Consider the following 71,491-nt stretch of genomic DNA (forward strand, 5'->3'; position numbering starts at 1 on the left):
GGCAATGCTTAGACCCAATGTGGGCTTACCGCTTTTCCTCATTTTGGATTGGCCTATGCATTTTGTTCCTGTTCCCATTGACACAACTTCCTTTGTCACTGAGGGGAAAAAAAATGAGTCATTAAGTGAGATTTTAGAATCGGAATAGTCCCCAGTCCTCAGGTTTAATAAGTCTGCACATTTCTCTAGGGCATTTCCTTTGGCTGACCCATCTGAGAAGACTGTGGTTCCAGCTCAGCCATCTCCCACCATCTGAAGTACTGCACCACCTGGTGGAAAGCAGGGGAACATGTCCAACATCGCAGTTTATATTGGGTGATGACTGACCCTGTAGAACCATGTATAATTCTACCATCTCTGACATAAAGAGGGAGAGTTTCAAGAAGAAAAAGTCTCACCTTGTACCTCTTTGTCAGGGCAGTCACAGGCTTGGTTAGCTATAGGCTGTATCTTCACCACAGCTGCTAGTAATGTCCATTCGCGGTTGGGCTCAGGCTTCCCCTGCTTGGGCAGCCTGGTCCCATAGTGCTCATAGCACAGGTGGGCAATCTCATCTGGGGTCCACATGGTCTGAGCTAGTGCTGAGATCCTGATAAAAAACCACAACCATCATAAGTACAGAAAGGAGGACCAATGCACAATGCTTCACCCTGCACCAGACTGCTTCAACAGGCTTCCAGGTATAGCCCACCGGTGTTTATACTGAGGTTTCTCTATCTGAAACTCTATGGGTCACTTTCTCCTACTTCCCTGCCCATTTTCTTTTTTTAAAATCCTCACCTGAGGATATTTTTTCCCTTGCTTTTCAGAGAGCGTGGAAGGGAGAGAGAGAGAAACAGTGATGTGAGAGAGACACATCGACTGGCTGCCTCCTGCACGAGTCTGGACCAGGGCTGGGGATGGAGCCTGCAACTGAGGTACGTGTCCTTGGCTGGAACCAAACCAGGACCCTTCAGTCTGCAGTCTGATGCTCTAACCACTGAGCAAAATCAGCTAGGGCTTCCCTGCCCATTTCTATCTTTAAGGAAAGATCAAAGAAATCCCAAATCCTACCAACCCCCAGAAGACACCTATTTCTTCAAGCTGTTTTTTAACTCATTTTCAAGCATTTTATTTTTCTCTTCCCAACACCCCCCCAAATTGGTTCTTTACCTCCCTCTAGCAAGTCTCCACTGACACCCCTATCAGGAAAGCAACCCTTTAATTTCTCTGATAACGTTTTATGACGCAGAGGGGAGAAGTGACAAAGCCCAGTAATTTCTCACCAGTCAAGAGTTCTCAGGAATTGTGAAGTGTGGGTTTTAGTCACCATTTCTGGGTTCTAATTATGGCTTTGCTTATATTAACTGTGTGGAATTGGGTAGATTACTTAACCTGTGTCTGTTCCTTCATCTGTGAAAATAAGAATAACAGTAGTATTTAATCCATGGAGTTATTGCGAGGATTAAATATTTCTAGAAAGTAACTGCTATAATATTGAGCATAATTAGTGTCAACTGTGATTAGTATTACTAAAAAGAACCTTTGGTTTTCCTGACTGATTTGCCCTGAGCTCCTTGAAAGTGGGGCTGTAATGGGTGCATAAAGCCATGAATAAAAACTGGTTAGTAGATGAGACCTGAAAGAGGCCTAGGATACTTTGCGAGAAACTCTCCCACTCTTGACTATTGACTCTATCAATGACCCCATTTGGACTTCAATGTATGAAAAGCTTCTTGGTAGAAAATGAAAACATATGATCAGGACATAGCCAAACGTTTGAAAAGAAAAAAGACTTTACTGGGCCTCCTGAAAACTGATGTCTCTACAATAAGCCCTGTACCTGGCCTCCTTAACTACATAAGCAGGTCATCTCCTTTTCCAGACCCCTCAGGGCACAACCACCACCAGAACAAGAGACCAGAACCCCTCATTCTCATCTTGTTCCCCAAATACAATCTCTGTGTGCTATGTTGATTACTGACTATCCTGTACCCACCAATGTAAAAAATCTATGTGTTCTCTTTTGCCTTTTTTATCCAATTCCAGAGATTTCCCTGCTTTGCTTTCTTCAGCCCCCTTAATTTACATGGATTTCATGTAACCCTCCATATGTCTTTTATTCTAATATATAAAATAAGCTGCAAAACTGCCACTCTCCAGAGCATTTTCTCAATCCATCAAGGTTTTGCTTCCTGACCATTTTCAGTTTGGTTCAAATAAGCTCATAAAATTATAGGTTTGGATGTTTCTTACCTCCACAAAGCTTACATCAAGACACTAAGGACAACTAATCACAGCCAATTAGGCTTTAAGGTATAGCCAAATAATTTCCTTTCTTGCTTATGCACGGTCTGTCTTTCCCCTAGCTGCTATCTGCAGAGTGCTCCAAACCACTTCCTGTTTGTGCTGGAGGATTAGTATTGATTTTTGTTCAAATAAACTCTTAAAATTTTAGCAGTTCAGGTGTGCAGGCCTGTTATTGAAATAATTGGTCATGGAAAATCAGACCACAGTGATTTAAACACAAGAATCTGCAGGAACTGACATAAATTGTGACTTTAAAGTCAGAGACCCAACATAAGTCTTGCATCTATTGGAGCAAAAGAAAAGCATGGGAGATCCTAAAATCCTCTCATTCCTAGGGGTCATAGGGCAGTATATTTTATGAAGGCAGATAATTAGATAACCAACCTGTAATTAAACCAGAGATACACATCACAAACCACTAGTAGCCTAGAAAGACAGAACTTGCTAGAAGAAAGGTTGACTCCCTAAGATGAAGCATCCCAGAACTGTATCATCACCTCATTAACATATTTGAGTCCGGATGGGCCTGCACAATAGTTGAACAAATGTTTTTGATATACTGGGTCCACTAAAATTCAAATGCACTCTCTCCTAGATCTTGAATAGCTTCTTTCTGTGCAACAATAGCTCAGTTAAACAGGTTGTGGTTTTGTTTTGTTTTGTTGCCCACAAGACCGCTTGTTATCACAGCTGCAAAAAGCTTATGAATCCACTTCCTTTTCAAATAAGAATTAAGGCAGGCCGGCTGCCAGGGGAGGTGAAAGGTTTAAGCGATGTTGCGAGGACAGTAAGCCTACTCCCCGCAGGCCCCCTCCTCCATAAACTTGGAAGCGGACCCTCTTCTTGGCTGGCACTAGAGGCTCCCCGGCTGGGGCCCATTCGGCCAGTTACAAGAGACTCCAGGCCCGCGAAGCAGGGACACCGCGCGCCTGCCCCCTTGGGCCCTGCGGGATGCGGCTGCGAGGGCACCTGCCCCGCTCTCGCCCGCAGCAGGTAAAGCGGCCCCTCCATGAAAGCAGCAGCACTTTTCCACGTAACGCGCACCGGGGGTGGCACAGTCCTCACCTCTTCCCACACAAACTGGCCTCGGAAAAGTCAGACTGAACGCACCTCGCCCAAGAGCCTCAGAGAACCCCCCACATCCGCACGCCCTTGGCCGCGTACACCCACCGCCTCACGGACGCTACCCTCCCACCTTCAAGACGCGCGCCCTCGACGGAGCACGCGGAACCGGCGCAGCGTAGGGAACGTGACGTCGCCAGGAGGCTGTTCTTCAGGCCCCGCCCCCAGTGGCGCGCAGTGAACGCTGGGCCTTGTAGTCCGTCCGCGGGGCGTGGTGCTGGTGCGTGGAGTCCGGCGGCTTGCGGAGCTGAGCTTAAGAAATCCGTGAAACGGACTGAGGGAAGCCGGCGCGCTGGTAGGATATGGTCTAAACAGCAGCAGAATGACACCGCGTTTTGGAACACTAGTCTGAATTTTTGTCTAAAACAGCGCTGTTCAGGAGCCCTGGCCGGGAAGCTCATCTAGTTAGAGCGTTGCCGCAATATGCCAAGGTTGCGGGTTCAGGGCACATCCAAGCAGCAACCAAGGAACAACGCGTAAGTGAGTGAACAATAAACCGATGTTTCTCCCTCTCCCTCTCTCCTCTCACTCTCTCTCTAAAAAGTCAGTAAAAATAAAATTAAAAAAAAAAAAAAGGGAGGCAGATGAAATAATTAAAAAATAAAATAAAAAACAGAACTGTCCAATAGAAATATAATTTGAACCAGATATGTAATTTAAATTTTTCTAGTAGATACATTTTAAAAAGTTAAAGGAAACACGTGAAACTTTAGTTTTTATCATATATTTTATTTAACCCAGTATATACAAAGTATTATTTCAGTGTGTAATCAATAAAAAAATATTGAGGTATTTGACATTCTTTTTTTCATACCAAGTTTAGGGAAATCGGTATTTTATACTTATAGTACATCTCAATTTGAACCAGCCACATTTCAATTGCTCAGTAGCCACATGTAGCTAGTGGCTACTGTAACGGACAGTGCAAGTCTAAAACCTTCAGATTGTCAGGAATAGGTAGTATAGCTGTCTGGGTTGTTCAGGAGCTTGTACAATCCCTTAACTGTATACCTCAATTTCTAAAGATGAGAGAATTCACATTTCTTCTTGTTACCCCTCAAAATTTAGAGACAGACATTTACAATTTACTTATCCCATCCTTCTCTCTAGTTCAGAAGGGCCAGAGGCCTCCTCCAAGTCCAAGGATCCTGTTCCTCATTGCTGTCTCTCCAACATTTTAAAAAATATATGTTTTTATTGATTTCAGAGAGAGGAACGGAGAGGGAAAGAAACATCGATCGGCTGCTACCTCCTGCACACCCCCTACTGGGGATGGAGCCAGCAACCCCAGCATGTGCAACGCTGGTGTATGGAAAGCAGCACACTTGCTGGGGTCTCCAAATCTTTAATCTGCAACTGATTCCCCTCTTCTGTCTTTAAAGAAGAGCTGATCCTGGTGGGCGAATCATCTTCTAGGGTTCGTCTCAGGGATAGGTGCCACCATCAATCTAGTTGCATAAGTTAAAAAAGTGAATCACTCTTCTTGTCATTTCCCCTTAACCCCTACAGTGTAACGTTGCCTTTTCTTGCCCTACTCCTTCAAAGCATTTACCAGAGCTTCCATTTTATGTTTTTTTTTTGTTTTTTTTTTTAAAGCCTTACTTGATATCTTTTCCATTGCTCTTCAGAGAGTGGAAGGGAAAAAGAGAGAAACATCGATGTGAGAGACACACGATTGGTTGCTTCCCACATGCGCCCTGACCAGGGCTGGGGATCTAACCTGCCAACAGAGGTACGTGTCCTTGGTGAAAATCAATCCCAGGACCCTTTAGTCCACAGGCCAATGCTCTAACCACTAAGCCAAACTGGCTAGGGCCATTTTGTATTTTTTTTTAATATAATTAAAAAATATATATATATATTGATTTCAGAGGGAGGAAAGGAGAGGGAGAGATAGAAACATCAATGATGAGAGAGTCATTGATCGAGCCCACAACCCAGGCATGTGCCCTCACCAGGAATCGAACCCTGATTGCCTGGATCCTAGGTCGATGCTCAACCGCTGAGCCACGCCCGGCCGGGCTCGTACATTTTTAATGATTTATTAAATGTCTATTTTCCTTACAAGTCTAGAAGCTTGATGAAGCTTGGGACCATGCCTCTGTTCACCCCAGCACAGCAGTTAGCAAATTGTGAGCCGTCAACTGTATAAGGAGATACTGACAACTTTATAATCCTTCTAGCTTTCATCCTGTTTGTCATTATCCTGCTGACCCCATAAACAAGTTGTCTACTGCTACTTCAATTCTATCCCCAGCCTCCTTGAGACTGAGAACTAGCTTCTGCCCCCAGTCTACTGCTAAAAAGCTCTTTGTCACTTGTGACCTCATTAATCCTTATTGCCTCTTCCAACGGTCCACATTGATGGTACAATGTTGCCTAAAGTCCAGACCCTTATCTTGACCGTATACCCTCTCCCTTGATGAGATGACTGTTTTCATTTTACTTAACATCACCTTGCAGAAGGATGTGCCAGGTGGAAGTATTTCTTATGAAATACCACTGGCTATCTACTATCACTACTAAGTGCTCCTGGAGCCTATGCTTAGGCCAAAAACAGCAAGAGGGGGAGGCGCTCACCTCTCCCTGAAGTACTTCCTAGTTAGGTAACTGCATGCCTAGATCATTTTATCAACTAAGAAGTAGAAACCTGTAAAAGTATCTCCCAAAAGAGGATGCTTGCTGTTTTGCTGAGGTACAGAAGACAAGTCCTTTGTTGTATGACTCATCAGAAAAAAGGTCCCCATAGCTGCCTCCCTGTCAGGGATCAGCGATTCCATTATAACAGCAGTCCCTCAGCCATACCCTTGTCATTCTTGAACTGAGCTGAAAATAAGAAAATTTCAGACTATTCAACATGCTGCTATTCCCATTAAATGCATAACAGGCAAGTCAAACTTAACCAAATGCTCATCTTTCCCTTTCAAATCTGCCCTTCTGTTTTTGTTTTTTTTCCATCTCAGTAAATATAGGGCAACTCTACCTTTTAGCTGTTAAGGTCTAAAACCTTGAAATCTTACACTTTCTCAAAACCCAGTTTCCACCAGCAAATTTGCTGACCTCAGGAACAGAGGCAGAGTCCAATGACTTGTAACCATCTCCATTACCTTAAACCACCCAAGTCGAAGCCATCCTCTCTCCACAGCCCACTGCATTAGTGTAAGTGGTTTCCCTATTTTCACTCTTGCCCTCCACATGCTAATTAAAACATCTTTTAAAAACACTCTTCTGTTCAAAACCCAGTGGTTTTCTGCCTTATTTATAACAAAACATTTCTCTGCATGGCTTACAGGGGGTGGCCTGTATGATCTGGCCCTTCACTAACCTTCATTTGCTTCTCTCATCACACCAGAAGCTTTGTTCTTCTTCAAAAAATGTGGTCCTCTAGTCTGGGTTGCCCTTTTCTCTCAGATCTCCATCTCCAGATCTCCAGTTACCTACATCTTCCCTGATCACATATTTAAAATAGCACTGTCCCCATCCACTTCTAAAATAGCACCTGTTTATCTGCTTTATTTTTTTTCTTAGTATGTACCACTACCAGAAATAACATGTACGTACTTCTCTGGTTTGTCTGCTCACCTGACCCCCACCCCTAAATAATGTTTCCTGAAAGCAGGGACTTGGCTTTTGTTCACTCCTGTGTCTCTGATCCCTTAGAACAACACCTGGCACATAGCAGACAGTAATATAAATTTATTAAGTAAGGAGGTGTAATTCTAAACCTTCTTTAGGCCAGCAACCTGAGAAAAAGCTGACATTCCAAAGGTAAAAGAGTGACAACTAGGAGTAGAGACAAATGGTTTATTTGGTAACAAGAAGTAAAAGAGGAATTCTTAATTCCTTTTCCCTTTCTGGTTACTGAACTGCGACAGTCAAATGGATAGCAACATACAAGAATTCCCTTACAGTCCTTTATCTTCTGCAGAAGTGCAAAGATGCCTGAGTTATGTGACTTGGAAATACTATTTTCTAGACAGAAGTGCCAGCAGTTGTGCTTTCCAGTGTATCAGCAGTTACATTTTCCTTCTTGTCCTCAGGTTTCATGGCAGGAAACAGAAGTACTTCCTACAGGAGATACAATGCATTTTGAAGCTAAGAAACACTCTTATTTTTTTCACAGCTACCCACCCATTCCTTTTGTCTCTAGTTATTGTTACAAGCAAAACCCAGAGAAAAGAGAGATCCCAGCTGAAAAGAGAGATGTTTCTTTAATTCAACTCAGTTCCTTTCAATTTTAGAGGATAGAAAAGAACACATGCATAGCACTGCCCAGGGCACAATGTTAAAACAATCAATAAACATGGGGATTCTCTGAAAATTTTATTTCCTCATCTATAAAAATGGGATAAGAACAGTTTCTACATCTCAAAGGGCTGACTTAAGTTAAATGAGATAATGCATGCAGAAAGCTTAGCATGTTTCTTGAATCCTCAAGAAATGTAAGCAATTAGTATATTCTATAAGGTTAGATACGCTCATCTTCTGCCTGTGGCATTGCATGTAACTCCTTTGCCTGCTCCTCCCTCCACCCCAAAGCCCGCCCTTATTCTCTAGGCTAACCATGCCCCATGTCTGACACAGTGGAGCTCTTCAGGTAAGTGTGCATGGGGTGGGGGGCTGCTGTACCTTGATATTGTTGGAGTCTGTGAGAAACATGGTGACTCGGTCGATGCCCATGCCCCAGCCAGCTGTGGGAGGCAGCCCGTATTCCAGGGCAACACAGAAATTTTCATCTATGAACATGGCCTCATCATCGCCAGCAGCCTTAGCCTAGAAGAGAAGAGAACCAAACAGTGACACTATTCTGGGATGCATCAGCTCAGTGTTTGAGTCAGCATGTTAAAATGCTCAGAGGGATGACCATTCCAGGGATGCTCTGGAAACCCAGCACTTGCTGGGAACTGGGTTTCCTAGTAACCCCAGGATGGAGGCTGGAGCTTAGGACTGACATCTGTCTCAGAACACATGCAAATTTCTCTGAAATGAAAACAGCTCTAGTGCCTGGGGTACTGCGGGCCCAGTGAAACTGATTTTCTGAGATTGATGATTCCCAAAAGTCCTCTCATTTCCTGAAACCACCCGCCAGTGGCAATGTTAGTGCAGGCAGCCTGTGGGGGCTTTGTCTTCATTAATCCTTATTTGCCTCTCACCACCCCCAAGTCACTTCAATAAGTGCACCATCTGAGAAAAATTATGTTCGTTAGGCAAATGTATTTTCAAGACAAGTGTCACACTCCCTACACAGATAATCATGCCTAAAGCTCCTCTTACGTAGAAATTCTAGGGCCAAACTAGTTAAGTTCTTAGTCCTGAAATGTGACTTCCTCCAGTGGAGCCAGTGGCTTTACCCTCCATTTCTGCTGAAGCCACCAAGAGATGCAGTGACACAGACCAGGGCTCAAGCTGATTTCCTGGTGAGTAAGTTCACTGACCAAATATATCCTCGCTCACTCTCCTTCCTTACCTTGGCCTGTTCTTCGAATAGCTGCCGCTGCCTCACGGGGTCATTCAGCTCGGTGTAGGCATTGCATATTTCCTTCTTCATGACAAAAAGCTCAAAGCGCTCAGTCAGACCCTCTTTAGAGCGGTGCCTGGGGACAAGAGACCAAAGGAGAGGTTCACTGATAATCTAACACCTAGTACAAACCTAAGAGTTCCTGAATTCCAGCTGACTCCAAAGTGTTACTGAAGCCCGCACGCACTCTCAGCATCTAATCATTTGGTACAATAGTGAGAAGGGTTATAGAGGCAAGAAAGTTCTAATTATCTTCACAACAAATCTGTGTGGTAGACTGTTACGCTGAACCATACCTCCTGTAGTCATGCCCTCTGGAGTCCCTGTTGCACAGACTCTGGGCTGCCCACAACTTGCTTTGGCCAATGGGACAACAGCAGAGGCCTGATGTTTGCACACTAGGGTTATCCTTTTGGAATGCTTCCTTAGAATCCAGCTTCTATGTAAGAAAGTCCAGGCTACACTGTCAGAGAGGCACATGTGGAGAAGCAAGGTGCCCTGGCAGAGTTCCCAGTTGAAAAAAGCCACTTGAGTTACCCTAGCCAAAACTACACAGAGCAGAGAGATTATCCAATGAACTCGGGAAACCTCGAGAATAAACTGTTTTATGCTAAGTTCTGGGTGGTTATGCAGCAATACGTAACTGACACACCATGCTTTATCTTACCATTTGGCCAAAGGACTCATTATCTGCGGGTGGTCACAGATGAATGTAGGGTTGATGCATGTCACTTCCAGGAACTCCCCAACAAGCTTAGTGAGAAAGAAAAGCAGAGCTAGAGATCCTTTCTGAATGGCATTTTGACTGTTCCAGTATAGGTGGGAGAGGATCAGCCTTCAATGGCTAAGGATTAACTGAGATACCATCCACAACTATTCTGCACAGAGTTTAGTACAGCAAAACTTGTTAATTCTTTTATCTCTAGTTCACTTTCATAAGGAGCAGGGGACTGGTTACCAATGGATGAGGGCATGTGCTAAAGTGCATGGCCTTTCACCTTATCAAGGAGCCTGGCCGTGGTCCGAGGTGGAGGGCACTCAACAGCTTTTGCCACACAGATATCATCAAGAATTTTGCGAGTTTCTGTAACACAAATGTATGAGTTAGGACAAAAGACATTACACTACCCCAGTAAAAAAGTATACAAAGAGAACAGTGTGAGAAATGCCAGCCCTGACACCATCTAATTCAGAGATAAACAGGAAAGGGGCATACAATGGAGGAGTGCATCACTGTACCTTCAGTTTCAAAGAGGTTTGTTTCTGGAAGCTTCACCCCCAGGGCTTTCTCAAGCTCTTCTACCATGCTGATTTTCCGAAAGGGTGGGGTGAAGTCAATCTCATAGGCTTGGCCCTCTGGGCCATCTGGATGGTAGGTGACCTTGTAACCGCCTGTAATGTGCTTTACCATCCCTGGGAAAGAAATTTCATTTAAAGAGGACCAACAGGAAGTCCTCCTGAAAGCAGCACACCAGCCCCTCAGACTTGTGAGAAAGACAAAGGAAGCAGGAGGGGGTCACCTGAAATCATCTTCTCCGTGATTTCCATGAGGTCATGATAGTCTGCGTAGGCCATGTAGAACTCACAGGTAGTGAACTCAGGATTGTGAGTCATGTCAATTCCTTCATTCCGGAACTGGCGTCCAATTTCATAAACCCGGTCAATGCCACCAACCACCAGCATCTAACAACATATGGCACGGTCTTGGTGGCTAATCTTGTCTTAAATGGGTCTGGAAAGTTTCTGTCTATAAAAAAGCTGTAACTAGGTTTTTACAGCTCAGGCATGATCTCAGATCCCTACCTAAACGCCAAGTACCCTACTCTCTTTAGGCCTTTGTAGTGGATAGTCATCACTTATTTTGGCTGCCAAGGACCTCTGAATACTGTTCCCGTACTTGGGGTGTCCCCTGCATCTTGTGAGTGTGAGCCTCCCCCAAGAAAGAAGCGTCTGTTGCAGTTAGGATGCAGACTCATGACCAAAGCTCCCTACCAAACAGACACAACTGTGAGAAGTCAACAAGGAAGCTATTGAAAGATGTAGGTATTGTAGATAATTCCTTCTGACCAAGGGCGCCAGAGAGATCTAGCGATTTAGAGGTAGTAACTGCAGAGGTCCTAAGGGCAGTGACCTATACCTAATGCCAGGGCTATGAGCTGTGGTAACGGTGCCTAGTAGAAAAGATACTGAGTTCTCCATGAGATGATCTTAGAGCAGATTCAGAACTCTCATCATGTGGTCTCCAAGCCCAATTCTCTGATCCTCCTGGAAACTATGAGCTTCTACATATTTCTTTTGCTTAAACTAGTTATAAGAGATTTTGTCTGCAACGAACGATCTTGAATGATAGTCTTCAATATTTACTCTGGTGATCTGAAGGTAGTTATTTCAAACTTCTAGAGAGATTAAGTTCTCTCTTCTACAAAAGACTAAAGTCAGATCTAATTCAAGAACTACAAAGTATAATAGAAACCAAAGTAGGTTAGGAGGATATGTACACCTAGGAAAGATCCCTTTGCCCTCTGACATACAATGATCTTGTAGAGAAACTTTAAGTGTAACACTCACAAGCCTGACAAATTAGCATTCTCCTGGCTGTTCTACCCTTACTATTCCTCTTATTTCTGACTGCACCTGTCTAGTCAATGGTTTTCCAGCATTCTGCTTCTCTAAGGGAACAGGGCATATTCTTGATTACCTTATGGTAGAGTTCTGGAGCAATTCTCATATATAAATTCATGTCCAGCTCATTGTGGTAGGTGATAAAAGGCTTGGCCACAGCTCCCCCTGGGATGATGTTCATCATGGGAGTTTCAATCTAAAGGACAAGGAGAAACATTTAGTTCTCAGAGGTGTCAAACCAGAGACCTTGAGGAAAGCTCATGTTATATCCCCAAGTAAAAGTTAAGTTCAATAGTAATGTGCAAGTGCTTGACAAAAAAGTAGAGATAGCTTGATTTTCCAAATAATACCAAACACCATTAACACAGTACAACAGTTCCTTGAAGAACATTTTGTTAATGTTAGTTTTAACATGGAAATGCCATAGGAACTTAACTCTTGTTTATATCAATTAGCCTGTGGTAAAACTGATGTGATTATATGTTGTTTCGCTTAAAGTTGCAGAATCTATCTAAGATGTTAAGGAAGGATTTACTGTACCATAAACTTGCACAAGCTGTAAGTTGGAATCTAAATGGGGAACAGCCTTTCTCGAGTGCAATTTATTAGATTTTGTAGTATTTATTACACTTGCAAACATGTATTATACAATTGTATACCTGAAACCTGTATAATTTTATTAACCAATGTCACCCCAATAAATTAAAAAAAAACACACTTGCACACAAGCACAAAGATGTTCACTGAAACATTATAGAAAAAAATCAGAAACTTAGAGAAAGAGACACATGCAAAGGGTTCCAGAATGTATTAGGTGGAAAAAACAGCCCCCAAAACAGGTATATCATAATACACATACTGTGACTTCATTTATGTTTTAAAAATAAAACCCTTCCAAAACGTCTACCCCATCTGCAGCATGCACAAGTATATATGTATGTGTTCACAGTAAATGGAGGCGAAGGATGCATATCAAACACAAGTTCAGGAAGGGAGTTAGTTGGGAGAAACAAAAGGGGACTTTCAGTTTTGCTTCTATTTACTTCTTTTTGCTTGTTTTATAGTAACATGCACTCACCTTTCTCATACAATTAAAAAACGTTTTAGAAGTGTTTTTCCTAAAAAATATTTATTTTTTTAGTTTAAGTAAATCAAAAAATATTTTTAATGCTACAGAAAAGCAAAATGAGTTGCTAACACATCGAGTGTGGTGTCATCACTGTGCGGGTGGCCTGACACTTTGTCCTTTTTCTTAGTCAGGTTTTGCCTCCTAATCAGGGCACTAAGTAAACAAGGCAGTACAAAGACACTGGCAAAAGGGGGAACTTTTCATTGAGCATGAAGGATATTGACACAGGACATGCCTTGGAAAAGGGAAGGGAAGGAACAGTAAGAGACAAGCATAGCAAGGCAGCCTATCTGTCAGGAACTCTCCATCACCTCTAGGAATCCCAACTCATCCAAGAAACTTCTTATGTATGTGATGATCTTAGAGCGGATGATAAATTTCTGCCTCACAAAGTCATTCAGGATCAAGTCCAAGTATCTCTGACGATATCGCGTTTCCTAAACCAAAAGCAACAGAGATCACTAACACATCTGATTCAACGGTATGATAAACCACAGCTCGGAGGTCAGGAGGGCTTACCTTGTCTTTGAGGCCAAAGTGAAGATGAGGTAACATATGCAAGCAAGGAGACAGCAGTGTGATCTCATAGGGAATGATGCTCAGCTCACCCTTCTTGGTTTTCCCAGGATTCCCCTGAACTCCAATTATGTCCCCCCGACGCAGTTTGTTATTGATACGAATAAATTCTTCTTCTGATTTATAATTCCTGAGTAAAAGGAAAATATAATTCAGTATACAATATTCCAAATTAAAACTGACCACTGGTTTACTCTGGAACCTCAATAAACTGTTAATGCCTAGTTAGTGTGAGCCCAAGAAAAATCTCAGATTCAAGATCAACTATTAAAAAATACTATCTCTTTTTTGTTGTTGTTAATCCTCTCCTAAGGGTATTTCTTCTATTGATTTTTTTTTTTTTTTTTTTTTTTTTGAGAGAGTGGAAGGGAGAGGGAGCGAGAGAAAAGCATTGACGTGAGAGAGACACATCGATTGGTTGCCTCCTGTATGCGCCCCAACTGGGGCGGGGAACTGAACCTGCAACCCACGTACGTGCCCTTGACTGGGAATTGAACCCATGACCCTTTGGTCCGTGGGCTGACACTCTACCACTAAGCCACACTGACCAGGGCAAAAAGTATTATCTTTTAGCTGCTACGCAACCCAAGAACAGTCATTATTCTCCAGGTGACCACACGGCCTTTTTATTCTCTCTTCAAGCTTTACCCAACCATATCCTACTTCTTCTAACGTTAAATATCAAGGGAAAAGAAGACCACATGGGACTCTGTCCCTAACTGTGTTGTTCTGGTCCAACCTAGAAACCATGTAATTGGATATTTCTATATACCTAGAATTGGCCATGACTTGCAACTTGACCCCCTCTCCTCGAAGGTCATAGAAGATGAGCTTTCCCCCAGAAGCTCTTTTGGCATGGATCCTACCTAGAAAAAGAACAGCAAAAATATTGACTGATAGAACCAGAAGCCATTTCATGATATCAGTGCCAAAAAAGCACTCTCTGCATTTTTTGTGTCTGGGCACAACATAAACCAGAATAATTTGATTTTAGCCATAGGCCTAAGTCCTGTCTTTACCTTCATGCCAATGTTGGATCCCCATTCCAACCAGTTAAAGATGTGCAGGAAGATCTGACTTTAAAGATGTTCACTGGATTCTGGGAAGATGGCAATGTTGGTGGCAGCATAGATTTTTTTGGATCTTCCTGAATTCTCACAATAGATAGGCAAGGCCAAAAAGCCACCGACAGACGACAGAATTTATAACAAAATTACGTGGAAAGATATTTCCAAGGATCCACAAATATAAGCAATGAGGCAAATCACCAAGAGCCCTAATACCTCTTTGTGGGGAGTAATGGGATGTCCAGTGGGTCTGAAATTTGAAAATCTCCCAAATAGCCATAGGTATTCACTGAAAAATGTGTCAGGCTAAATGGAAGATAGCAGCTAAAACTGGGAGTGGATCTACCCATTGCCATACGAGTGACTATAGTGGGCTCCATTAAGGTCTAGGATAAAGTCCTTTAGTGTAGCCCCCAGGAACTCTCTAAATTTAACAGCCAGAGATCTCTTCTAGGACAAAGCCCCACAAAATCAAGTAAGACCAGGGAAACAGACAAAGAAAAGAGAAGGTGAAGAGGAAATGAAGGGGAAAGAGAGCCTGGAAATCTCAGAGAGCAAGCTGCTATATATATATATATATTTTAATATATATCTTTATTGATTTCAGAGAGGGCAGCAGAGGGGGAGAGAGAGATAGAAACACCAATGATGAGAGAGTCACTGGGGATCGAACCCACAACCCGGGCATGTGCCCTGACTGGGAATCGAACCTTGATCTCCTGGATCCTAGGTCGATGCTCAACCGCTGAGCCACGCCCGGCCGGGCCAAGCTGCTATATTTTTGAACACTTCACTAGAATAACAGAAGAGGGAGCTCAGTGAAGTTGGAGTCTTCCTACCTGCCACCTTTAAGGTAATGTCACTCAGGTGGTCCCCAGGCTGCAGGTGACTGTATTCTTGGATGAAGTGAGTGAGCGAGATGTCTACATGGAACTTGTGTGGGTATGGGTCTTCCCCATTGACCTTTAGTTGGTGGACTGCTTGGCTGCGGATCTTGTAGTATTGCTATTTAAATACAAAAACAAAAACGCTTTTGAGAAGTTGAACCTGGTCAGACTAGTGGCCCATCTGGCAAAGTACTGTATTCTTCCCCAGAGTAGCCCCAATACACTGAGGTTTCTTTAACTGCCCCCACCCCAATACCCTTGAAATCACAGGTTTGGATATGAGTGAGATTTGCACTTAAAAGCAAGATTCAACAAGTAGAAAAACTGTAGTTCTGCCTAAAATATTAAGCCTAATTGGTATAGGTGACTTTGGTTACCACTTTTGTGGACACATATGCATGGTGAGTCACTTAACTTCATTCCCACATCAGACTTTTCCCTACAGGAGGCCCATGGAACCTGGAGGATGTTAAAAAAAGGAATATTCAACAGCAGGGGTCAGCAAACTTTTTCTGATGCGACTAACTCAACTGCTGTTGTAGTCTGAAAGCGCCTTCAGACATCTAAAAAAATGGTCAAGGCTGTGTTCTAATACAATTTTACTTACACCACCAGGGGGCAGGGACGAGATGGGGGACAAGGGAGAGTGGATCTGGCCTACAGACCATAGTTTACCAATCTCTGGTCTAAAGTATACCCTCGTCCACCTTTAGGAAGACACTTTCTCTGGGACTGCATTAAAGCCCACCTAGTTCCAAGGAAGACTAACAAGTCACTTTGAAGTACTAGATTCTCCTAAATGCCTGTTGACAATTGATTAGAAAAATGCTCAGCGCCTGTGCTTTTGACCAGATGGAGTAGCAGGCTCTCCCTCATCCTTTTGCAGTGACTTAGGGCCCAGTGACTATTCAAGTTCCTATTTTATCTTCTTAGTCATTGGTTCCCAGGGGTTTGCCAGAAGCCCGATCAAAAGCTCCCCTGTGCCCAGCCAGGGTGGTAGTCCAGGGGACTCACGTTTGGGTCCAGGCTCTCCTCCTCGGCACCCACATCATTGTCAGTGGTGTGATTGGTGGCAGCAGCATTGTCCTGGCTTAGCTGTTTCTCACTGAGCTCCTTCTGCTTGGCCTCCTTCTCCGCTACTTTCTTCTCAGCTTTCAGGCGTCTCTTCAGCTCACTGTTGGGAAGATGAAAATGTTCAGTGTGACTTGACTGTGTTCTGCCCCATAGCCACTTGTCAAAAATATGAACAGCTTGAAGGAAATGCTCTTGCTCAGTTCTAGTCTCTTGGTCACTAAACTCTATACATGGGTAAGATCAAGGAAAAAATAAACTTAGAATAAAGATGTGAAAGTTCTTTCTCAGTATACACTTTCCAGTCTGAGGTCCATGGCAAAGAAAAATCCTACATATTAGTTTATATTTAGAAAAGGAAAAAAGGTTTTCCAGAAAAATCAGCAAGATAGGCTTTTCTCAAGCTAATTATGCTAGGGAACCCCTTGAGTCCAGGGACTGAATCTTAGTTGTCTAGTATCTATCCTTTGTAGACTATGAAGTTCCTTGAGTACCAGACCTGATATGATAAGGCAACATCTCTAGCTCTGTCTGCCACCACTCCAAAGAGTGGGTTCATCTGGGGTGGGGAAGGATGGCTCTTCTGAGTTCAAGGAGATACTCTGCTGATAGTCTCTCCCTCAGCATTGATCAATGCACTGACAATGGCCTTCAGCATTAGTCTCACTGTCTACTGGAGCCTGGCTCTGACCCCAACCTGGATAGAACAGTGTACAAAGCAGCACAGCATAGAGGATAATATACCATCTTTGGAGTCAGACTCCCTGAGACTAATATCTGACACAGCTAACTATCAATTATATGACCTTGGACAAATGACTTCTCTCCATCTTGTAAAATGAATAGACACTGCCCTCCCCAAATGTTACTGTGAGGATTGAGATCATGTATGTAAACAGATGACCCTGTCCTAGCAATTAGTAAGCATGTGAATGTGAGCTATTATGGATATCCCTATCTTAACCCTTTACTCTCTGTTAAGGACAGAAACCTTAGAGATTTGGTCAAATCCCTTACTACCCACTCTTGGTACTTGTCACCTGAGACTCAAAATGCAAAGCAATTTACATAACTTGTTATCCTTTATGATCTGAAACCTTGCTCTGTGAACCCAGAAACCAAACAGATTTGGGCAGAGAGGGATACCCTCATTATTCAAATAGAATTGATCATTCTTTCAAACCATCAATGTTAATAGTGTGCTGGGCCCCTTGTGCTGTAATTCAGTTAGGGGGCATCTAATCCCGTCTAGTTCTTCTTAGCATTAGTACAATAAACCATTCAAATAAGTGTTACTCTTTAAATCAATTCAATGCTAAGGATAATCCAAAAAGGTCCTGGGGATAGACATGACTGGAAACCAAATTAATCTCAGGAGCAAAAAAATTCCAGACAGACAGGAAAGGGAAAACAACCTGAACTAGAAATTCTTTATTTATACAAGGGTTTCATTTCAGCACTGCTCTAGAATAAGATCCACAAGTCATCTCAAGGATTTAAGGACAGAGAATATGAATTTATTAAAGAGAAAATAAGAAAGGACTATTGGTTTTGGTAGCAGGGCTTTTCGTTTCCTTAGCAACAAGTCTAAGTCCAAAGACTTAGCCAGAGGCTTATCAGAAAAGGACCTAATAAGGGGAGGACTTTTGCTCCCAGAACAATAAAGAAGGTAATGAGCACCAACCTTCTTTTATTAGAAAGTGGCTTGTCCTTGTGAAGCGTTGTGAAAGGAGCAAGTGGGCCCAGTCGCAGCTCCCTCTGCCCCCACTGTGCCCAGGAGGTTTGGCGCAGGGACCCCCTAACAAGCCTTACAGCAGCTTGCGTCAACATGGCAGAACACCCTGGAACTAATGATTACCACCACCTAACAGGAAACACAGAGATGTGGTGTCAGATGGGACAGACAATATACATAAACCCAACCAGCACTCCTACTCTTATGGGTTGGGGGAGGTTGCAAAACCTTTAAGGGTCACATTTTACTTAAGACCCTCCTAACTGACAGCAACCCCTAACACTCACTCTGCTGCAACTGAAACTGACAATGTTCTCAGTCCTGGCTATGGTAAAAAGATCCATACCTGGGGTCAAGTCAACAGCAACAGCTTACAGGTAGCAATGATCACAATATTCTAGAAAATGGGAGACAGGACCTAATGCAGTGTTTCTGAAGCCCCTGACATGCGGTTTTCTCTCTTGGCACTGGAAAGCACATAAAATGTCAACTGCAAACTCTAGATGAAGCTAAAAGCAAGCCACATGAAAGCACCTGAGTTTTCAAAGATAAGACTTGTTTGGGGATCTAGGAATAAAGAAGAAAGGAGAATTTCAGGAAGATTCTTAAACTACATTATGTTTATATGTTAACACTGGAAGGCAACAGAATTACAGGGATCATGTTCTTTATACTGCATTCAAACAAATTTGGCCTCTCATTTGGAAATGAGTCACCTGTTAGGCAGCCCATCTGTTTTTTAACTTGGAGACAATAACCGGTAATAAAGTAGTGCTCACCAAAGATTCCAACCAAGGAAGTTCCAAGAACAATAAGCAATAGAAGAAAATATTAATAAAATTATTTTAGCCCATGGTCACTACAGGAATATATACCATCAACAGCAGATTCTTTTAGACAACGTGAGTCAGTATAGTACAAAGAACTTGGGCTGTGGAGTTTGATTTTAGATCTCTGCTCCAGAACTTTGGATCAGTGATAAGACCATACTTTAGTTATGCACACTTCAACAATGTATGTAATCACCCAGAGCCTCAGTCTACTAAATTGAAAAATGGACACTTGCAAGGTCATTATTGAGATTAGGCAAAAAGTTTGTATAGTTCCAGCACAGTGCCTGACACATAAAAGCTACTTTAAAAAGTGGTAGCTATGATTAATCTAAGAAAAATCAGTAGAAAGAAACTGGCCAGTTTCCTCAATTTACCTTGAAATCGTACTTTCAACTGGAGACCTTGCTTAGGAGGCATCTGTAACTTATAACCCTAGAGTTCAATTACTAATGTAAAAGATGAAAGCCCAGTTGATCTCCCCAAAGGCAGAAGTCCAACACCAGGTTCCAAACATAGAGATTCATCAGACACTCTCAGGACAACATATTAGGGTGCTATCGAACCATAAATTTAGTCATTTCCTTTCTCATTTTTCAAGAATATTTAGAGAATAAACCCAGAGACACAAAAGGAAACATTTTTACTGTTTGAGTGCAATTCCATGAGGGCTCAGCAAGAGAACTGAGCCCTAATGCATTACAACAGCCATTACATGTAATGAACTAACTTCTCTCCTATGCTTCTGGAATGGCTCTACTTATGTTACATACTATCCTAGGGAGTATTGAGAAAAGTCAATCAAGTCATTGCCTATGTTCTGTGAAGAACACGGGTTAAGAGGGAGTGCAGTATATTGAGAATATAAGACATAGTTAAAAAGGGCGGATAATCGTTACTTATATTTACCTTCACATTCCAAGGATTTGGGGTGATTAACGGTTATATCCAACAATGCTAAGTGCAGCTTGGTGTACCCGGCTGACCAAGGCAGTCCTTACTCCTAGACATTAGTCATTCCCTCAATACTCACAGGTCCTTTGAATAACCCATATGGACAGGTGCCCGACACAGTTTTAGAACTGACAGCTTTATTAATTTGACTTTTATTTATTGACTGATTAGAGAAAGAGAGAGAGAAATCAATTTGTTTCACTAATCCATGCATTCATTGTTGATTCTTGTAAGTGCCCTGCCCCAGAATCGAACCCACAACTTTGGTTTATGGGGACGACGCTCTCACCGAGTACACAGCCAGGGTCACAAGTGATCGCTTTAATATATAGGGTTCAGAATGGCCTTGGTAAGTGCAAGAAAAGGGTTTTCTTAAAAGCTAGGATGTTTAACATTTCTCCACCCTCCTTATAAGGGCGTGCCTCAATAATAAAAGAAAGCGTTCCTCACAGGGAGGGAACGGAATGAGTAAGTTTCGCTTTTCAGTCTCTAAGTTTCGCTTTTTAGTCAAACCTCCCAGTTCTTGGAATTCTCTAATTCCAGGAGTCCGACAGGTGAGGACCCCACCAGCTCCACGCCGGGCACCCTGGGGAATGTAGTTTCGGGGCATAGCGGCTACGTCCCTGTGCGTCCGCACCCACGAGAACCAGCAGGAAGGCCCCAGGCATGGGTGCCTCGGCCGGAGCCCAGAGAAACTTCCTAACCCGGACTCTCCGGCTGGAAAAGCCTTAGTGACCCGAAGCAACACTTACTTTTTGCTAAGTTTTGGCTCGCCGCCGTCCACATTCACCTCAGACGCCTGCACCGCAGCCATCTCTCCCGAGCCCCGAACTGAAAGGAACGAGGGCGTACTGCAAGTTCCAGGTCACGGCCTGGAGGAAGCCCCGCCTCTTCCGGGGAGAGGGGGCGGTACTCCTTAGGCGCTGCCGCCGCGCAGGCGCAGCGCGGGGTTTCGTAGCCGAGGCGTCGCGAGCGGTACCTCAGGTCTGTCAGCTGAGCTAGGTACCCAGTTCTCCCGGGGCCCGGCGTCAGCTATGGCGGAGGCGATGGATCTGGGGAAAGACCCCAACGGGCCCACTCATTCCTCGACTCTGTTCGTGAGGGAAGATGGCAGCTCCATGTCGTTTTACGTGCGTCCCAGCCCGGCGAAACGCCGGCTGTCGACGCTCATCCTGCACGGCGGCGGTACCCTGTGCCGGGTGCAGGAGCCCGGGGCGGTGCTGCTGGCGCAGCCCGGGGAGGTGGCGGCCGAGGCCTCGGGCGACTTCATCTCCACGCAGTACGTTCTAGACTGCGTGGAGCGCAACGAGAGGCTCGAGTTGGAGGCCTATCGGCTGGGCCTGGCCCCGGCGGCCGACCAGGCACCAGAGACGAAGCCCGGGGCTCAGGCCGAGGGCGCCGCCGCGGAGGCCGAGGGGCAGCCGCTGACGGGGCGGATCGCCTTCACCGATGCGGACGACGTGGCCATCTTGACCTATGTGAAGGAAAACGCCCGTTCGACCAGCTCCGTCACGGGCAACGCCTTGTGGAAAGCGATGGAGAAAAGCTCGCTCACTCAGCACTCGTGGCAGTCCCTGAAGGACCGCTACTTGAAGCACCTGCGGGGCCAGGAGCATAAGTACTTGCTGGGGGACGCCCCGGTGAGCCCGTCCTCCCAGAAACTCAAGCGGAAAGCTGAGGAAGACCCGGAGGCTGCCGAAAGCGGGGGTGAGGCCTGGTGCGGGTCCCTCAGCCTAGACCTGTGCTGGTGGGGGCGGATCGTCCAGCCCCCTTTCGGTCTGGCGTCCATTTTGACGCCTTTGGTGTCTTCGTCCGGTCCCTCCCCCTGTGACATCCGGGTAAAATCGCACCATTTCCTAATCGCTTCAATTTCCTTTTCCAGTATCTAGGATATTGCCGTGGTTTGATACTCAAGTAAAAAGACTACTATATATATAGAAAATTCTCCCCTTCTACCCACCAGCTAGCTATCCAGTTTTTTTCCCCGGAGGCATCGGGGGAACCAGCTTCTTGGGTGTCTTTATCAGAGATATTTCAGAGTCGTCCTATTTTATTTTAACCAATCATTCATTTATTTATTGAACTACAGGCAATGTACAAGATTATGTTAGTTTCAGGTGTACAACATAGTGATTAGATATTTTTATACATTATGAAATAATCGTAAGTTTAGTAACCATCTGTCACCATACAAAGTTACATTATTGGCTATATTCCCTACGCCAGCGATTATCAGCTGTGTGCTGCAAGAGTTTGTAAAACATGCAAAACCTGACTCTCTTTTCCCTTAGATTATCAAATAAAAAAATGACAACAGCCAACACAGTAGCCCTCGGATGTTAAAGAATCAAACTTGTATTTTTTTTTTTGTAAGATCGTCAAGAAATATATTTTTGTGTGTGCTGTTGAATTCTAATAACTAGCTTGTGTGCCATGAGATGAGAAAGGTTGAAAATCGCTGCCCTGTGCTGTACATTACATCCCAGTGACTTATTTCATAACTGGAAGTTTGTACCTCTTAATCCCCCTTACCTACTTGGCCTGTCCCCCCAGTCCCCTCCTTTCTGGCAACCACCAGTTTAAAGAAATATTTCTCCTGTGATCAGGTAGATTCAGTATAAGCCATTTTAAAGGCAAGCCAGATCAGTTTATTTGCCTGTTTTGGCTTAATTGAATGTGTATCCATCCACATAAGACGGTTCTGGGCAATTGGATGTCACCTTCTGGTCTCATGGGTGAAGTGAGTTTTTAAGGCAGTTGAATATTGAAATTCTGGCATGGTTAGTATTCAGTGCAAAGCCTTTAAGTTGCTTCACTTTTTACATAATATTGACAACTTAGATTGACAGACCCTTTTATTTAAAGGGGCATGCTTTCCCCCTACTTCCCTTCTCTTATGTGACTATTCCTTATAACAGTTGAAGTCTGGGGAGTTAAAATCTATTTCTCCTGTTCAGTATGCTTAGTAGGAATTTTGTTTTTGGTAAAAGTGACATTTCAGATTTATTCATTCAACAGATATTTGAGTGCCAGACACTGTTATCCTGCTGGGATGTAACAATAAGTAAAAGTCCCTGTGGTCTTGGAGCTTAACATGCTAGCTGGGAAGTGGTAAGTGCTATAGAGAAAAATCAGGGTAAAGGTTGGGGAGGAGGTTGTTTTCTATAGGGTGATAGTGAAGGTCAATGATAAGTTGATATTTGAGCAGAGACCAAAGGAAATGAAAGAGTAAGCCAGGTGGTTATCTGAGGAAGTGTTCCAGATAGAGGGATTAAGTGTAAAGGCTCTGAGGTGGAAATATATTCTTGGAGCAACAAAGAGATCACTGTAGCTGGAATGGAGTAAGCAAGAGGGAGAATTCTAGCCCTGGTTGGTTTTGCTCATTGGTCAGAGCATCAGTCCGTGGACTGAAGGGTCCAGGGTTTGATTTCGGCCAAGGGCATGTATCTCGGTTTCAGGCCCGATCCCCTGCCCTGGTCTCAAGTGCGGGAGGCAACCAATTGATGTGTCTCTCTCACACTAATGTTTCTCTGTCTCTCCCTTTCCACTCTCTCTGAAAAGCAATGGAAAAAGTATCCTCAGGTGGGGATTTTTAAAAAAGGCGGAAGGGGAAAATTCTAGGACAGAGGACAGGGCTAGGTGTATGGGTGAAGTAAATCACGTAGGACCTTGCTTTTAAATCAGTGGTGTTGGAATTACTGGCAAGCCATTTGCCTGCGACTTGGGACAAAATTAGGCTGATTCACCCAACTCAAAGTAGTAGTTTGATGATCAGATATTAAATGTAAAAATTAAAATCCTAAAATGACTAAGAGAAAATATGAATATACTTTTTAATATTAGCATGGTGATAATCCTGAAGCCAAGAAGACTGAGAAAAGGTTTTCTATATTTGATTACTTAAAAGCTTCTCATGATAGAGTCAGGGCAAACTGGAAAAATATTCTGAATAAATTGCAACAGCATTAGTTTCCTTAATATCCAAGGAGCTGGCAGAAGTTAGTAACTAAAAGGAAAATGAGTAGAAAAATGAGCAAAGGAAATGGAATAAGACGTTTCCAGAAAAGGAAATGCTAATAAACGAATGCAGAAATATTATTAAATAAATAAAAGTAAACTAGACCCTGAACAGAGGACCAAATAAGCCATGCTTGGACTTCTGACCCATGGAAGCTGTGAAATAATAAATGTGTGTATGTTTAAAGTAAACCATAGCAAGGAAATGTCATTTTATCTATTAAATTGGCAAAAATTAACAAAATGAGTAATGTCCAAAGTTAATGAGGGTATATGAAAACAAGTACACTCCTACATTGTCAATAAAAGGAAATTGGTACAATTCCTTTGGAGAGCATTTTGAAAACATCTAACATTGTTTAAATTGCTTGTACTTTTAACCGTGGCAATATTGCTTCTAGGAATTGATCCTACAGATGTACTCAGTACTGAAGGGTACATCGTGAAAAGTAAGTCTCCCTGTTAAATACCCCTGGTTCCACTCCCAGAGGTAACCACTACTACTGTCCTTGTTATGTGTCCTTTTTGTTCATGATAATACTAGTGTACTAGAATTCAGTTCTGCAGTTTGCTTGTTTGAACTTAATGATAGACCTTGAAGTCTTTGTGTCTGTGAGTTGCTTCGACTCATTCTTTACTTATTGATTGCATTGTATTTCATTATGTGAATGAACCATAATTTGTTCATTTTATTATAGAAAATTTCAAACATTTACAAAAGTAGAATAGTATAATAAACTACATTGCATATACCCATTGCCCAGCTTCACCTGATTATAGTTCATGGTCAGTTTTTTTACATCTATTCCTTTAAATCCAGACTTTTGGGATTTTTATTTGTTATTCTAGTCCTCACCCAAGGACATGCTAAGGGAGAGAGAAAGATAAACATTTATCTGTTGGCGTTGCCTTTTGTACCCTCCCCGACTAGGGATCAAGTCCTGTCATCTTAGGGCAGCTGGCATCCGGCGACTATATAAAGTCTTGGCTCAACTCTGAAGGACCTTTGTAGCTTCAGCTGAGGACTGGTTGGCACTCTTTCACAGCTTAACTTTTCCCTGCCCTTCCTGCTTTCTTCTTTTCAATGGGGGTTTTCTTAGGAATGCTCTCTAATAAACACCTAACATAGTAACCTTTATCTCAGGATCTGCTTCCCAGAGAACCCAGTTTATTCCACAGTTTTGTTAATTTGCAAAGTCCATTAATATAAGGCAAAAAATGAATTAAGCTTGAAGAGTATTTTTATTGAACCTAGGAAAATTACCACCTTTTGGACAGCACAACTTTTTAGAAGCAAAAGTAGAAATTATTGAGCATGCATGTCTTATGTTTCTCTTCTCCTTCTGATAAAAAACCGATGTCTTCCTTCTAATGGAAAAAAAAGTACAGGCTCACTTTTGGCCCAGAGCTCACACAGCATGGGCTGTATTTTTGTTTTCTGTAAAAGAGGCTCATTCTAATCTAGCGCTGTTCTTCTCTGTAATAGAACCACAGAATAAGAGAACTCCTGACTTGCCTGAAGGAGAAGAGGAGGAAGAAGAGGAAGAAGAAGAGTTTGTAAAGGAAGAGAGCAAGGAGAATGAAGAAGCAGTCAAAAAGATGCTTATGGAAGCCACCCGGGAGTTTGAGGAGGTTGTGGTATGTTAACTAGACGTAACTCATTTTTTCTGTACCTCCATTCTTCTCCTTTGAAATTGGTCATCAAATCTACCCTTTTCATACACCCAACTCCCAGAAAGGTGAGAGAGAAGTTCAAGGTGGAAGAGGAAAATGGAGAGTGGAGGTTCCAGGCATGTAACTTTTGCTTTTTTGACAGGAAAGCTTGAGAGGGAGAGGTAGAAAAGTTGGGGAGAATTATTTTTAATCACTATAAAGCATCGCATTTTTAGTACTCTGATATTAGTATGTTTATGTTTTTCAAAGTTAACATCTTATAAAAATGTTTTTATGCTTCTCAGGAACATAAATGTAATTTTTAAAATAGTTTAACTTTTTAACCAAGCAAGTTTAGGTTTTTGTGTATTTAGAGTTTTTTGGGATGTTTTTAGCTCTCCCGTATTCAGTCTAGCTTCTACTACTTAGTTGGAATCCCATATTTAATCATCATTATAGTGTAATTTCTGATGTTCTATTGGGATACCATAGTTAATTATACACACACACACACGCATATACCACCTATATACACTTCCTTATCCTGTCATGTATGTACATATATACATACAAAGATATATATACATACACACACATTTTCAAGACAAATAAAGGAGGGAAGTCCAGTGTGACTAGAGTGAAAAGGAAAAGGTGGTGGTAGTTGGGAGAGACCAGATGTTGCAAGAGTATTTGTAACTGGGTAATTAGACTGATTTGTTTTATCACTTTTTCTAGGTGGAGGAAAGCCCTGATTTTGAAATACATATAACAATGTGTGATGATGATCCACCCACACCTGAGGAAGACTCAGAAACACAGCCTGATGAGGAGGAAGAAGAAGAAAAAGTTTCTCCACCAGAGGTGGGAGCTGCCATTAAGATCATCCGGCAGTTAATGGAAAAGTTTAACTTGGATCTGTCAACAGTTACACAGGCCTTCCTAAAAAATAGTGGTGAGCTGGAGGCTACTACCTCCTTTTTAGAGTCTGGTCAGAGGGCTGATGGGTATCCCATTTGGTCCCGACAGGATGACTTAGATTTGCAAAAAGGTGATGAGGATGCCCGAGATACATTGGTCAAAAAATTTGGTGCTCAGAATGTAGCTCGAAGAATTGAATTCCGAAAGAAATAATTGACAGGATAATGAGAAAAGAAAAAAGGTGTGGCAGATGAGGTGGTAAAAAAAAAAAATGTTGTGACCATTGAACTTTAGAGATTCTCATATTGCAACTGACACTTGTCTCCTGACCAATGCTGTCATTGTTATGTGAGTCCTAGATTTTGTAGCCACGTGGAGTTGTGTAGGAGGGTAAAAGTAAAAGATATTGGATATACTTAGAGCTGTCCCTGCAGTATGAGTGTGTTTCTTGAAGGAAAATATAAACCAGAGAAAGGTTGGTTCTACATAGTAATCTTGGAACCTGTCAGGAGCTAGTGACCAAGTCAAAGGAGGAAAATTAGGAGACAGGTCTTTTCAGGCAATGTGAGTAAAGAGCCTCCTATCTTTTGGCAGAAGCTCCTCTAGATTGTAATAGATTCCAAGTCAAGAATCTAGAAATACGGAAAGATTTCATTGCAAAGCCTTGAACATGGACTAACCCAAACCCTTTCATCCCCCAGTGAGCTCTGATTTCTAAACTGCTTTTAAAACCCCATGTTTTCTTTGCTAACTTAATATTTGGGGACCGTGCTCCTTGGCTGTTCTTTTCTTTGAGTCCTTGTCAGTCAAGTATCTAGTGTGTGTTTCTTTACCTACCATCCAGTTTTGTTTAAAATACCCACAAACCCTCAAGAGTCTCAAGAATAGTCTCTGTTACTAGTAATAATGTGTTTCTATTTATTGAGGATAGTTTTGTGCTAAGGGTGTGTTAGATTTAAAAATTAGTGAATTAATTCCTCTTTGTTGTGTTGCTTTTGTTATTGAAAATAAATGGAACTTTGTATTCGAGTCTCCAACAAGTGTTTGATTGTATTCACAAAAACTTTTAGGTATAAAAACCATAAAGTAACTGACATTTTTGCTTGTTATTAATTAGATAAATAATAAAGCACTTCCATTTTAGAACTATTAGGCCATTAGAAAAATACTAGTTCTTCTGAATGGAGCAAAGAGAAGGTCTGTGTCACAGACTATGAAAGATGGCAAAATAAGGTGAACTGCTGAGAGCCAAAGGGGAGAGAAGCCAAGATGGAACAATCAGGAACCATCATATGTGTAACAGGAGGTGTCAGTGTCCCACCTGTATCCCCTAGGCAGTCAGCATTCCTCCACATGCCACCAACAGGAGTTCTGCAAGCACCTGCTTGAGGCTTTCTGCCTGCTTGAAGTGCTATGGGGTGGCTTTCGGCTAGTGGAGTGTGGAAATTCGAGGTGGTGTACCCAGCTTGCTGATCAAAGAAATAGCACAACTGAATACATTTTTGAGAATTACTCCATGAATGGGATAATGGTTTTCATGCCATCTTTCAGAGGTCCCCAGTAGAAATAAACATAGTTTCCCACTGTGGTAATTGGTTTATGAATGTACCCTGCATAGGCTTCTTTCTCATGTTTCACATCCACACTTCCCTACTAGTGCATCCTCAAAGCACACACATTCTTCTTGAGTCAGCTTTGGGAGGACTCAGCCTAAATCAAAGTGCTTAACCTTTCCCTGTTCCTTAATATGATGGAAGGTAAACCACTCCCAGTAATAATTGTAGCTCCCTACAATTGGTAATTATTAAATGGGGATTGGGAAGGGTTGGGTGGTGAGCATTTGATGTTATCTAGGATGTCTATACCTTTAGTAAAGCTACCACAGTCTATTTGCTTTACTGGACTAGAAATTCCGGTTTTGTCAAAGCAGGCACAAAAGGGGGTCTGGTTTATTATACCCAGACTCCCAAAAGACATGTTTAATCCAAACACACACCAACTTACATTGCTCCTAATAAGCCACTAGCTTTTAAAATATCTAGTTTTATTATTTCTCTGGTCATTTCGTCTTTTAGGCTGGGAGATATAGGTAGGGAAACAAATTATGAGAAGTATTTTTGGGAACACAGATCTAAGCAAGGAAACAGTTGGATCTTAATGGTTAATGGCATTGAGCTATGGTTGCATTGACTCTAAAGATCAACTGTTCAAGTCCTGAAGGTGGGATGCCTCTTCCATAAGCTGTCAGATTCTTGTCCTTTGGTTTTCTTTTCTCAACTTCATGAATCTGGCTCTGCTTTTCTGTTTGCGCTCTGGGATACATTATTTCTTACTCATTGTAGCTCTTGACTGCTGGGCCTTCCTCACTTCCTCCCCCACCAACCCACCACCTGACCCCATATTTCAACTTTTGAAAATTTCTAGGCCTAAAGTAACTTGTACAACTTAATTAGTGGCATAAACATTTCCTTTTTGTCTCATTTTTCCCTGCAGCAATGAGTTTTGCTCTTGGGATTGTTTTCCATTCCTTTTAAGCAGTGGCAGTTGAGTTTTAAAACTAAGCTGTTTGCTGCTTGAACTGTTCTGGTCTCTTATTTTTCGTCTAATGCTATTTGCTGGATCATATGCCCACCTGCCTATATGAATAAGGTGTATTTAGTTGCATGTAAGAGAAAACATGACCCAAAGACTTTGAACAATAAGGGGATTTATATCTTGTATATATAACAAGAAGTTCTGAGGTAGAGTGGCTTCGGGGTTCCATTTTTCTCTACTTTGCCCTTCTTAGCTTATCCCATGGGCTGCTCCCATTGTGGTTGAAAGGTGGCTGCTACAGTTCCAACAGCAAAAGGGAGGATTTCCTTCAGGTATCTTCCAGTGTTGGTCTGCAGCCTTTCCCAGAAGCCCCTCCTAGACTTCCCATTGGCCAGAATTATGGCACATGCCCCTTCCTAACTCCTAAGTGAAGTTGACTTGATGGATGTAGATTAATCAAGGTCTGTCGTCCTTGGGCTGCTGATTGTGTAACCTTGCTTGGGAATTTGGCCTGAAGGGAGGGCAAATACCCAAACAAAAATCAGGTGGTTAGGGTTTTTAATTTGCTTCCTGAGCACGTTTTCTTATAGCAGATGCAGCGTGTGCTTCTCTATCAATAATAACCATCACCTTGAAACTCACTGCATATATCTTGGTCTTTTCCTTTTAGGTTCTGCAGCTTCCAGTATTTTAGTTGTGTCTGTCAACAAGAAGGGCTTCCCCCTGTTCTTTCTTTTGAATTTTCTATCTGCAGCTTTCAGTTTTGATAATTTACTGTCACTGGGATCTTTCTAGGGAATATGTCAGGCTGTTTTGTGAGTTCATTACTTGCCACCTGGAGCTGCCTCAGACATGAGGTCATAGTTTGTGTAAAAGATTTGAAGAGCTCATCTGGGCTCTGCAGAGCAGCTTGCTGATGATGACTGTTGTGTCTGATGGTTTATCTATTTAATTGATAGCAAAATTAAGTAATCAGATTGTTTTCTAACATTTTTAAAGTGGACAGTGGAAACTTTTTTAAAAAAAAGTTTTTATTGATTTCAAAGAGAGGGAGAGGGAGAGATAGAAACATTAATGATGAGAGAGAGACATTGACTGGCTACCTCCTGCATGGCCCCCTACTGGGGATTGAGCCTGAAACCCAGGCTTGTGCCCTGACTGGGAATTGAACCGTGACCTCCAGGTTCATGGGTTGACACTAAATCACTGGGCCTCACCGGCCAGGCAAACTTTTTGAAAACAGTTTCTTGGCCCTGGCTGGGTAGCTTAGTTGGTTAGTGTCGTCCCCATATGCCAAGGTTGCAGGTTCGGTCCCCAGTCAGGGCACATACAAGAATCAACCAATGAGTGCATAAATAAGTGGACCAACAAAAATTGGTGTTTCTCTCTCTTACTCTCTCAAAAAAAAAAAAATCCCCAAACTTTTTTATAGATGACAAAGTAGTTAAACAAGGCCATTAGACTGGGTGGCTTTAGTACCCTCTTAAGCAAACCAAAACCTAAGCCAGAGCCAATGCACTTGAATCTAAGAAGATGAAATTCAAGAAAAAATTTGGAGCCCTGACCAGTGTGGCTAGGTTGGGCTCCCTCCCATGCATCGAAAGGTTGCTGGTTCTATTCCTGGTCAGGGCATGTGCCTGGGTTGCAGGCTTAATCCCTGGTAGGGGGCATGCAGGAGGCAGCTGATTGATGTTTCCCTCTCACATCAATGTTTCCCTTTCACATCGATGTTTCTCTCCCTCTCCCTTCCTCTCTAAAAATCAGTAAAAATCTTAAAAAAAAAAAAAAAGAGCCCAGCTGGTGTGGTTCAGTGGTTGAACATCAACCTATGAACCAAGAGGCCCTCAGTTTGATTCCCAGTCAGGGGTTGCGGGCTCAATCCCCAATGGGAGGGTGCAGAAGCCAGCCAATCAGTGTTTCTTATTGATGTTTCTATCTCTAACTCTCTCCCTTCCTCTCTCTCTAAAATAAAATATATATGAAATAAAATTGTACAAAAAAAGCCTAGCCGGTTTTTCTCAGTGGTTAGAGTGTTGGCCCATGGACTGAAGGGTCCTGGGTTCGATTACAGCTAAGGGTACTTACCTCAGTTGCAGGCTCGATCCCCGGCCCCAGTCAGGGCATGTGTAGGAGGCAACCAATCAATGTGTCTCTTTCTCCCTTCCACTCTCTGAAAAGCAATGGAAAAAATATTCCTGGGTGAGGATTAAAAAATGAAGAAATTTGGATGCACCAACAGGCACACCAGGGACGTGCACACAGAGGAAAGATCATTTAAGGACATGAGGAGAAGATGGCCATCATCATAGCAAACAGAGAGGCCTCAGAAGAAACCAAGCCTGTATACACTTTGAGCTTGGAAGTCCATTCTCGAGAAGTGTGAGAAAATAAATTTGTCATTTAAGCCGCCCTATCTGCACAGTATCAAATCTTAACACTTATATCTTAATAATTATATCAGGTCCCTTTTTTAGTAGATTTGTGCCACTAATATGTGTCTATGTACATATGCTTGTGAGTTTTAATTACCTAGGTGATAAAGAAAGTACAGCTAACACTAGGAAAAATAACTTCTGAGTGTAATTTGAACATAAACATTGATGTTGGAATATTCTGGCACTTGTGCTTTAGTGTATAAACACCTAGGAAAACTTGCACACAATGCACCAGTAAGGATGTCTAGCTCACAACTGTGTGTATTAATGCAAAACTGGTATATTTGTAGAACTACATGTGTGTATACTGAACCTGTTCTGATACTTTCTCATGGAAAGTAAACAAAGCAATAAGACAAAACAATGCAAATTGATAAGTGAACAAAAAAGTAATATTTTTCTTTTTTAAAACAAATTTTTATTACACAAACGTCACATAATTGGATATTTCTTTAGTGATTTTCTTAAGCATCAGCTAGCCTTTTCTTTAGTCATTTCCTTCAAGTGACTTCTCGAAGTTATAGGTGAAGAGCATTGCCTTGAGCTTACAGTTCTCATTAATAATGGTAAGTGAGCTTTGTATCACGTGAAGCCTGAAAATCTTCATTAAGGCACAACTGGGATCCCGCAGTGTCCTTGTCCTGTGGATCAGGACTCAGAAAAGTTTGTACCTTTTCCTGAAAATTTGGGGATTGCAGGAGTTGACCTAAAGGCTTGAGGTTTCTACATATTGTTGATGCAGCAGACTGAGGGAATGAGATGGTTCTGCAGCTGACCTGTGTGATGTGTGGCTTAGGGTGTCCCTTCTCGAGGGTCCCATTTTGCAATCAGAGCCTGGCAGCACTCATCCCACCATTGTATACTGTAAGATATGTCCATCTGATCCAGATCCTGTGATTGGTGCTTTTTGTGCTCAGGATGAGGCAGAGAATAGTCCTTCAAATGTAGTATTCCTGTGGAAGTCTGTTCTTTGTGATTCTGGCATTTTTCTTCGTTTTGGGTCCAGAAAGGAGAGTGAGTATCGGAGAGGTCCCCTTCTGGAGTCAGCAGTATCGGCAGGTAGTTTGTAAGTGTCTGGGTAGGAGAGTTCTCTCCTCCCTGCCCAGCCTGCATGGGCTGCCCCATCATGACACTTGGTCCTTGGCTGACACAAGGGACAAAGGACACATGGGATAGGAGTAGAGCAGGTAGAGATGTTTGGTTATTGCTGAAAGAATTGGAGGAAGGAAAATGATGGGACCTGCCTGGGAGAGTGAACAAGTTGATTTGGTGCTGCTGAGCTGTCAGATCTGGTGTCCCATTTGGGCTTTCCACCAAGGAATTCACAGGCTTACTTCTATTCTGCCTTGGGTATGGAGATCTTCGGTTCTAAAACCACAAGTATGCAAGGAAAAGGGGAGACACAGACATCATAAGACAAGCAATTCTGGCACTGTTTCTCATACTGTGTAAAGCAAAGGGAGTATTAACATAGGCCCTAATATCAGGATGGTTTTACACACACACACACACACACACACACACACACTACATATGTGAAATGTGTTCAGTATGTATGTTTGTGAATGTGTGTATGCATGTGTGTGTGTGTGTGTTTGTATACACAAACATACAAACACATAAATTGAGGTCATAACACACTCGGCAATAGATGAATTGAAACTGGCTGAAAAGGCATAGAGTCCTCCCTTTAGTTATAACAATGGAGGAACAAACAAGTTCTTTTGACCAGGTTGACATTTTTGTCCGCTTTGCTGATGTGTGCATAAGGATACATATCTTGTATACACCTGTATAAATCTGAACAAAGGTTAGTAAGTTTTTGAAGGTTTCTATGCTGATAAACCTATGAATGTGCTTCCTAGTATGAGCATTTAACATACGCTAAACCACTGTCCCTATAACTTAGGTAGAAGTAACTCAAGGGGGGCAATTCTGTACCCCATCTGGAAGACATTTGGCTAAGTCTAAAGACATTTTGGGGGGTGTCACAAATGGTAGGAAGTAGGCAGGGTATCTAGTTGGTAGAGGCCAGGAATGCTGAAAAATATTCTATTAGGCAGAGGACAGCCCATTACAAGAAAGAATTCTCTGACCCAACGTGACAACAGTGCCAAGGTATAGAAAACCTGACAGAGTGTACACAAGGTAGGTATTAACTTTCACATTTCCCCACCTTTTTGCTGCTGGTGATTTTCAATGGACACACCACTGACAATTTGATGTGAAAATTCTTCCTTTTATAAGAATCTGACTTACAATGCCCAGGTCTTTACCATCCCATACCTTTGACCCTTGATGACTGATAATTCAAGATAGGGCAACCCTTTTCCAGCAACCTTTGAGGGGGCAATATTATAGGAGATATTTGGTGCCACAGACAAAGAACTTACTTGAATTGACTCCTGAATGTCTGCCTGTTTAGACAGCATTTTCCTGGTTGCAACACCAGGGAAGAGGTTTTTCTCAAAGGCTTGAATGAAGATGTTTGATTGAGATTTTGTGATGGATGTCTGGTCTTGACTGGCTTTTTTTGCTAAGTATTCTACAGGATAACACAAGAACAAAGGGCAGCTTTTAGGACAGTTTTCACATCTGAACTGGAAACTCAAAGTTGAGAAGAAAAGGCTGACCATGCTTACTCTCTCTGAATCCCCCTGAGGGGACACCAGGCTTAGAGCAGCAGGGCCAAAAGGCCCAGACACTTGCCAGCTAAGAACTTGCCTGTCCCAGCCAACTGTGGGACCATGCTTATATTTTTGACACTAGAGTGCCTACAACAAGCTGTAACTAGGTTCTAAAATACGGACTTTTGGGGGAGATTTTGGACACAACATGCAGAATAGTTTTTACTCTCAGTGGGACCCACTGAAGAGATGCATTTGCATCTGTGTGTTCTTACCTTGAGTCCAAGGCTGCTGCTGCTGCTGTTGTTCCTGGGTTTGATCTCTTCTTAAGTACCATTCAGATCCCAATTTTCTCTGTTTTCTTCTGTGGTTTTTATACCAAATCTAAGTGGGAGAAGACATGAAAATCATGTAACTCAGTCTATGTCATTGCAAATATCAGTGCAATTTAATAAAACTGATTGATCAACTGCCATTGGGATAATATCCATGAGGAAAAGGTGATGTATTGTCCTAAGGATGATGTAACTATTACCATACAATTCAGGACAGCACACAATCTGCTCTCAGCTCAAGTTAGCATTTCTTTTACAGTCATCCTCATGATATTCTAAGTAAATCTCCCTGATTTAAGAGACACTGTTAGTTCTCTCAAAGGAAATCAGTATTTCTTTCCCCCAATCTTTCTCTCTCTCTCTCTCTCACAGCAGGTCTTCAATGTTTAAATGCCTTCGTGGCCCCTGTCATCTCTTCATAAGAAATACCATTTCATAATACACAATATATATGGACATGATCTTGGAAAATAACTTCTTTAACTGGGGAGTAGAATTAGCTACACTCAGGAGCTAGACTAACGTCCACATTTCCTCTTACTTGTTTTATCCCATCGTCAGCAATAGATTAGGAAACTCCTAGAGACCCTGTATACCTTATTGTGGAATTACTGTCACTAACATACACAGGTGAACTCTTTGCTTGTTTCCTCATTACTGGAGTCACAATTGCAGTGTACTTTCTAATTATGGCTGAATTTTTTTTAATAATTAGATAATTAGTGATAAGAGTTACACTATTAATGATGACCAATACTCAAGAAACCACTCTTATATCCCAGGCATTGCGCTAAAAGGTTATATCCGTTCTCTAAATTAATTAATCAAAATCTTTTTACATAAGTTTTAAGCACAAGTGGAAACTAGAAACTAATGAATAAATTAGTGAACACTCATCCTACATTGTTTCCTGGACTTGCCATCTTCCACATCAGTTCAAATGGGCCCAATATCTGTCATTCAACTAATCACCAGATACTCCCATAGGATGAGATTTGAGTAAACTCCATCCCCCATACCCAGAACAAATGCATGAAGAGTAAAGAAAAATTTCTTTTTCCCAGCATCTCATCAGACTGAGGACCTTATAGCCAAATCTGAACTCATTATTTTCCTCTAAAAGCACATTTTCATTGTCTTCATTGCTTTAAATACTGTTTTGCCTGGTATAATTGTATTGTTTACAGCTATCTTCTTGCTGACTGAAGAAATCCAACTTAGTTTCAGTTTTACATAGTAGTTCTATTCAAAATAATACAATATGGGATTTTACTTCATACACTCCTGTTTATGAATCACATTTAAGATAGTAATTTAAAAAGAGAAAAACCTAGTCTGAAAATTGGGAGCTTACATGAGTTCTTGCCCCACAGTTTCCTCAAAATTACATATTAATAATTATTCTGCAGTATATATTCCAATGCTTAATGAATATCATATCATTTTCATAGTGATCTAATTTCCTATATTCGCTAAAATTGATTTAAGTATCTCCTATGGGAGAGCCTGAATCAGTATATTCTATCTTCCCTAAACCAAGGACACTTAAGAGTAAATGGTTTGCACTTTTCCTCCCCAACTAGAGGGTAAACAGATCACCCTACTCAGGGAGACAGATAACAGAAATACAATTAAGTGCCATTTGTCAACTATACCCAGACAAATTAAGAGAATAAATCTCATTTTGGTACACCCGCATAAAGCTGATGAATATTCTATTGATCTGCCCCTAAGACTTCCCCTAAATGCCCAGCCTTTAAAACCCCTGAAAATGAAGGTCTCAGCATGCTCTCCCTCCAGGGAGCACACCCCTGCTACCCCTTCTCCTTCTCCATCCCCCACATGCATGTACACCCTAACCTCTAAGGTACCCCATGAGACTTGCAACCAGGGGAGCAATGGGCAGTGGCAGCTTGTCCCGGTCTAACCCCCTGAACCTGTCTCCAGGCTCCCTTTTCCCCCTTTTCTCTGACTTCTCAAGTGAGCCAAAGCATCCCAGCCTAGGCTCTCATGTTGCTGCTTCTGTGCCCTTCCTCATTTCATTGTCCTAAGTATATTTTTGCTGTGGTCAATAAATTCTTGCTTTCTTTTCTACACTGTCTCTTGATTAAAATCTTTCCCTCAAGAAGACAAGAATTGAGGTCTTTTGTCTTGCTAGTAATATCTCCTCCATCAGTGAATATACCCAACCAATATTTCCCCCACTGGTAAAAGATATAAACAGAGTTCTTGTCCCTTTTAGTTTGTTTTTGATGTTATATAACAGGAAAAACCTTCTGGGCAATATACCTGACATAAGGGAATTGCCTGATGGTGCTGAGCCCAGCTTTTCTCTTTACCTTGACTTGGACATAATGAAACAGAAACCTAATGCTTACCCGAATGTTACGCTCCGGAATGCCAATTTCCTTGGACAACTGTTTCCTAGTAGCTGTATCAGGGTAAGGGTTTTGTTCAAACTGTTTTTGAAGGATATACTTTTGACTCTGGTTATAAACAGTCCTGCTTTTCCAGGTTTCCTTCTGTAGTTTGCCTGATGAAGAGAAAATGGGGAGAGGAGTATGAAGGAAGGGTTTATGGATTAAAAACTGTGTGCGCATACGTCTTACGTTTATTTCAGGTTGAAAGCCTGTAGTTCCAATGATTACAGGGGAACCTCTGTTCTGGAACATTTTAATTCGTTCTGGAAGGCTATTCGAGAAGCGATTTGGTGGAAAACCGAATCACCCTTTCCCATTAGAAATAATGCAAATTGAAATAATACGTTCTAGACCTCTAAATGATTCCATTTTAACCTTTCTTATATACAGTACATATCTAATGTACTGTTTAATCTATAAACAAACACTTCTTTTCTTAAATTTATTGGATCACCCTCTACTATTCTCAAACGAAGCACTTTCAGCACTCGTGGGGGGGGGTACAGCATCTTCACTTTTTCACATATTGCTTCTGAAATGCTGCCACCTGCTAACTGCTTTTGGTTTATCCAAATCAACCGGTTTTCTCTCTCTTCTATTGCCTGTGATCATTGTTTTGTGAGCACTTTCACCCCTTAGCATTATCAGCACACTTGATGGCCTCTTTATGTTTTAAAATTGTGCTAATCATCCATTTCATCAGCAACAAAAGCAAAAGAACCACGAAAATATTCACAGCACAATTTCCTGAGATTTGAACAACAGGGGGGTTAGCAGTAAAATGACTCACATTCTCTCCTTTGTTTGTGGCTTAAGAGGTGCTTTTTGTCATGCTGATGTATCAGCATGAAAGGGTTGTCAGGTCTAGAACTGAAGTTTTGTTAGAAAAATGAGACATTTTTCTTTGTTGAAGAACTTGGTCAAGAACTGAATTGTTAGAGAGATGGGAGACATTCGAGAACGGAGGTTTGACCGTATTCTATGTTTTTACTTTAGGGATCCAGCTACAGTCATGCTAAATTGGAGACATATAATTTGTATTTATATATACAATAGTAAAAAATTGACAGCCTATGATCTGAGTTACCAAAGGAAAAAGTTATGGAAAATCCACAAAATTACATGCAAAGAGAATAGCAAGCAGTAGGAGCTCGGAAAACTAATGGAAATAAATGATACAAGTAGCACATGGAAAAAAATAATAGGATAAAAAAAATACTCAAAAACTGGTACTTTGTGATAAAAGTACATTTTAGGAGAATTAAATATAAAATATTTAGGTATCCTATATATATATATTTTTCTTCATTTAAAGTGTCAACTTTAAAACTTTTGACAATCCACATATGGGACTCATGGCTATCTCTTATGTCAGGTATATTGCCCAGAAGGTTTTTTCTTTTGTATAACATCTTAAATTTGAGATTCCAAGTCTCCATCTTTAAAGCACCCATCAATCCCCTGACACAGTGTATCACTGTAAAACACCCCTAGCTCCAACAATCTATTTCTCTAATCGGTGACTGTGACTTTAACCTTAAAAGACTCTGGAAAATAAACAACTCATGTGGAATTATCAAAGAAGAGAGCAAAAAGCAGATGGCAACTTACCACTTGCAGTGCTGTTCAAACCCATCTTGGGAAAAGGTGCCTGGATCCTGCAGAGAGAAGTAGGCAACAGAGCAGCTCTCCAAGACACAGGGCTTATCAACGCCCAGGGTGACCCACCTGCCTCTTAAATAGCCTCCAATTTAATCCCTTAATTAAGTACTTAACATATTTTTTAAATTGGTTTCAGAGAGAGGAAGGGAGGGGGAGAGAGAGATAGAAACATCAATGATGAGTCGTTGATCGACTGCCTCCTGCCTCCTGCACGCCCCCTACTGGGGATGGAGCCCGAAACCCGGACACGTGCCCTGACCAGGAGTCAAACCATGATCTCCTGGTTCAACCACTAAGCCACATCAACCAGGCAAATATTTAACACATTTAGAAAGAAATTTGAAGTGATCAGATTAAGAGGCAGTACAGATTCTACCAGGCTATTTTATATCTATTATCTCTCCAAATATGACTTAGAATCTGTGCTCTCTAGTTTACATGTATGCATATATAAACATTTTTTTTCTAGGTTTTAGAACTCTTGCTTCTTAATTTTTTTGCTTGATAATATTTTTATAATATTATATAGATAACCTGACTTTGTATTTCTCAGCTCTCACTGACACATTTCTTTTCATCGTGGATTGTATGGTTTACATGTCATCTGGGCTAGTCTATAACCCACAGTTATTAAGAAAATCCACTAATCTAGGTATTGCTGTGAAGGTATTTGGTGGATTGATTGAATTATAGAATCTGATTTATGTGAAAGAGATGATAATAAGCTGAGTGGGGCCAATGCAATCAATGCAATCATTGAAAGTCTTAGGAGCAAAGCTTCGGCATCCCCAAGGAAAGGAAATCACACCTGTTCACAGTTTTCTTTCCTGCCAGGGTTTCAGCCTGGCCTTCCAAGGGCCTGCCCTTCCAAGGGCCTGCCCTAGAACTCTCATTCTTGCCTATCCAGGCCCTGCAAGTGTATAAGCCAATTCCTTATAATAAATGTCTTTATAAATGTGTGTGTATGTATCTATGTGCCCACATGTGTATAATTTCACCAGTCCCCTATGCAACTTGAGTTCAGAACACTCCTGATTCTGTTTCTCTGGTTGAACATTAAATGATATGGGTACTGGAGGTGGTTCTATAAGGACAGCAAGGGGGGCGGGGCATCTGTAATACCGTCAACAATAAAAGTGAAGCCCTGGCTGGTTTGGCTTAGTGGTTGGAGTGTCGGCTGGAGGACTGAAGGGTCCTGGGTTCATTTCCAGTCAGGCACAGGTGCCTCAGTTGCAGGCTCGATCCCTGGCCCTGGTCAGGGAGTGTGTGGGAGACAACCAATCGGTGTGTCTCTCACATCGATGTTTTTCTCTCTCTCTCTCTCTCTTCCTTCCACTCTCTCTGAAAAGCAATGGAAAAAAAAAAAAAAGGCATCAATAAAAGGAATATCACTTTATTTATTGGCCAAGACATATTGCATATGATACTATATAAGTATTAATGATAAACATAGAAATTATTGTCCTAGATTCTGAAAATATATTCTATAATCACTAATATAATATTGGTAATTATATATATATATATTGCAAATCAAGGGGTGTTATATTTAAGAAGAAAAATAAAGAATACAGAATTAGCTGAATACATTCATGAGGCCTAAATTTAAGACATCTGTGATTCGGCCTTAACTGGCCTGACGTAACTGGCCAAAACCAAGTTTGATTAAAAAAAAAAAGAAAGAAAAGAAACCTATTCCCTCCGAGACCCACCTGCGTGCCACGTTCTGACCACACCGCTGGCAGCCACGGGCAGTGTCCACAAGGGCGCTGCGGGTTGGCTGACAGCCAGCGCGCAACTACAGAGGCCCGGTTCCTGCCCCACGGAAACTCCGTGGGGCCTGTCTCCCCCCGCGGGCCTGTCTCCCCGGCTGGGACGAGCAGAGCGGGGTCTCCCCCGCGGGCCCTGACCGTCTCCCCGGCTGGGACGAGCAGAGCGGGGTCCCCCCGCGGGCCCTGACCGTCTCCCCGGCTGGGACGAGCAGAGCGGGGTCTCCCCCGCGGGCCCTGACCGTCTCCCCGGCTGGGACGAGCAGAGCGGGGTCTCCCCCGCGGGCCCTGACCGTCTCCCCGGCTGGGACGAGCAGAGCGGGGTCCCCCCGCGGGCCCTGACCGTCTCCCCGGCTGGGACGAGCAGAGCCGCCCAGCGCCGCGCGCGGGCCTGGAGGCGGGCGCTCCGCCCACGTGCTCCCCTCCCCCTGCGGGAGGAACTCGGGGCTCCGGAGACGCACGAGGGTCCCCGCCGCGCGGGGTTCATCTTCCTAACCCAAGGTCTCCAGGCGCGGTTCCTAGAACCCAGGCCCACGGCGACGCCGCGGGGAAGGCAGTTTGCTCCAAAACCCTCCTGGGGGCGGGGAAGGAGGCGAGGGCGGCGCGTCTCGGGGGAGAGGCGGAGGGGAGGCCCCCGCGCCCCGCGCCCCGCGCCCCGCGCCCCCGCGGCCCCCGCCCGGGGAACTCCCCGTGGACGCCTCCGTGTCGCCGCCACTGGGCAGCAATTCCTCCCGCTCGTGGGCAGAGGGACCTCCGCGGCGCACGTGTTGACATCAGCTCCAGGGCCGCGCCGCGGCTCCCTCGGTTCCTTCCCAGTGGGTGGAAGTAAACCCGAAATGCAAGTTTTCCTTCTGACTCTTCTCGTACGACGACTTTCTTCCATTCCGTGGTAATCATACTTTTTTACTCAGAATTAAATTTCTAATCATCAATATTTTAATAGCATTAAATAATTATGTTGATAAAATAGAATTATTTTATTATTAATAATTATTTCTCAACCCAATATCAATAATATGAGCTCAGGTGATATAATGTTAATAAAATTGGAATTTACAATGTTGACCATGAGAACACTCAACTTTAACTGATGTTTAATATTTTTGTTAATTATTCTATCATTAAAATTGTAATTATTGTATCATCCAAAGTTACCCTTCTATTTTAGATGCTTTAGCACCGTTCCGGTTTTCCACAGTCTTCATGCTATTTTCCTCTTGATTCTCAGACTTGGTAAAGATCGAGACATCACCGAATCCTGATGTTCTAAAATCTGAGGCCTCTCGCTGTTTGGGTGCTGCAGGAAGAAATGTAAGTAGATCTTCCTATCTTTCCTATTTTATTTCTAATATTCAAATTAAGAAGTTCCAAATAAAGTGTGACATTCCCAAGAATATGAACTTTATGAAATACAATGGAAATGGGTACATACCCAATATATTTCTTCTCATTTGATCCTGGTCTCGTTTCCTGAGCTGTTTCATAGGCATATGATCATGACACACCAGCAACATTTCCCCATGAACAAGTTGGTTAAGCCATCATGGCTGCAATGCTAAAGATCTGGGAGACAATGCGAGACCTTGGGTAAATGTTACTGAGGCTAAAACCTAGAAAACTTGACATAAGTAGCCAGAACCTTCCTAATGGCATTCAGACTTCAGGGTTTCCTTGACTACCAACTTTGATGTCATATCACATCCTCTTACCTCTAACCTTGCATCCATCATAGCACACACTTCATTGTTCATTGCTGAGAAATAACCTAGTGTAGCACATTTTTCAGATTCCTTAGACTGTCATACACTAAATATATGAATATGAATAAATACATATGCATTTATATTTTTTTCTAGAACACTTATATATTTATGTATCCTGGTAATGCTCTTTTGTTATTTTATCTAAGAAAAACAATACTTGTCTTTTTGGAACCTGAAGTATCCTAAATATTCTATCAGTTGGAAGGAATATAAAATAAATAGTTTGCCCAAATAATCAGGCCTTAATTCTAAATTTTCTCCTCTTTTCTAATTTTTTCCTAATTAGTCATGCATCTCCCAGTCCACCGAGGAAGTACAAAAGTATTAAAGAGAATACTCCTATCTGTTGAAACTCAGATTCTATATGTTTTGGGTGTTTTTTTTTGTTTTTTGTTTTTTGAGGCTTCTTGGTTAATGCAATTATTTAATTAACAGAAAAAAAGATTTTTTTGTTTTTTAGAACAAACCATGAAATCATGCTAAATAGTTTTCAATTTACTGTGGAATGTATATTCATTTGCTGCACGCCTTTCCCCCCAAATCCAATTTTAAGACATTTCTAAGTTGGATTCAACATCATTTTGAAATTTATAAACTTCTGCCTATTACATCAAAAGGAATAAAAACTAAAGTTACAAAGAATGACGTAATTGCAAGTAGGGTAAAAAAGAAATTGGTGGACGCAGTGCCCAAAGTAGTGGACACAGTCCTCAGATCTTCGCTGGGAAGTAATTTGCTTGGACCCATGTTGGGCTTTGTCCTGGTTACTGAGGCACATTTGATATCGAGGGACCCTTCAGATAAATCATTACTCAGTGATATGTCCAGGGGTCAGGTCTCGCTTTGGGTCACCGCAGGGATTCAGAGGGCCAGGGCCAGCCTACATGGCACTCTGTTTAGATGTAGGCTGTATCAGGAAGCCTCCAGGCAGAGACAGTTCTAGCACATTGCCTAGGATGAAAACACATCAACTGATGGAGACCCCTATCTATACTTGAGTTAACTGAGGACATATCTGCCAATCTCCAAAGCATTTATAAATCAATATGATCAAAGAAAAACTACAGTTCTATGATAAGGCAAAGTGTCACAACACAACCAAAACCTTACACTGTGTCTTTGGCCATGAGAGGAGGGCACTTTCTCTGGGCTACTACTTTCTCCCAAATAACCATTTAATTTGTCTTCAGAAACAAATAAACTGGATAAGAGACATATTGGAATTTTGTGTGTAGACTTGATAGTAGTCTCATTCACCTATGGCCAAGGTCTGAGACTTGCACTACTGCATGTCTTATGTTCATCTCTACAAGACTGGGAGATAGTCTGTATTTCATGAACTTGAGCAACAGAATACATTTACTCCCATACCCCAAGGACCTCATTCTCAAGGACCTCAGGGTCATTGAGAAGGTGGCCTCCTGTAACCCAGTTGCTGTACTGGACGACTCTAACCAACTGAGCCACCCTTCCAGGGCATGGCATACAATCTTTTTAATGTATTGCTGAGTTCAGTTCGCTTATATTTTGTTGAGGATTTTTGCAGCTATGTTCATCAGGGATATTGTCCTATAATATTTCTTTGTTGTATCTTTATCGGGATTTGGAATGAGGATAATGCTGGCCTCATAAAATGAGCTTGGGAGTCTTCTCTCCTCTTGAGTTTTTTGAAATAGTTTGGGAGGATATGTGTTAGTTTTTCTCTGAATGTTTGGTAAAATTCACCTATGAGGCCATCTGGTCCAGGACTTTTGTTTGATGGAAGTTTTTTTATGACTATCTTGATTTCATTAGTTGTAATCGGTCTGTTCAGATTTTCTGTTCCTTCTTGATTCAGTTTTGGAAGATTTTTGTTTCTAGGAATTTTGTCTGGGCAGACCCTGGGTTAAGAGTGACTGGGTTTGACCTGTGAATCCAATCAGCCCCCCACCCCCACCCCCACCCCCACCCCCACCCAGGACTGCCTTTCAGAGTCAATGTTTAGGCTGCCTCCCAGTCAGCTCCTCAAGGAATTTAGGAGAGTGAGGCAGCTGTAGCTTCAGGGTTAAATCTCATTCACATTCAAGGCAGGAACAAAATAATCCATAATTCCAAACACTGTAATCCACTGGTCTCCTTTGAGATGTTGTGTAATAACTTTATTTATTTATTCTCACCCGAGGATATTTTTTTCCATTGCTTTTCAGAGAGAGTGGAAGGGAGAGAGAGGGAGAGAGACATCCGAGTGAGAGAGACACACCGATTGGTTGCCTCCTGCACGCACGGGGCTAAGCCTGCAGCTGAGGTACATGCCCTTGGCTGGAATCAAACCTGGGTCTCTTCAGTCCGGGGATCGACCTCTAACCACTGGGCAAAAATGCCAGGGCTGTAATCAGTTTATATAACGGCAATAAAAACAATAGGAAAGAAAAAATCAAAATTACATTTTAAAAGAAAGTCAAAATAAAATATTTGCTGGTTTCCTGGATTTATTAGAAGACTTGTTAAAAACAACAAACAAAAAACTGTAAATGCACTGCTTGCATATAGAATAAAATGGAAGCAATTGATATGACGCCGCATGGAAGGAAATAATCTAAAGGTATAGAACATTATGTAGGATGTATAACCCCATGTGGTTTTCATTTTACTTTGTTTTAAAAAAATATGTCTTTATTGATTTCAGAGAGAGGAAGGGAGAGGGAGAGAGAGATATAGAAACATCAATGATGAGTCATTGATCGGCTGACTCCTGCACGCCCCCTGCTGGGGATCGAGCCCGAAACCCGGGCATGTGCCCTTGTGGGAATTGAACCACGATCTCCTGGATCCTAGGTCCATGCTCCACCGTTGAGCCACACCAGCCAGGCAAAGGTGAAAAATTTTAACCCAAATCATTTTCTAGAAATCTCTCAATTTCTTTTTTATTTTCCTGATCGATTTTGAAGGGTGTTGCAATAGCAGCTACTTGGTTTTGGATGTCCTCTGCCTAGAACTTCTATAAATTTAGCCCCTAAAATTGGCCTTTGACAGCGATTTTCAACCTTTCCATCTCATGGCACACATAAACTAATTGCTAACATTGAAGCACACCAAAAATATGTTATATTTTTTTGCTAGTCTGACAAAATAGATTGGCACTGGATGACTATTCACACTGGATGACTGTTATTGTGTTCCCTGTTGTCATTTTTTTTAAATTTGGCAATCTCAGGGAAAGTAAGTCAGTGCCCCTGACTAAATAGTCGGGTGGGTACTGCATGTTTTCAAAATCCTTATGGCACACTGGTTGAACATTGCTGGTCTGTGATATAACTTGAGTTAAATTTTGTATGTGTTTCATGCCTATATTTTATTGTTTCAGTACCATTTGTTGAAAGATTATCCTTTACCCATCAAACGTTCTTGGTACCTTGGTAGAAAGTCAGTTTACATGTATGAGTCTATTTTCTGCATTCACTCTTGTGTTTCGTTGACTTATTTGTCTATCTTTATACCAGGTGTACTGTTTTGGTCACTGTGACTTTATATTGTCAGGTAGGTTAAGTCCTCCCACTTTCTTCTTCCTTTTCAAAACGGTTTGGATACTATTTGTCAGCATTTCTCAGCCTTGGCTCTGTTGGCATTTTGTACAGGATCACTCTTTGTGGGAATGTCCCAGACCACATAAATATTCAGCAGCACTCTATTTTCTATCTACAGGATGCCAGCAGCATCCTTTCCCACCATTGCAATAACAAATGCCTCTAGAATGTCAGCATCATGGCTATTTAAGAGATCCTTTGCTTTTGTTCCCCAACAATAAAAATTTGGTGTCCGTTCATGGGCAAAAGTGCCTCTGGGGGAGCTGTGGGATCCAGCACCATATGCTAAGGGACTCAGGAGAAGTCTCACCCAACTGTGCGACGGGTAGTGGGCAGGCTGACCGTGGTCCTGGCTGTGGACACTGCAGTGGCCTGTGAGCTGACCCCAGTCCCTCTGGGCTGCAGTCCAGGAGCCTCTGAAAACACTGATGAGAGCGCCTTTGTGGAAGTCCGAGTTTCCAGAGCAGAAGTTCCACCACACCATTGGAACAAAAGAGAAAAGAATTACAAGTTTGGATGCAGTGAAGTGGATAAGAATAGCTTGACTTTACCCGCCTCGCTCCTTCCCCAGGGCAGCACAGTTTAGGGCCAAAAGAGATTTTTTTTTTGTTCTGTGATTTCTCCCATGGGGGAAAAAGGAGAGCGTGTGAGTGAGCACCTGCTTCACCAGCTGTGCGAGATGCTGCCAAAGAGGCTCATTTCTCTCTTGCCCCATCCAGAGGACTGAATCATAAGCCAAGTGACTGGGGGGTGGGAAGAGTCTGGGAGAGAGGCAGACAAGACTCTCAGAGGGCATTCAAGGGACGAAGATCTTACCAACTTCTTCCCAGGCTTCATTTAGCTGCCTGCCCGTGAGCTGCTAGGAATGCCTCACCCGCAGATCCCCCCAACTGGCCCAGGTGCACCCCGAGTGCTCTGCATGCCTTGCCCACATACACTACACAGAGCAGTTTTAGGGTTATAAAAAAATTGAGCATAAAGTACAAAGAGTTTTTATAAACACACAGTTTATAACACGTAGTTTCCTCTATAATTAACATCTTGCGTTAAAGTGGCACATTTGTTAAAAATGATGAACAGCCCTAGCTGCTTTGCTCAGTGGTTAGAGTGTCGGTCTACAGACTAGAGGGCCTCGGGTTCAATTCCAGCCAAGGGCACAAACCTCAGTTGCCAGCTCAATCCCTGGCCCAGTCGGGGCCCGTGTGGGAGACAACCAATTGATGTGTCTCTCTCACCTTGATGTTTCTCTCTCTCTCTCTCCCTTCCAGTCTCTCTGAAAAGCAATGAAAAAAATATCCTCTGGTGAGGATTCAAAAACAACAACAAACAAACATAAAAATGATGAGCAAATACTGATACATGATCGACAGTGAGTCCACTGGGCTCCCTCGGGTTCCTGTCCTTGCCCTGTGGCCTGGGATCTCTCTGAAGGCAGCAATCTGGGCACAGTTGTAGGGCTGCCCTTGTTTGTTTCCTGTTTTCACAGAGCCACCCTCCCTGCTTGCCTGTTGTCCACTGTCTTGCATACCATTGTGTGCTATATTTTGTCTGGTTTTTTTCCTCTGGGGAGAGGAAACATTTTTTTCCCTGTTGCTCCATCAGGGCCTGAAGCTAAGGTCCTGTTGTAAGTATCTTTGAAGCAGAGATAACAGTATTTTGAGTTACTGTATTTTGAAGCCTGTCACTAGGTGGCAGTGCTAGACAGCGAAGATGCTTTTTAGAAAAGGTACAACAAAGCATTTCTAGGTTCTTTTAAGAGATACGTGAAATTATATATTTGGGGAAGATGGCGTGAACCGCACTGAACGGGCCAGTCACAGAAGCTGGGAAAAGCGAATTTCATAACCAGAAGCCAAAGCTGGAGAACAGAGCACAGTAATGCAGCCCTGGACCTGATCGAGGGCAGCATGCCTGTTTGTATCGTCATTAGGACCAGAGACCTAATAAAACTATTAGCGAGGAGCGTTTCACTTGAACAGTATGAATTCTTCAGGATGATGTTGCATGTGACATCATTAAAATAGGTTCATTAAAACCTTAATGATTACATTTTGCCAACTCTCATTTAATCATTAAGGTTTTCATATTATAAATTGGATGAATATTCTTCATAGTATCTAGGACTATTTTTCAAACCTCTTATAAGCCACTAAACGGTCCAACGGCTGAAACCGTGTTTCCCTGAATGTAAGTTTGTTAAGAGTTCCAATGTCCTCAGTGTAGATCCTTTTCGACCAATAAGCTGTTGTCTTCTTTTTACAAATCCTTATTTCTTACTATAGAATCTATTTTAATAACGTCACATGCAACATCACCCTGAAGAATTTGTACTGTTCAAATGAAACACTCCCCCGTGCACTGCTGGTGGGAATGCAGACTGGGGCAGCCACTGTGGAAAGCAGTGTGGAGGTTCCTCAAAAAATTAAAAATGGAGCTGCCTTATGACCCAGAGATCCCACTTCTAGAAATATATCTGAAGAACCCCAAACCACTAATTTGAAAGAATCTACGCACCCCCTATATTCATTGCAGGGTTATTTACAATAGTCAAGATTTGGAAGCAGCCCAGTGCCCATCAGTAGATGAGTGGATAAAAAGCTGTGGGACATTTACACCATGGAATACTACTCGGCCACAAAAAAGAAGGAAATCTTACCTTTCACGGCAGCATGGATGGGCCTGTAGAGCATTATGCTAAGTGAAATCAGCCAGTCAGAGAAAGACAAATACCATGTGATTTCACTTATATGTGGTATCTCATGAACAAAATAAACTAGCAAACAAAATAGAAACAGACTCACAGATACAGAGAACAGACTGACAGCTGTCAGAGAAGAGTGAGTTGGGGGGCTGGGTGAAAAAGGTGAAAGGATTAAAAAACCCCAAACACCCTCATAGACGGCAACAGTATGGTGGTTACCAGAGGAAAAGGGAGTGGGAGGAAGTAGAAGAGGGTAGAGGGGGGATAATGGTGATGGAAGGAGATTTGACTTGGGGTGGTGAACACAGTACAATATGCAGACGATGTGTTATAGAACTGTACCTATGAAACCTATATGATTTTCTTAACCATTGTTACGCCTATAAATTCAGTAAAAAAAGAAAAAAACCCAAAACAAAATATAAATATGTATCAAATGATGCCTCATTTTTAATATGCTCTGAGTCTGACACTGAAAGAAATGCAATTTATTTCTAAATTTTAATAAACTCAAAATAACACACACAAAAAAGACTTGGCTAGGCATACTCTCCCTTCCCCCCTCTTCTCCCGCCCCAGGGGCATTACCTTTGCCTTTCTCTCTCCTAAGCTCCAAGGGCCCTTCTTTTTTGCTTCCATAACGTCGTTCCTGAGCCTGCGCAGCCCACCTGGCTCGCTTCTGCTACCTCGGTAACTTTCTAAATAAAATTTCTCTCATAATTTGAAAAAAAATTGGCTAGCGGTGAATACTTTCTGAAGACAAATCAAAAGGAGCGACAGAAAGTGGAAGCAATAAAGGCTAAACAGGCAGAAGCGCTCAGCAAGAGACAAGAGGAAAGAGGCAAAGCTTTCCTTCCACCTAAGGAAAAACCAGTTGTGAAACCCGAGGAAGCTTCTCCTGAAACTAAAATTGATATGTGGCTGCCACCAAGGATTAAGAAAGCAAAAAATAAGAAACTGGGAGCTCTTACAGCTGAAGACGGCAAGCTTAGAATGGAAGCAGATGAAAAGAAAAGAAACAAAAGTAGTAGAGTAACACACACACACACACACACACACACACACACACCCACCCCTGAACCAGAATTTATTAAGCTATTTCCCTTTGTAAGGGATTTTGAGACACCAGGGCATTAGTTGCCTTATGTGTAAGAAGTAATACCCTGATTACATTTTCCCAAGTTTGTTTAGTTCTTTAGAGCAGTGCTTATAGATAACACTGTTCTTTATAAATATAAATTACTATATTCCACGTGGTGTTTTGAAAAATTTTGTACTAGAGAGCGGTATATTATGTCTTCGTATACATTGCACCTGGTCTGCTCCAGGCAGGCTTGGTCTAGCTGATTTTAGGAGTAATTCTTTTGGTGGTTTTTGCCAAGATTTTTGAAATGTGGCTCTTGTAATTATCCATCAAACTGAATGCCTGATACCACTGGTTAGTCTTTAAATACAACTATGTCCCAGCATTTGGTTTTGAGGAAAATAAATGAAGATTTTTCAGTGCTCTCTCTGCTGATAACAAAGGTGTTAGTCTGGGCACACCAGTTTTTGTTGAGCTCCACTTGGTTCCTATATATAGTATTGTGGAATTTTTACTTTAGTGTAGTTTACAAAGATATTTTGCCTAAAATACTACATGCTATAGATTGAAGTGACTTATGATATTCTCCTAAGTAGGACCCTATAATAGAAATAATACTTTTGTTAGAGTAGTTTTTCCACCTCTAAATGGACTTTATTATATTTACGAGAGCACTGATTAGCATTCATACATGTCTGGTATATAAGACCCACACAGAGAAGAATGGCGGGCTCCTGTCCTTGTGTGAGGGACACAGATGTGGACCCCAATGACAGCACGAGTGCTTTGTGACTCTGGGGGAAGCCTGGGGGGAAGCTTCACAGAGTAGGTGACCAGCTACCAGGGTTTGAAAGATGTGTAGAAATTTCCCACTTGAGAAAAAAGCCACTAACAGTCCATCCCCAGCAGTGCAAATATCATATAGAAGGAGATAGATACTACTCAAAATACTGTAACAAGGTCAGGGAGTGAATCTCCACTATTTCTTTAAGCCGTTAGTCCTTCAAACGAATATGCCTACTTCACTCAACACGCTATTTCCCAAGTGTAGCAAGGAGTGCCACACATTTGGCCTCACTTTTGCAGAGACCTTTATTAAATGAATTTGTAAATGACTGTTTATAAATTGCATTGACAAAGATATTACACAAATTCAGAGGTTTGTCTCCTAATATTAAGTACCAAAATAGATCTCTTTAAAGCAATGATACTTACATATAGACCATTTGCATTTAATCTTTCCTTCCCAAATTGCATTTTGACCTTGTTGATTGGACAACTGCATCCCTTTTCTTACTTCTAAGCTCAATGGTGATGATCGGCAGTTCAGTGGCATATTTCAGGATTCACACTTCTTGAATTCTGCCTTCCAGGCAAAGTTGACAGTGCACTTTTTTTCCCATTGGGAAATATCAGAATTGTGTCCAGTGTTTAGGCGAATACCTTTTGAAAGCTGGAATAGGATAGAGCTACCATGTGGGTAAAGGTGCGCTCACTAAACCTGGTGTGGGTGGAATGTTTTCATTGGCACGCTGATTTCCTACCTGAACTTCATGCGTCTGTTCCTGGAAGATTTCATGTTCCCACAGTGTTCTCAGTTTAGGAGCTCTACTGATCTTTGCAGGCGTGGGAGGCCTGATGGGGTGACCCACTCTCTCTGTGCACTGCAGGAAATTGTCCTGCGCTGTCACTTCCTATCTCACTACTCAACGGTGTTTTCTTCATAGCCTTGCCAGTATTTGAAATGGCCTTAATCTCTTACGCTTTGTTTATCTCCTCTGTCCCCTCACGAAAATGTAAAACCACATGAGGTCAGAGGCCTTGCTTTCCTTGTTAATCATCTGGTCACCAGTGCCAAGACAGGGCGTGGCACAAATGGAGTAATCGGTACAAAATCACTTATTATGTGAAGAAATGAACATGTGTGATAGTGCCTGGTATTATGTCCATTGTCATCATCATCAGTGAAGCATGTATTCAGCAGAGTACCCGGAGTTCATAACACAGTGGTGTCCACTGTGGAATATGTGAAGAGGGTGGATCTCATATTGTGTTCTTACCCCAACCTCCCTCCCCTCCCAGAAAGTAAAAACAAATCCCACAAAAGAACATAAGAAAATTTTTGCAGGTGATGGGCATCCTTAATACCTTGGTTGTGGTGATGGCATCATGAGTATAGCATCATAGCTATACGATATTTATTTATCCATTTATATGTCCAAACTCATCAAGATGTATACATTAAATGTGTGCAGTTTTAAAAATATATCAATTATATCTCAATAAAGTTTTTTAAAAAAAATTTATCTTTATTGATTTCAGAGAGAGAAAGAGAGAGGGAAAGAGAAAGATAGGAACATCAACGAGAGAATCATCATTGATCGGCTGCCTCCTGCACACCCTGGACTGGGGATCGAGTCCACAACCTGGGCATGTGCCTTGACCAGGAATCGAACCTCGATCTCTTGGATCCTAGGTCGATGCTCAACCGCTGAGCCATGGCCAGATGGGCAATCAAGTTTTTTTTTTTAAAAGAAGGATTTTACAACTGATGAAATCGAAACAGTAATAAATAAAAAAAACTCCCATCAAACAAAAGCCCTGGTCTGGATTGCTTCACAGGAGAGCTTCCTAATTTTTTTTATTTTTTATTTTTAAATATATCTTTATTGATTTCAGAGAGAGGAAGGGAGAGGGAGAGAGAGACAGAAACATCAGTGATGAGAGTCATTGATTGAGCCCACAACCCGAGCATGTGCCCTGACTGGGAATCGAACCCCGATTGCCTGGATCCTAGGTTGACGCTCAACCGCTAAGCCACGCCCGGCCGGGCGAGCTTCCTAATTCTTTAAGTTGTAGGGTTAGATAGTTCACTAAAAATTTTTCTTGCTTTTTGAGGTAGGCCTGTAGTACTGTGAGCTTCCCTGTTAGGACTGCTTTTGCTGTGTCCCATAGATTTGGGGTTGTTGTGTGTTCATTTTAATCAGCTGTTGTTGGCCTATTTGGGTTTTCTGATTCTTCCTGATTCAGTTTTACATGATCTCACTCATATGTGGAATCTGATAAATAAAACAGACTGGGGAACAAAATAGATCCAGAGACCTAGAAGCATGGAACAGATTGAAGAATCTCATTGGGAAGGTGGGGGTGGGGGACTGGGTGGGGAGAGATTAATCAGAGAATTTACATGCATATATGCATAACCCATGGACACAGACACTAGTGTGGTGAAGGCCTGGGTGGGGTGTGTGCAGATGTGGGTTGGAGGGGATCAATGGGGGGAAAAAAGAGGGGTATCTGTAATACTTTCAACAATAAAGATAAATTTTAAAAATTTTTTAAAAAATAAAAGAAGGATTTTAAGTAGGACCACAGTGTTGCACAACCCCAGTGAGCTCTGTGTGTGTGTCAAAAATCAGGCCCTGCACGAAACAGACTGAGGCCAAGAGGGACCTGATTAAATGTGAGCTTGTCAAAGGGTTGCTCCTGGATAATCCATCAGTGGATGTCTGTATATTTGGAATCATCTTATAAGGATCCCTGCTGTAGTTCAGTAAACAACCCCTTGGGGTAAAGATCCCATGGAGTCCTGAGTACAAACACTGTTTTTTAATAAACAGCATTCCTGGCAAAGAGCTCAGTAGCCCTTTCATTCTCTAAGATCCATAAATCCCAGCAAGAAACTTTTTTCGTAGAAACAAGTATACATACAAAGTCTATTTTTTTCCCATTAAATTCGGATTAAGTGCAATCTAACACTAATTTAGAGAGATCGTTAAATTTAATTGACTGATTTGGGTAGGATAAAATGGTAATAATTGTTGGACATGGTATTTAAATTTCATTACCTGAATTTCTTATTGCTTCTTTTCACATGAGAATTACCTTTGCAAATACGACATAATAGAAAGCTTTTCAAAAAGCTTTTACTTGCATTTCTCTCTGAGGGTCCTGGTGTCCCGTTCTAGGATTGGTGACTTAGAAGGCGTAATGAGAAGATGAATGTGCCTCAACCTTAGAAGTATCTCCGGCTACCGACGTTTTTCTTTCCCTCAGGCTGAATGAGGTGAATATAGAATATCTTGCAGTTGAATAATTTGGATTGCTTTTAGGCAAGAATTTTTGTGATGTTATAAAAATTGAGATCTAAGAGGAAACTTAACCTTCAGTTCATTCTTTTGATGTATTTTGCCTGAAGCATGGTGCTAGGACCTGTTATCTCAAATAGGCAATATAAAAATATCTTTCTAATTCACGCCTACAGCTGAAAGATCCTCACGGACTGAAATTACTGTGATCTATCAGAATTCACTATGTTGTGGAAATAAAGTAAAATCACATGTCAGGCAAGGGATGACGACAACAATAGACTAGCTTATTATGAGGCTCAAGCCAAAAATGATTTCTTGGCAACACTGTTGGACTTTTGAAAGACTGAGAATATGTGTGAAAATCAGAGGAGCCGCAGTTGCCGGTGTTCGTTCTCATTGATGTGGCTTGGTTGCCCATGGAAAAGGCCAAGCTTCTGGAATGAGTGGCAGTATTTAGCTTAAATGCACGTCTTTCGTTGTTGGTGGTGCTGAGGTGTAATTTGTATACCAAAAAATTGTCATTTTAAAGTGGTTTTGAATACATTTATCAATCCAAAAAGGTGAAACCACTAGTGTACTGTCTGTCTCTAGGGGTGTGCCTATTCTGGACATTTCATGTAAACTGAGTCATATAACGTGGGCTCTTTTGTGCCTGATTACTTTCTTTTAGCAAAACCTTTCAAGATTCCTCCACGTTGCAGCAAGTAGCAGCACTTCATCTCCTTTCACGGTGAATCACAGCCCACTGTATAGTGATACCACGTGCTAGTTGTTCATTTTTAAGTTGATGAGAATTGGCTTTGTTTCCACTTTTTGGCTATTACGAATAATGCTGCTATGAACACTAGTGTTCGAGTTTTTGTGTGAACATATGTTTTCGTTTCTGGAGTGCATATACCTAGGAGTGAAATGGCTGAGCCGTAGTATCTGTGCTTAACTTTTTGAGGAAGAGCCGAACTGTTTCCCATAGCAGCTGTGCAATTTTTTCTCCTCACCAGCAATGTGCGAGGGCTCCAGTTTCTTCACAGCCTTGTCAACACTTGCTACTTTTCATTTCTTAAGCTTATAGCCATTTTAGTGGGTGTGAAGTGGTATCTCATGTGGTTTTGATGTTCGTTTCCCTAATGGATGATGCTGAGCTCCTCATGCTTATTTACTTTTATATCTATCTATCTATCATCTATCTATCTATCTATCTATCTATCTATCTATCTATCTATCTATCTATCATCTATCTATCTATCACCATCTATCTATCTATCATCTATCTATCATCTATCATCCTATCTATCTATCTATCTATCTATCTATCTATCTATCTATCTATCATCTATCTATCTATCTATCTATCTATCTATCTATCTATCTATCTATCTATCATCTATCTATCTATCATCTATCACCTGTCTATCTATCTATCTAGACAAATGTCTCTTTGAACTCTTTCCCACTTAAAAGTTGTGTTATTTGTCTTTTTATTATGAAATGTAACAGTTCTTTATATACTCTGGGTACTATATCCTTATAAGATATATGATTTGCAGATATCTTTTCCCATTCTGTGAGTTGTATTTCTTTGTTCTTTCTGGCACCAAGTGTGCAAACGCTGTTGGTTTCCAAGGCTACTGGTGAGATGGGCCATGGAGGACACACGGGTAAATTAAAACATCACAAAGCTTGTTGCTTTTATGACTTTTAGCCATTTTTTTCTTGAATAAATGTTCCTTAAATTACTATGTCTTTGGTTAATATCTGGAGCTCTGACAAGGGTGACTCTGACCATTTTTGCTAATTTTTTTTCCCCCATTGCTTTTATGAGGGGGTAAATTTTTGGAGGTTCTTATTCTGACATTTTCACTGATATCACCTCAATGGCATGTCTTATATTACAATGAGATGACTGCTTTGCCTTTGGTTATTTTTCATGCAGCCTTGTCCAGTCATAGAAAGATTGGCTCAAGCTTCCTTTAAGCCGATCATCACAGAATTCCTCATTGGATGTCATCCTCTTTTCCTTTTATAATTTATAAACGTTGGGAGCTGTTAACAGCCTTAAAGATTGGCTAATAGATTGATTCTTTTCTTTCACATATGAGAAAGCTGGTATCCATTGTGAAGGGAAGGGAATTGCTTGGCTTCTTCCTCTAGTTGGTAGTTGAGCCTGGAGGTGAATGGAAGTCTTCTGACTGTAGATTAGAGCTCTTACAGAAATACTCAGTATGAATTCATATTTGCAATTTCCCCAAGTTTTATACCCCAGCCTTCTATACGTGATTTCCTTTAGTTGTCTTGGACATATGAGCCAGTCCCTGTGAGACTTTGAAAATGATGAGCTATCATAAGACCCATGCACAGCACCACAGCTATTCTTATGGATTTGGTTTTAACCTTAGTATGATTTGAGGATTATAAAGATTCCTAGTCTCCAAGAAGCAGCCAAGAGTTTGAGCTATGTGAAATGTATATGGTAGCAGACACATTTCTGTCTAACTCTCACTGGTCTTTACTGCATTATGCTTAGTCAAACAACCTCAGGAATGACTTCTGTATAGTCAAAGAAAAAACAATGGTTTCAAGATAAAAGGTTTGTGCTGAAATATAGTTATATGAAGGTATATGGGAAGCACTTGTTTTTAAGGTCCTGAGGAACCATTCTCTGATTGGTACTTTGCTAGGGCTGCCATGAAAAGTACCACAGACCGGATGGCTTAAATAACAGAAATTCATTTTCTCACAAGTCTGGAGGCTAAAAATCTGAGATCAGGGTGTCGGAAGCGTTGGTTTCTTCCAAAGCTTCTCTCCTTGGCTTGTAAATGACCACCTGCTCCCTGTGTCTTCACTCTGTTTTCTTTCTGTAACTGTCTGTGTCCTAATTCCTGTTCTTGTAAGGACATCAGTCATATTGGATTAGGGTCCACCATAATGACCTCATTTTAACTTAATTACTTCTTTAAAGACCCTGTTTCCAAACAGAGATACTGGGGGTTGGGACTTCAACATATGAATTTGAAATCTATGAATCAACTTTTTTTTATAAAAAATTTATAGGATACTAGCAAAGCAAACAACATAGTCTCTCCAGTCACACTTGCCCACAGATCCTACCCATCAGGTCCAATTGTTAAATATTCAGAAAGCTTGCAAGCCTGTTGTTAAACTGCGATCAGCTTGAAATTGGCCATCGTTGGAGTATTTACACCATGGAAATCAACAAAAGCTACCTTGCTGATTTTGGTTACCCACCCTTCTGCCTAAAACTCGTTTTCAAGTATACCACTGCTGGTATGCTATGTCCATTTTGGTAGAAGAGGTCACCTTGAGGAATAAACCAGCTTTTTTTCCTGAAGGAATGAGAGCTAGGATTGCTGTGACTTGGTAACAGGAATATAAAAATTAAAAGGTAAGAATGTCAAAGTTAAAAATCACTCATGAAGACTGATTTCAGGTACAAGATGTAAAGAGCTCAAAAGTCATCATCCCACTCTCACTACAAGAAGCAAATCAATCACATGGAAAATCAATGACTTTTCTTAGATACACTGGAGGATTGAGGTCACAGGGAAAACTACAACCTCCCCCCAAACTAGAGAGACAGCTGAATACGGAGACTCACAAACAGTATCACCTTGTTGGAAGCAGAAGCTGCTGGAGCCAGTAACTGGTAGGAACACTTAAATAGTAACTAACAAACTGCTTAGAAGTTGAGTGTGGAGTAGCTTGAGCGTTAAAGACTGGGTGCCCAGTCCTAGGGAGTCAGGCACACCTTTGTGGGTTTTACCTCCAGGCACTCAACCAGGTTTTAACAGTGAAGACTGTAGAAAAATGCCCTGGTGCTTCATGAGGAGAGAGTATAAGTAACCATTTTGAAACACACCCAGAGCATTTTTTACAAAGGTGTGTCCTGAAGCATAACTACTTTATCAGAGAGCCTTATCTGTCTTGAGGGAGGGCAGTTGGGTTACTCAAGGCTCCTGTAGACTTATCACACACAAAGTGAGGGGGAAAAAAAAAGGCTAAGAAATGCTTTTGTCAGTCCCAGCCCAGGAACTCAGGCCCTCAAAACTCTAAAAATTTATTATAAGATTATAAAAAGGTCCCCCCTCCCCAACACCACCGCACACAGGGCTCCAGTATAACAACAGTGGATTACAACTGATAGAGATTCAAGACACACATGCCATTTAAGAAGGAGTTTTTAGGAAAATCCGAAGACAATAGGGAAAGAGAAGTAAAAAAGAAAACAGGACAAGGGAACTGAAGTTTCTGACACATACAGCTATAAGCAAACGTTGAATACAACCCAACGCCTAGGCAGGTTAATCTAAAGTCTCGTGTTAATTACCTCAGTTCCAATTACCAAATACATCATGTCCTGCTTTCAACAAAAATTACAAGGCATACCAAAAGGCAAGACAAAAACAGAGCCTGAATAGAGAAAGCAAGGAGCAGAACCAGATTCATACATGACACAGATTTTGGAACGATCAGATAAGGAATTTAAAATAACTATAATTAATATGTTAAGGGATGTGATTGAAAAAGACTACATGCAACAACAGATGGGGAATGGAATTCCTTTGAGGAGCACATGACTGAGGAAAGCATCAGTGAGCTTGAAGATAAGTGACAGAAACTTCCCAAACTGAAATACAAAGGGAAATAAGAATGAAAAAGTGGAGTAGAATATCCAAGAACCATGGGACAGTTACAAAATGGGGTAACATACACATAATCGGAATACCAGGGAAGAAAAGCGAGAAAGGAGCAGAAGAAATATTTGAAGTAATAATGCTGAAAAATTTCCAGATTAATGACAGGTGCCAAATGACAGAACCAAGAAGCTTGGATAACACAAGAGGATAAATACCAAAAAATCTACACCTACATGTGTCATATCCAAACTACAGAAAATCAAAGACAAAGAGAAAGAAGTCAGGAGGGTTGGGGGGACTTATCTATAGAGGAACTCATTGAAGAATTATGTTGGACTCCTCAGAAACCATGCAAAGAAGAGATTGTAGTGAAATGTTTAAAAAAAACCCCACCACCAACCTACAATCCTCTAGCCAGAGAAATTACCCTTAAAAAGTGAAAGAGAGCCCGGCTGGGCGTGGCTCAGCTGTTGAGCTTCGACCTATGATCCAGGAGATCGAGGTTCGATTCCCGGTCAGGGCACATGCCCAGGTTTCAGGCACGATCCCCAGTGGGGGCGTGCAGGAGGCAGCTGATCGATGATGACTCTCTTACTGTTGATGTTTCAACTCTCTCTCTCCCTCTCTCTTCCTCTCTCTCAGATATGCATGAAGAGGGAAGATCAGAAAAGGATAGATGAAGGTAAAATAGGAGCTTTTATTTTTCCTGTTCTTAATTGACCTAATAGATAACTATTTGTTCAAGTAATAGCAACAATGTATTGGACGATTATAAGTATGGAAAGTGAAATGAGTGACAGCAATATTATAAGCAATGGGAGGGAAAAATTGGGAATATTCTGTTACAAGATACCTGCACTATTCATGAAGTGAAATAGTGTTATCTGAAAGTGGGTTTGAATTAGTTGTAAATAAATATTACAAACTACAGCACTCAGGAAAAAATCATAAGAAGTGTAACTGATATATTAAGAGGGCAGAGAAAATGGAATCATATAAACTGCCCAATTAAAACCAGGGAGGCAGAAAAAGAAGGGAAGACTAAAACAAAGGAACAGGAAAAAGTTCAACAAATAGAAAACAGTTATAAACATGATGGATTTTAAGCGAGCTGTATCAATAATCACTTTAAATGTGAATGGTCTAAATATACCAATTAAATGACTGTTAGAGTGGATAAAAAGCAAGGCTCAACCACATATTGTCTATAAGTAAACTTAAAATATAAAGACACAGATTGACAAAGAGTAAAAGGTAGAAAGTTATACCATGCTAACATCAATCAAAACAACACTGCAGTAACTATGTTAATTTTAGGCAAAGCAGACTTCAGAACAAGGAAAATTATCAGGGATAAAGAGAGATATTACATAGTAAAACCAGGGTTAATTCTCCAAGAAGTCTTGCAGTCCCCAATATGCGTATTCCTAACAACAGAGCGTCAAAATACATGAGGTAGAAAACTGATAGAACTGATCACTACAATAAAAAGATAATAAAGGAATATTATATACAACTCTATGCTCACAAATTTGGTAACTTACATAAAATGAACCAATTGGACAGAAACAACCAAAACCCAAATAAGAAGAAATAGATAATCTGAATAAGACTGTATCTATTAAAGATTTTGAGCCAATACTTAACAAATTTCCAAAAGTGAAGACAACAGGACTAGGTGATTTCACTGGTGGATTTTTACCAAACATGTAAGGGAGAAACGACATCTATTTTCTGCAACCTTTTCCAGAAAATAGAAGCAGAGGGGACACTTTCTAACACATCTTATGAGACTAACAGTGTGCCAACCCCCCAAACCATGTAAAGAGATTATAAGAAAGGAAAACATCAGACCAATATCTCTTCTGAACATACATGAAAAGTCCTCAATAAAATATTAGCAAATTGAATCCAACAATGAATAAAAAATTATTCATCATGACCAACTAAGATTTATCCCAGATATGCATGGCTAAAATCCAGAAAGCTTACCACACCAAAAGGTGGTGAGAATGCAAAATGGTGCAATCATTGCGGAAGACAGTTTGACAGCTTCTTACAAAGCTAAACATAGTTTTACTATATGATATGGTAATCACAATCTTTGGTATTTACCCAAATGAGTTGAAAAGTTATGTATACACACACACACGCACGCACACACACACACCCCTGCACATAAATGCTTATAGCTGTTTTATTCATAATTGCTAAAACTGGAAGCAATCAAGATGTTCATCAATAGGGAATGGATAAACAAACTCATACATTCATATAATGGAATATTATACAGTGACAAAAAATGAATTATGAAACCACAAAATTAAACGGAAGACTCATAAATGCATATTGCTAAGTGAAAAAAGCCAGTCTGAAATAGACTCATATTTTATGGACTTTAGTCAATAATAATGTAATAATACTGTTTCATTAACTTTAACAAATGAACCAAACTAATGCAAATTGCTAATAATAGAGGAAACTGTGTGGAGGAGGGGAGTATGTGAGAACTTGGTATTATCTGCTCGGTTTTTCTATAAATCTAAAACTGCTCTAAAAGTAAGTTCTGTTAATTCTAAAAACCAAAAATATAAAAAATAGTATTTGTCTGATGTCAGTTTTCTTATAACATACACAGAAATGCTTCATTGAAACAAATTTAGTTTTGAAATAATAAGATTGTCCAAAAGAGGGTGCCAAAGACTTACAAAGATATCTTTTGGTTATACAAAAGATAGTTAGATAATAAAATAGAATTAATAGAGTAAAAAAAAGAAGGCCCTAATATAAATCAACATGCATGACAGTTTTCTTCCTCCTGCCCATGACTCTTGTCCTTCCTGAGGACTCAGACCCATTGCCTGTGCTCTTTGGTGCTGTTTCTTCGCTGTGTGTGAGGGTGTAATTCACTGTGATGATGTATAGCAGTGACTTGGACTCCAAAGAGACCTGTAGGAAGCTGGGCTGGCACAAATACATTTGGACCCTATTTTAAGACCCTGTAGACATGGGCTTGTATAAGTTGGATTTAAATAGGAATTTTGCAAGTTTATAAATTTTTTCCAATTTATAATACTTTAAGTGATACATTTTAAATTTAGAAACACTTTTCTCTTATTACTGTTGGTTCTTCTAATAGCAGTAGCCTTTAAGACTTCAACTTTGAATTTCTCTGTTCTTAGGGCCCTGTAATCTGTGACTAAATGCACAGACACAATTCATTCTTTAAGATAACTTTTGGTGAATAATTTTGTCAAGGAGAGAAGCTCCTTGTTAGGACAATAATATCACAAGTAAATGAAATTTCTTTTTCTTATATTTTTTTATATTTTCAAAAAATTTTTTTTAATTGAAAAAAATTGGATTTTTCCCTTGGAGCATTTAAAAGATAAAGAACAAAGCAGGTAAGGGTACAAAAGGAGCTCCGAGCATTCACACAGGAAATTCTGTAAATCTCACTCTTCGAATCTTTGTAGCATGATTGTATGGATGGACATGCATATTTGCTTATCAAAACATCTTTATTTTTTGTTGGTTATAGAAGTGTAAAAAAAAGTGGTGTAAAATACACTTATAAAATAATCAATTCACAACGTCCAAAGTGACTTTTGTTATTTAATCTCATTTACAGAGATAAAACTATTAACAATTTGTTATTCAGCTTTCTAAACATTTCCGCATATGTTTAGAATGTAAATGGCTTACATTAACCACATTCTCTCGTGATGTACTTTCCATGCCTAACAATGAATGCCTGTCCTACATAACATCATTTCTTCTTCCAGATGGATGCCTATGATTCCATTTTATGGATATATTATGCTTTACGTATTTAGTCAATACTCTATGTATGCAATTTAGTTTAGTTCTTTCGTTTTGTTTTGTGCTATTAAGAGTATTGATTTAATAAAAAACCTTATAAACACGTGTTTATGCATTTGTGTAATTATCTCTGTTCAGTTAATTCTCAGAATTGAAATTCCAAGTTACAACATAGACCAATTTTCATTTTGATAGGTATTACCACTCATTGCCTGATAAGTTTTACAGATATAAAGACCCACACACATGAGTGCTCCTTTCGGGTTTTGTTTTGTTTTTAAAGCAGAAACAGCTGCATGTTAAAGAATGAATCCTTTTAGTTCAGTGCTGTCCAGGATGGACATGTCCCAGGACCAGGAAGCATTGGGAATAGCATTTATCTCTTTTGGTAAATGCTACAAAATAATTCCCCCCAGTATCATTGATCATTTGCATTTTAGGTATTTCTGTTTTAATGGATATGCCCTTTGACTGACTGCTAGAAATACTTCATGAAGATCTCAGAGCCAGCTACCAGTTGTGGTTCAGCTCCACTCTGGTGATTTGGTGGTTTGAACTTTCTGATCTTGAGCTGCCATCTATAGTGCTCTGTTTGTGGCTGCATCTTTTATATCAGGAAGGCTTTCTCTCTGTAATTAGTCATTTTTTCAAGGTGCTTTCATTTTAAATTAAAAATAACATTTACTTATATTTACAAACAAAAAACCTGGGTGCTAGAGGTGTTTAGGTGCTTCCGGGTTGATCTTTGTTTCTAGATTTTTTTTTAGTGGACAACTCTTAGATTTATTTGACAATAGCCATTAACCAGTTTTTCATTGATGCCCTTGCAGTAAGTGGCATATCACGAGTTATATATGATCTTCATTGATGTCGATGCTTTATGCCAATTTAGCAAGATACTAATAAGATTTACATAATGTGATTTGTCAAGACCATTATAGTTTGAGGAAAGAGCATGAACAAAACCACAATCTGGCGAAGACAAGAAATTCCACTTTGGATAGAGTTGCTTGTGTAGGTAGGAGCGTGCTGGATGTTAGGGCTAAGAAAGTGCGGTGGCACCAGGTTGGGGGTGGGGAGAAGTGCCAAATGTTGCCAAGTAGCTGAGCAAAGAGCTGCATATTTAAAATGAGGAACCAAAGAACTGTTAATGGATCCCACAGAATATAATGGGCAGTAGATAATACGATATGACAGCATTAGAATCAGGCAAACCTAGGTTTGAATTCTAGCTTTGCCAGTTACTGGACAAGCAATAGCTTAACTTTATAAAAGTGGTGGTAAACCTCACAGAAACATCTGACAAACCAAGGGCTAAATGTGTTCCCAACTACCATAACCTTACATCCTTTTACCTGGATTTCAGAAGTGCCCATTGTCACTCCACTACCATTTTAACACAGGGAAGTAAAAAGAGGGAAAATCAGAGTGGAAAGAGACAGAATTCATCTAATGCTGAATAAAATAGTTTACATTTGCAAATTATACAACAGTGTACCACGTGGAAAAATTGCTGGAGTTATCTCAAATAAGGGACCCTGAAAGTTAAATCTTATTAGTTTCACGGGAAATCAATTTTGAGGATATGGAAGGTGGAAGAACATGGAATTCTGCCTTGAGTCAGTTTTTGTAAGTGAGGGTAGCAGATATCCTGGAGCATTTGAGACAGCCTTTGAAAATAAAGAGGCTGCTCCTTCCTGGACGAACAAGAATGGTCCTACCAGGCTTCCTGGCCCTCTGTTGCTTCTCAATTTCACAAAAATAAGGGAAAACATATCCCATAAATTTTCTTAGCCCTAAATCTGTAAAAAGAAAATCTTAGTGAACATTATTCTGTACATGGCTGCATACAGGAGAAGGTTCATTTTAGGCCTGATCTTGATAGAATTGTGGCACGGATGACATATTTTCTCTTAACCCTTTATGCAGTGACTGAGCTGAGATGTGCTCATCTTTGGCACAGTGCTTTGGGGTTCACAGGCAAGATGACCAAAGAGATCATGAGAATTTTAGAGAAAGAGGAAACCAAGACAGATCCCTTATATCACAGGTGAGGATACTGAGGCCCCAAGAACTTTACAATCTTATTTAAGAGGATTGAAAAATAAACCTTGAAATAATTAAATAGTAATATTTAAGAGTATAGGAATGAGTGCTCTATTCTGTGTGGATTATATATGCTGTAGTAATCCGAAGAGCAGAGAGATCCATTGCAGCAGAAGTGGAGAGAGATAAGAGCCTTGGCATGTGCTGAGCAAATAAGTGTGCAAGCGGCTTTATCCAGGTGACCTTGGGTCTAATGCTTGCCCAGGAGATTAAAAAATAGGAAGAAAGTGGTTCATAGAACTGGGGAGATCCAAAAAAGTGCTCAAAGGTAGAAATAACTTGTCTGGAAGATGGTGGTAGGAGCATTGGGAAGTCCATTTGGATAGAAAAGGAACAGACCAGTAAGAATGGGAATGTCGTGAGTATGGACCCTGATATCCAGCAATAGTTAGCAACCACTGGATTGACAGGTTAAATTTGTATTTTTAAAAAAGAATAGCTTAACAATCATAATTTATGCTGCAGCCACTGATAACTACCCTTGAAAAGCTTCAGATTCTGCAATATGAGGGTTAGTTATTGATTCTCTTTTTCACCATGTTTGAATATTGGAGGAATCTTTTAAAGATTCCTCTATGCTTTAATGTCTGTGAAATTACCTGCCATGTGGCAGAGTAACTTAAATGTATTTGAATTAACAAGAATAATATATAGATTCACCCTCAAGAATAAGAATAGTAGCCTAGCCCTAGCCGGTTTGGCCCGTGGACTGAGGGTCCTGGGTTCGATTTCTGGTCAAGGGCACGTGCCTCGGTTGCAGGTTCGATCCCCGGCACCGGTCGGGGTGTGTGCGGGAGGCAACCAATTGATGAGTCTCTCTCTCCCCCGTCCACTCTTTCTGAAAAGCAATGGAGAAAATATCCTTGGGTAAGGATTAAAAAAAAAAAGAATAGTAGCTTAACATGTATTGAGCGTCTTCTGTGTGTGAGGCACTGTGCTAAGCTTCCTAAGGTCCACTGTTGCATGAAGCTTAGAGGGTGTGCAGCAGCCCCCTTGAGTCACACAGCCAGTAAGTGCTGTGGCCCGGGCCGGAATTGATGTCTTCCTAATCTCAAAGCCTAATGCTCTTACACCTGGGTAATAGTACCCCAACCCTCATTTTTCTAAATGATTGGGGAAAGTTATGGTTACAAGTCTGCAGATACTATGAGAGAATCACATTATTTAATTGGCTTAGTCTCTAATTAGTACATTTTACAAATTTTCTGATGTTCTGATCATTTCCCTTGTTCTGAAGTCTGGCTTGCCTAAAATTAACATAGTTGCTGCAGTGTTGTTTTGATTGATGTTAGCATGGTATAACTTTCTACATCCCTTTACTCTTGGTCAATCTGTGTCTTTATATTTTAAGCAGTTTACTTATAGACAATATGTGGTTGAAAATAGAGAAGAAGAAAAATGAATGAAGTTGACTACATGGTCTTGGAGATAACAGTTGACTTATCCCTATTATCAAAAACCAAATGTTGGTAATATTAACATTATCAAAATACCATGAACAAAACCACTTAACTGATCTTGGGCTTGTCCTCAGAGATCTTACATCTCAGAGGTAAAAAAACAGACTTATTTAACTATTAAGAGACATTAAAAGTAATGTGCTACTCTGGCCGGGTAGCTCTATTGGTTAGAGCATTGTCCCCATAAGCCAAGGTTTCCAGTTTGATCCCTGGTCAGGGCACATACAAGAAACAACCAACGGTCCTGGCTGGTGTGGCACAGTGGTTAGAGAATCAGCCTGTGCACCGAAGGGTCACAGGTTTGATTCCCAGTCAAGGGCACATATCTGGGTTGCAGGTTCATTCCCTGGTCAGGACAGGTGCGGGAGGCAACTAATCCATGTGTCTCTCTCACATTGATGTTTCTTTCTCTCTCTGTCTCTCTCTCCCCCTCCCTCCCCCTCTCTCTAAGGTCAATAAATTTTTTTAAATGCACTAATTGTACATTATTTAAATATGAAATTTAAATGGTTATGCTGTAATCAGTGGGCAGGAATGTTCACTGATCTGCTATTGACACTAATTTAAATCTTAATATAAAAATTTTTGTTTTGATGTTTTAAAAATGTAACCAGAGCTTACAATCATTATGTGCATTAATATATTTATGCACATTTTAAGAACATTTCACAAATACCGCATGTTTTGAGAATTATCAGTGATTCTTTTAGATTGTTAGTGCCTGGTAACAGATACTAGTATATTGATTGTTTATGCTCTTTGTCTCTCAAATACTAAAAAAGAAAACTACACATCAGTTTTAATTGCAGATAGCAATCTGTTGTAGCACACTGTTAATATATGTTTCCATCAAGCTCTAAGGACTCGCTTATACTCTCAGCAATGTGAGCTGGCCCATATTTTTCCTTATTTTACGGGTCCATGAGTGGTGCAATGCTCTTGGTTGATGAGCGCCCTACTACTCTATACAGAAGACGTTTTTAAGAGCTATTTACCACAAAGTGACCTTTCTGCAATTTATTGTGTGTCCTAGTGAACATTTTTAACCCCCAAAGGCTGGAAAAATAGTGCAAATGATAGAAGTAAACTTGCCCAAAAGAAATAAAGGATGTTATCATGCACGTTCAGTGGACTGTAATGACCAACAGACATTAGGGACTAATGGAAATCTTTAAGGAGGTCATAATAAACATCACTGCCACATAGAGGGATACGATCACAACTTGAACAGGCACCTGGAGGAATCTATGACAAGAGGCATGACATAATTCCAGGTAACCTGAGTGCGTCTTTGCTAACGGTCCACCCCATGAGCGCATCTCCATGGGAAATAAGTACCATGGTGGAGCTGGGACTGGAGCTGGGATTGAGTCTGAAAGAAGAGCTGAGCCTATGGGAGGGAGCTTGGCACAGTCCAGTGCTCATTCTAGCCTCTCCCATTCAATCTTTTTAAAGAAGGAAATATGTCCCTCCAGGAGTCCTGTAATGAGTGTGTTTACAGACTAAATCTGAATGGCAACAGCACCCCCTCCCCAATAAGAGGAGCTGAGAGAGATGATTTTACAGTATTTCCTCTCATCAAAGTAGCACAGGCTTGTCTCTCGCTTCCTGACACAGAAAATTGCATTTTGTCACCCATTTGTCAGTTCTTAGAGATTTTAAGATAATTAAAGAACATTATAGCAGGTGACAGCTGTTGCCGAATGCCGTGTTGCTGGTTCTGCTTGTTGGATGCCCATGAATCTCAGATGATGATAGCTTGGTGCTCCAGGTTTAATTAGCTGGTTGTTTTGAATCTGTCTGGGCTTTCAGGTGTGGGGCTAGCAGGCTTGCAGCTCGTTGGATCAGCTGTGCTCATCACTGACTGGAGGATCCGGGTCATAGAAATACCCTGACCCTTGCCAGACAAGAGCACCAAAGGGATAAAGTGCAGCTTTCTAGGTGAGGCTACTAAGAGAATCAAATGTTCTTTGGTGTCTTTTTTTTTAAAAAATTGATTAAAAAAAAAATCTCTTTAAAAAAAGAGAGAGAGGAAGGGAGGGAGGGAGGAGAGAAACATCAATGTGAGAGCAAGACATCCATTGGCTGCCTCCTGCACAGCCCGCACTGGGGATGGAGCCCGCAACCTGGGCATGTGCCCTCCCTGATTGGGAATTGAATCTGCAGCCTTTGAGACCACGGGAAGAATGCCCAACTTACTAGGCCACACCGACCAGGCCTGTTTCTTGATGTTCTTGCACCAAAGCATGCTTTTGACTTTGAAATTTATTTTCTGATGAAATCTCCTTCGAGGTCATCTCTTCTATTAGACAGCAAGGCAATCATAATCCATTTGGATTTATTTCTAAGTTAATTTACCAAAAATTCCCTGACCTGGAGGGGAGACATCTAAATGGTCTCGGCTCTGGCTTTCAGTAGTATAGAATATTTCCCTCTTTTTCCTGGAGGATTTGAATGCCATTACACCACTTCACAGAAACTATAAACCCTGCTGGAAGCTCCCTGCTTCCTTTCTCTCTTATTTTCCCTAGGTGGGAGTGAGTTTCTATGTATTTTCACAATTTGTTCATAAAAAATGTATATTAAAAAATATCACACATGGTTTTAAATTTATCTCCCCAAATCATACTCATTTTTAAACTAATCTTAGAAAACAAAAAAGTCATTTCAGGAATAATTTTGAGGGTCATCCTTAACTTATACAAAAAATTCATACCCTACAAATGTACTCTGAATCATTAAAATGAGTAAATAGAAGGGCATCAGTTTTTACCTTAGAGCCATAGTGAAAGCCTTTTGCTTATGGGAACTACTCAGAGCCCTCAGACCAGACACATTCTTTCACACTTAGTTACACAACATTATGCCCCTTTCTTGAATCCTTTCTCTTTTCTTGTGCACAGTTTAAACTCCTGCTCAGTTTTCAAGTTTTGGCACAGAGGCCATATCCTGTTTAAAGTTTCTCTGAATCTACCTAGCAGACCTCAGCCCCTCTTCCTTCAGTTCTGCCTCCTCCACTCTTTGCATGCATGTACGTTGAGATCGAAACCATCTCGGCAGCTTACCGTCTACATTCACATGACTTCATTATTCCACCGTGTTCACCATAACTCTAGTATTTTGTGAGACTTCTTCCCAGGAAGATACAAGTTGTGCATATATAGCTTATCTGTTCATTCTAAGGACTTCCAGAGAGTCCCATTGACTCATTTATAGAAAGCATCAGTAGACAGTTTAAACACCTTGCCTCAAAATTCTTCCATTGCTATGTCCACTAATCCTAAACTATTACCTCATGATCCCTATCCAGTGGGAATCAAGCCTTTATATCGAAAGACCTGCCTTAAGCCAGCCTTCGAATTCTCAGTGAACATCCCCACTTTGTCCCACCTTCTCTAGGGCTTTACTAAGGCTCTGTTGACCTAGTGCTGTCCCTCACCCAGGTGAGCAGTTACCTGAGCTTTGTTTTATCAACAGATGCCTTGGTGATAGTTTGGGGAACTGGCATCTGACAACATTACAGCCCAAGTTACTTTATCTTGTATTTGATAAAGCACAAGAGTTCAGAGTGCCATGATCTCTTGAGGAAGTGATTATTTCTGTACCCTCCTGCCTGTCCTGGGGTCTTATATCTAACACAGCACAAGGAAAAAAATATGCATCTTTTGGAAAAATAGACTTTAGTGAATGGAGAGGAAGTTGGTGGCTTAGCACACAAAAAAACATATTGTTTGACCAGAGTTAAGCTTTCCTGGTGCTTTTCCGAGTCTCTCTCAGCCTGTTTTAATGATCTTCATGTTCTGGCCCCAGTCCATCCATCTAACTATGTTTCCCGCACATTCTCCACTCCAGTAGAGCTGTTCTCCTCGCTGGCCCATGCTCTCATGCACCTGCAGGTATTCATGTATTCTGCTCCCTGTGCCAGGAGTGCCTTTCTCCTTGCCTGATGCTAACCTAAACCTTGTCCAAAATTTAAGGCTGAATTAGTTCTAAATTCTCTATGTAGCTTTTCCCAATGTTTTCATCACATTCTACCCTCTCTTCCCTTTCAACTTTCATAGTCCTCATATAGGCAGCATCTTACTGTTTTTTGCACTATTTCTCCTTAACTGATTTTTATTCTGTTATTTTTGATACCTTGAATTCGGGCAAAAGATCCTATATTCATCCATTTACTTATTTATTCAACTAATGTTTGTGGAAACCCACTATGGCAATGCAGTGTGATAGATACTGGGAATGTAGGAATATTAAGACAGAGTGCGACCTTACACATTTTTTGGACCCCCAAAGTCTTTTTAACACAAGATCAAATAAAACATCAATGTGTGGTTAATTCTTTTAGTTCCCTGGTGTCCCTCCAGGGCTTCTTTATTTTATTTTTAAATACATCTTTATTGATTTTCAGAGAGAGGAAGAGAGAGGGAGAGGGAGAGGGAGAGATAGAAACATCAATGATGAGAGAGCCATTGCTCGGCTGCCTCCTGCAGGCCCCCGACTGGGGATCGAGCCCACAACCCGGGCATGGGCCCTGACCGGGAATCGAACCCTGATCTCCTGGATCCTAGATTGATGCTCAACCGCTGAGCCATGCCCGGCTGGGCAGGGCTGCTTTATTTTCGTCAAAGCATTCATAGACCCATAGAGAAGCTGGCTCAATATTTTGTACCCAGTTTTATTGCATATTCTACCAATCTTGCTTTAAAAGAAACTTACTGTAGGGAAACCTAACATCAGTTCTCAGCTATTACTATAAGTGCTAACAAATTTTGGTTGAAGAAACAATGACAAAAAAGAAGAAATTATATCAATCTAAATATATATAAGCTGTTACAGGACTTTAACTGTTGTCTGGTGGGGGTTGCTGAGAGAACAAGGAAAGGGAAGGGGGCAGTTAGTGGACAAACTGAGGGCCTAGATGCCTTCAAATTAAGTAGCCAACTCTCTGAAACATTGCCCATGCGGGGAAGCATGAAGAGAGCAGAGTTCTAGCCAGCTGTGGCTGTCCATGGGACGGCTTTGCTCAGATCTCTAGGCGGTGGAAATACTTTAATAAGTGGGTGGTGCGGACAGATTTCCCAAGGTATGTCTTCTCTGAAACAATGCCTGATGTTACAGGTGTAAATTCTGGTCCCTTGGAGAAGGGAGCAGGCAAGGGAAGGAGAAGAAGCTGGCTGGGTGCATTGCTGGCAATCTATCCGCGTGAGAGCAAGAGTGAGGGGCACTCCAGACCCTCCAGGGAAGACAGAATATCAATCAGAAAAATAAAGCAGAGCTGTGTTCTTCAGAAGAACTTGACTTGGAGGGGGTGGAGGGAATGCTCAGTAAGTGGGCTGTAGCTAAGGCTTTCTTATATTGGGGAAGCAAGACTGTTGGCAACTCAGAGGCGTGGCGCCGGTGTGTGTATCTCCACATGTCCAGCAGGCTGGGCAGAACTGGCGCTGTGTCTGACCAGGGCAGAAACAGCCGCACACCAGGGGCTTTCACACCCGGGGCAGCGCCGAAGGAAGTAGTGGAGCTGAGGTCAGCTGGCACTGACATTCGGAGCAACAGTTTAGCCCCTTTCTATTTTTTTCTCCGTGGACACCACTAGAATAACTTACATTATTATGTCTTTCTTCTCCTCACTTGGAAGGTAGAGAAATTAATTAGCTGTGAAATGACTCAAGGCAGAAACAAAGATCAAAAATGAAGGGAAAGCAAGGTGAATAAATACATATGGATAGCCAATTCCCGCATGTTCAAGGAAAAAAACCCCAAAAAACACGGGAATTATTTATTTTAAAAAATGAAATGGCATATTAATGAAAGATCAAGTGGTTTCACCAGAATTGGGATTAGTCTTTATGTGCGCCTTCCCCTTACAAATAGAGTATTTAATTTAAGAAAAAATAATACATAGTGAAGATCAATATACAACCACTGAAGCAGAAATTATTGGAGGAAAACAGTGTAAACCCGAGTATTCAGAAGAAAATCAGTATAACAATTCGCCTACCATTGTATGTGAACCTATTAAAACATAATTTGCAATTTTCATCTACTAGAATATTGTCCCCTCTCACAAACAGGTATTGG

At 41.3% G+C, this 71,491-nt stretch overlaps 4 protein-coding genes across 7 annotated transcripts in view; 1 reads left to right on the top strand and 3 right to left on the bottom strand.

Annotated features, from left to right (window-relative positions):
• ADAT1 (adenosine deaminase tRNA specific 1) overlaps nt 1-3,580 on the bottom strand; it is a gene marked incomplete at its 3' end in the record, with an annotated part of 23,071 nt that extends 19,491 nt beyond the window's left edge. For 2 of the 3 annotated variants that reach the window (XM_081119095.1, XM_081119096.1), the window contains exons 1-3: nt 3,355-3,529; nt 399-589; nt 30-98 (exon numbers count right to left, since the gene is read on the bottom strand). In XM_081119095.1, the coding sequence (XP_080975221.1) occupies nt 30-98; nt 399-567 (238 nt within the window). In that variant the 5' untranslated portion in view covers nt 568-589; nt 3,355-3,529. Of the gene's footprint in view, nt 1-29; nt 99-398; nt 590-3,354 lie in introns of all 3 variants that reach the window. The other variant, XM_081119094.1, reaches the window with a different exon arrangement.
• A 3,621-nt stretch (nt 3,581-7,201) lies between these two features.
• KARS1 (lysyl-tRNA synthetase 1) lies at nt 7,202-20,686 on the bottom strand. 2 transcript variants are annotated; one of them, XM_081117871.1, is made up of 15 exons: nt 20,553-20,674; nt 17,966-18,145; nt 16,225-16,384; nt 15,163-15,328; nt 14,029-14,122; nt 13,200-13,386; nt 12,992-13,117; nt 11,628-11,747; nt 10,450-10,612; nt 10,169-10,342; nt 9,928-10,013; nt 9,597-9,682; nt 8,879-9,005; nt 8,041-8,184; nt 7,202-7,479 (listed from the first exon to the last, which is right to left on the bottom strand). In XM_081117871.1, exons 2-15 carry the CDS (start codon nt 18,109-18,111, stop codon nt 7,384-7,386), a joined length of 1,875 nt encoding a protein of 624 aa, XP_080973997.1. In that variant the 5' UTR covers nt 18,112-18,145; nt 20,553-20,674; the 3' UTR covers nt 7,202-7,383. The 2 variants fall into 2 exon arrangements, with proteins under 2 accessions (XP_080973997.1, XP_080973998.1); XM_081117872.1 differs by lacking the exon at nt 17,966-18,145 and having other exon boundaries at nt 20,553-20,686.
• Nucleotides 20,687-20,705: 19 nt separating this feature from the next.
• TERF2IP (TERF2 interacting protein) lies at nt 20,706-27,412 on the top strand. Its single transcript, XM_081117873.1, has 3 exons — nt 20,706-21,507; nt 25,304-25,455; nt 26,206-27,412. The coding sequence occupies exons 1-3, from the start codon at nt 20,835-20,837 to the stop codon at nt 26,599-26,601; spliced, it is 1,221 nt and encodes a 406-aa protein (XP_080973999.1). The 5' UTR covers nt 20,706-20,834; the 3' UTR covers nt 26,602-27,412.
• A 4,738-nt stretch (nt 27,413-32,150) lies between these two features.
• Nucleotides 32,151-38,376, bottom strand: DUXB (double homeobox B; the record flags this gene model as incomplete). The annotated part of the gene is made up of 6 exons (XM_081119066.1): nt 32,151-32,502; nt 33,645-33,697; nt 33,752-33,903; nt 34,261-34,369; nt 36,699-36,853; nt 38,352-38,376. 6 exons carry the CDS (start codon nt 38,374-38,376, stop codon nt 32,151-32,153), a joined length of 846 nt encoding a protein of 281 aa, XP_080975192.1.
• Nucleotides 38,377-71,491: the final 33,115 nt, after the last annotated feature.

The sequence above is a fragment of the Miniopterus schreibersii genome (assembly GCF_964146895.1).
Source record: "Miniopterus schreibersii genome assembly, chromosome: 18".
Classification (NCBI taxonomy): domain Eukaryota; kingdom Metazoa; phylum Chordata; class Mammalia; order Chiroptera; family Miniopteridae; genus Miniopterus; species Miniopterus schreibersii.

Bases quoted from the DNA above. Each gene is read 5' to 3' on its own strand.
- KARS1 (XM_081117871.1), bottom strand. From the start codon at position 18,111: ATGTTGACGCAAGCTGCTGTAAGGCTTGTTAGGGGGTCCCTGCGCCAA. The intron at 13,387-14,028 runs GTATATAGAAAT...CCTTTTACTCAG, and splicing joins CAAGTCATGGCCAATTCTAG to GAATTATAAATCAGAAGAAG. The intron at 13,118-13,199 runs GTAAGCCCTCCT...CTTTTGGTTTAG, and splicing joins ACTTTGGCCTCAAAGACAAG to GAAACGCGATATCGTCAGAG.
- TERF2IP (XM_081117873.1), top strand. From the start codon at position 20,835: ATGGCGGAGGCGATGGATCTGGGGAAAGACCCCAACGGGCCCACTCAT. The intron at 21,508-25,303 runs GTGAGGCCTGGT...TCTCTGTAATAG, and splicing joins GGAGGCTGCCGAAAGCGGGG to AACCACAGAATAAGAGAACT. The intron at 25,456-26,205 runs GTATGTTAACTA...CACTTTTTCTAG, and splicing joins GGGAGTTTGAGGAGGTTGTG to GTGGAGGAAAGCCCTGATTT.